Raw genomic sequence first — 72089 nt, 5'->3', positions numbered from 1 at the left:
CTCCCGAGAACCAGGAAATCGATGAAGCTATGGAGAACCTGGTGTCTCTGGAGGGCCTAAAGAACAGGACTGCCCCATTCCCCTCCCCCACAATGCTGGGGAAAATACCAGCCAAAGGCTTACAGCAGAGATGTAGAAAATCAAACTGACATGGCGATCCTGAAAGTCAGAAATACCTGCCAGGCCTTGTCTTCCAGCTGGGCTGTGAGGAGGAGGATGGCTGCTTGTCCCCTGCTCTGAGCTGTGGGAAATCCCAGCCAAAGACTTACAGCACACAAGGAGAAAACGAAATTTACATGGGGTTCCTAGGTCCTTCCAAAATTGCTGAAGGTCAGCAGTACCTGCCAGTCCTTGTCTTCCAGCTGGGCCGTGAGGAGGAGGATGGCTGCTGGTCCCCTGTGCTGGGCTGTGGGAAATCCCAAGAGAGCTTCAGTGGAGCAGCAAGAACTGAGTTCACTCAAGGGGAGCTTCTAGGATCTGCTCAGTACGCTGAGGCTCAAAACTACCTGTGGAGCTGGGCTTCCAGCTGATCCATAAAGCAGTCTCCCTGACGCCCAGTCTTCAGGCCAGTGCTGTGTCCCCAGTGCTGCCTGATGGTGACCAGTCATCAGGGCTAAATGCCTGCCCTGGAGCCCACAGGATGGACAGTTCCCCACCTGGTCTGATGAGGAGCCACACTTCCTGGCCAGTCCTCAGGTACAAGAGCCCCGTTAGCTCTGTGTCCAGTCACAACACCAGCAGCAGTGAAGCCCGCAGTTCAGATAGTCCTCAACCTGCATAAGGAGGAGGACCTACACTCCCAGACCTCAGGCACAACAGCCCCGTGTCCTCCATACCCACTCTCAGCACCAGCAGCAGTGAGGCTGACAGGACAGATGGTCCCCAACCTGCTGTGAGGAGGAAGACCTACATTCCCTGGCCAGTCCTCAGGTACAACAGCCCTGTGTCCTCCAAGCTGGAAATATTGCTGACTTAAAAGGCAGATTTGAAACTGAGGACTGTTGGTGAACAACAATTGTTTGTGCTGCCACCCAGGATACTGATTGAACCTTCTGCTTGTCGACAGCAGGACACGAAGGCTCAGTATCTGTAGAAGCAGTGTCCCCATCTCTTATTGGGGCACTTCTTCATCTGAGGATGTCAGAAGAGAACCTCAAAAAGCTGACAAAGAGCCGGCGCCGCGGCTTACTAGGCTAATCCTCCGCCTTGCGGCGCGGCACACTGGGTTCTAGTCCCGGTCGGGGCACCGGATTCTGTCCCGGTTGCCCCTCTTCCAGGCCAGCTCTCTGCTGTGGCCAGGGAGTGCAGTGGAGGATGGCCCAAGTGCTTGGGCCCTGCACCCCATGGGAGACCAGAAGAAGCACCTGGCTCCTGCCATCGGATCAGTGCGGTGCGCCGGCCGCAGCGCACCTACCGCAGTGGCCATTGGAGGGTGAACCAACAGCAAAAAAAAGGAAGACCTTTCTCTCTGTCTCTCTCTCACTGTCCACACTCTGCCTGTCCCAAAAAAAAAAAAAAAAAAAAAAAGCTGACGAAGGACATGCGGGTGCAGAGGGCCTGACGTTGCTAACTACAAGTCAGAAAATGACTCCTGAATCAGAGGTTTTAGGAAATAAAGTTTCCTCAGAACAGTTAAAAGCCTCTCATCAGAATTGTGAATATCATTTTCAAGAGACTTCAGAAAGGTATAACTGAGATACTTATGTAATGAGTTTTCTGCTTGTTCATATTCAGAACTGGACTTGTGAATAACGACAGTGGACGATGGCTCTCAAAAAAAAAAAAAAGACTCAGCTCTGGCCTAATGCTGACCAGGGTGAGCACTGTGATGGCAGCTGGGGACAAGTTCTCAAACAGGTAAACACCTGTGAGAATCTGAAAATGACCCCACTCCTGGGACAAAATGAGGACAGAAGATTCGTTGCAGGATCCACAGCCTCCCCAGGGCCAGGCAGCGGCTCACTCCTTCTCTTCCCCAGGCCCCTGCATGGTGACTCTGCAACCAAGGAGGGGTGTGCTGGTGAGAGGCCATGGACACTCAGGGACTCCTTGAAGCTGAAAGGCAAAAGTCCCATCACGACACAACCCCAAAGAACCACAGGGAACTGCTCCCCACAGTTCCTGTCCATCAGATCAGAGGGATCAGCCCCACAGGCAATGCCTGATGCCAAGGTCCCTGAATGGTGAACAGTGCGGAGGATAGGGACAATGAATAGCCCACCCCACTTCCCTAGGAAGGTCACTCTTCATCCTCCTTGGCCATCCAGCTGTCCTCCCATAACCATCACTGCACCTGTGCAGAAGGCTCCCTGGGAACCACATGCCTGGTGGGTTCACAGATGGGCTCACCCGACACCTGAATTCAGTGCTCACCATATTGCCTGCCCAGACATCCGTGTCCTGACACAGGTTCACACCCAGGGCACAGAGGCACCCACGCTCCAGGTTCACTCTGAGGAAGCAACGGCATGACTATATCCATGGTCAGCACACAATGGGCACCACTGAAGACTCAGCCAGCATCACCCTCAGCAGCAGCCCAGAGAGGCCTGGGCCACCCACCTGGAAGCAAATGTCCCCAAGTCAGCAGGACACGCAGAGCTGGATCCACCCAGCTCTGCCAAACATGCTTCCTGTCTAGAAAATGATCCCCAGGTCAGGCAGTTACTGGACACAGTGGTCCTCTAACTGCCACAGAACACGGAAAGAGGGGGTTCTGGGTAATGGAAGCATTGTGGAGTTCTAGCAGCCCTGTCCCAGTGGTGCCCTCCCAGGTCAGGAGGGCCGAGTGTCAGCCTCCTCAACCTCAGAATAAACAAAATCCCCTACAGGGGGCTGCTGTGGTCTTTCCAAGGCTCAGAAAGAGGGAAGAACTGTGGCAACTGTGCCACGACCTAGCTCTGCCACCACCCTCTGTCACCTGCTTGATAAATTCCAACCTTCTTCAGAGCTCTACCTGTATGTAACCTGTCCTCTTCCTCCAATATACCTCTATTTTGTAACAATGTATTATTATTATTATTATTATTATTATTTGTTTTATTTGTAAATCAGAGCAAGAGAGAAAAAGAGGGAGAGAGATTTTTCTAATCTCTGGTTTACTCCTCAAATGGCTGCGACAGCTAGGTCTTAGCCAGGCATGCTGTACTCTTACATGGGTGGCAGGGACTCAAGAACATGGAATGTCCTCTGCTACCTTCCTAGTCACATTAGCTGGGAGCTGAATTGGAAGAGGAGCAGCCAGGATTCAAACCAGCCCTCCAGTATGGGATGCCCGTTTCCCAAGCAGTAGTTTAATCTGCTATGCCATTGCTACCCCTTGTAACAACTTTCAAAGCCTTGGCATTTTGAATTTCAGTTAGTGCAATGAGTCCCCCCCCCACTCCTCACCCAGCTCCCTGAGTTCAGTCTGTGCGCACCCCTGTAGTAAGCAGAACTGCCATAGCAACAAACTTCTGACAGAGGACAAGTCTCAGCCCTGCTGATCCATTCTGTGTCCTCCCACTCTGCTCCTGTCCTGTTCTCTGTGGTGCTGTCAGCATTGGTCACCAGAGAGTTTTCCCAGGATGACAGAGAAGGGAGCAGATGGCTGAGCATGGACTTCTTTGTGTCCTGTGTCAGCCCCACCTAGTCTGTCTGTGGGAGGAACTGGGCCTCTACCCTGGGTGCAGATGAGAGGTTAAGAGACGAAACACTAGAGGAGAGAGCGGCAAGATGGCGGAATAGGCAGGGAGCACACTATTAGTCCCGGGGGAGAGAAAGTTTAATATAAGTGGAGATACTGCAGGGTCAAGGAAGAGTAGGGGATGAAACAGCAGAGGAAACTCTTCCGGAACTAGTGATTCACAGTGTACCTGCGTGGAGAGCGTGGGAGCCCAAGTTCGGGACACCAGCGGCAGACTCAACACACCAGCGCTGGAACGCGAGGTGAGCCGAACCTCAATAGCCTGAGACACCAGCGGGCAAGCGGAAGGAGGAGAATAGAGGGAACAAGGCTTGAAACTCCATGGGGAAAAGTTCACCAGGCTAACTAGAAGAGATATAGGAAAAAAATAAAAAAAAGTGACCGATACAGACACAAGTTTCTCTCTCTCCGCTCACCTCTCAAAGGCAAGCAAGACAGAGCAGGCGCCATTTTGGACATACGTCATAAGCAGGGCGACCTCAGGTCTGCACCAGCCCTGAGCCTAGCAGAAAAACCTGACTCTGGGGGGAGGGGTGAAATAACAGGAGATTAGCATCTAACTTGGCAACCCAGTGGGAGACTGCAGGAGAATTGGAGCCCACACTGAGGGCAGCAGAGATTCCCTGTGTGGTCCTTGGGAAAGAGCTTCCGATCTCTGGCTCCTGTGGGTATATCATTTGCCTGCTAACTACCTCCAATTACGTTCAGCTGTGCGGAATTACTTCCCTTTTAAATCAAAAAAAGAAAGATTTACCACACCTAACCTGGGAGTGTCATCTTTGACACACCCTCAACCCTGAGGAACCAAACACAGCTCTCAGTCCACACTCATCTCAAGCCTCTAAAGCTCCACTGAAAGCAGACAGTCCACTTAATATAGAGCCATAGTGTAACAAGAAAAAACACCACAGTGAAGAAACCAAATATCTCCAACATGCCAAACAACAAACGCAAAAACCAAGCTAACAAGAACAAGGAAGACACTATGACGCCCCCAAATGAAAGAGACACCACCCCAATTCAAGATTATGAAGATGATGAGATCGAAGAAATGCAAGAAGCGGATCTCAAAAAATTGATAAGCACATTAAGAAGTTCTCAAAAACAAATTCTTGAACTACAGAAATCCTTAATGGACAAGATAGAAAATCTCTCTCGTGAAAGTGAAATATTAAGGAGGAATCAAAATGAAATGAAACAACTAGTGGAACAAGAAACTCTGATAGTGACTAGAAATCATAATGAAATGAAGAATTCAATAGATCAAATGACAAACACATTAGAGAGCCTTAAAAACAGAATGGGTGAAGCAGAAGAGAGAGTATCAGACTTAGAAGACAGAGAACAGGAAAGGAAACAGGCAAACCAAAGAAAAGAAGAAGAAATTAGAAATCTAAAAAATATTGTCGGGAATCTACAGGATACTATTAAAAAACCCAACATTCGGGTTCTAGGAGTTCCTGAAGGCATGGAGAGGGAGAAAGGATTAGAAGGCATTTTCAGTGAGATACTAGCAGAAAATTTCCCAGGTTTGGAGAAGGACAGAGGCATCTTAGTACAGGAAGCTTATAGAACCCCTAATAAACATGACCAAAAGAGATCCTCACCACGACATGTTGTAATCAAACTCACCACAGTGAAACATAAAGAAAAGATCCTAAAATGTGCAAGAGAGAAACGTCAGATTACTCTTAGAGGATCTCCAATTAGACTCACAGCAGACTTCTCATCAGAAACCCTACAAGCTAGAAGGGAATGGCGAGACATAGCCCAGGTACTAAGAGAGAAAAACTGCCAGCCCAGAATATTATATCCTGCAAAGCTCTCATTTGTGAATGAAGCTGAAATTAAGACTTTTCATAGCAAACAGAAACTGAAAGAATTTGTTGCCACTCATCCTGCCCTGCAAAAGATACTTAAAGATGTGTTACACACAGAAACACAGAAACATGGTCACCAACATGAAAAGGTAAAGGAAGGAAACCTCACAGCAAAAGATCACAGGAAGCTCAATTTCTCTTTCACATAGAATTAAACTCTGATGCTCTGTTAAAGCAATGTGTTAAAGTAATCTATTATGTTCTCTTGATGTCTGTTAAATTCTAATTGTTCAAAAACAGCTGAATTTTTATGAAGAGCTATGGGTTATTTAAATATGTGCTTTTTTCAAAAATTTGAATAATCACCTTGTAACAATGATCAAATTTGGTTTATGTTATGTCATGATTTTAAGAAATCTTATTTCAACCAGATATTTTGGATTTTGAGCCTTCTTGGCATTCTTGACAGGCATTCAAAAAATCAAAGTTTCAAACAATCTGGTCTCTAAAATTTCCAGTAAATCCTGGACTTTGGTTTTTCCAGTTTGGGCCCAATTGAAAAAATCGAAGGACCTATGTCTCTCATCTTATAGAGACACCGACTAATCAGTCTATTTGGATTATATTAGAAGGACTGTCAAGATGTGATGTGGTACCAGACTTTAGGTTTCTATAATGGAAAATGCTATTAATACAAATGTTTGAGAATTAAAAAGTCTAATGATCTTGTATTACTAGACATGATAGTTATCTTAATGAGAAAGCCCCAGAGGCCTAAAGGGTTAAATACTTGTAAAATCCTACAGGTGCTTTCAAAAATACTGTGAAGTAAGCAAGTGCCTCTTGTTGGTTGATGAGTTTATAATTTTGAACATGGCGACTTAAAGTCTTTTGTCATCCACAGTTATATATGATGTGCTGCTCATAAAACTAAAGCATTGTTGGTTCTGTGTTTAGCTGTCCTCCTATAGGTTCCTATGGACTTTTTCCAGCCACTTTTATTGTATTCAGTACTTTGGGATGGCTCTGTAAACAGATGAAGCCAATAATGTATTAACAGTACCAACTGAGAGAAAGTATGGTTAACTGAGGTTACTAAAAAGAAAAAGCAATTCAAATCAATTGGCAATCTACAAAAAGAGTTAAAGATTTTAAAAGCTATTATTAAAATTGCTAGATTGGTCTATTATGCTATATTATATGTGTGTACATATTGTATGTCCACATGGGGAAATTTTATTAAGAGTTTTATTTTAAATGGCTTATAGATAAGATTGTCCATAAATTTAAGCTGCTAAAATCAATCAAAGATACATTTTAATTTGTGGGACCTGAATCTGTGTATCATATGTTTTAGACTTGTTGGTAGAAAGAAACTAAAAACATTTTAGATGGTTGTGCTTAAGTTTACTGGCTAAACAAACTACACCATGTTAGATATTTAAGAGGTGTTTTCAAATACATGATTCTTAAAATTTATAGAAGGCATTGGACCTTCTGGTAAATGTTTTCTTAAGTTGTTATCTAATGGTTGAAACGGTTTGCTAAGTATTCATGTGATATTGCTATTGTCAGCAAGCGATCTAGGACTTGCTCCCTCATTTCTCTCTTCTAAGCCCAACTTGTTCTTTCATTTCTCTATTCTCTTCAAGGTAGGAAACTAATTCTATTATGAAGGAATCTGTAGGATGCACAATTTAATCTTTAGACCTTATAAAAGAGATGGCTAACATTTTTCTGTAATAGCATAGCCAAAATAAGAACTTAAATAATAATCTCATAGCTAGATTCACTTCGCCATCAACGAAGTATACAGTAAGTAGAAAAAACCTCCCTTTCAGACCAAAGGGAAAGAAAGTTTTAAAGTGAGAATATAATTTTCCTCATGGGCATTGCCTACCTTAGAAAAACTACTACAGAACATGCCTGTGACTATAGACTTGTAGTTCAGGCCACCGAAGATTAGAGATGGGACTCGGGCATTCCCTTGACTTGCATCCTCTAGTCTGCTTTAACACAAACCAGGAGGAAAAGAAAGCTCGGCATCAGAAGCAATGGGTGGCAGGCCTATTAATGGCTGATCTGTACAGTGATCTGCCCTCAAGGAGACCCAACAGGCCAGTCCACTGCAGTGGCTTTCAATGTGGTAAGCCTGGGCTTCAGCAGAAGTCAGCTTGTGAAGAGCCCTGGCAGCTCTGCCAAGAGTTGGATCACTGGAAATGGACCTTCCCTGGAGTCGAAGGATGCCCAGGTCAGAGCCACAGATCTTATTGGCTCTAAGCTGAAAAGCCCTTCACTCAGCCCAACTTCCAAAGTGACCACTGCAGCTGAGGGGATGGTCAAGTAGGGTCAGCAACATTGCAGGCAGAACTGTAAATTGCTTGTTAGAGATGCCACCTGCCTTTACCTGGCCAGCTCTCCTCCCAGGCCAGCCAAGTCATGAAAGTCAACAGAGTGCCTTCCCCTAGGAGGTTCACACCTCCCTTAGGATATACCCCATGTGAAGAGATAGATAGGTCTGGGCCTCTGAATTTACAAGGCCCAAAGCCCACCAGATTATTATCAAGCCCCTTCTATCAGGTTCTATTTGCCTCTCAATCAGAAAACTTACTTGTAGCTTAGACAGCACCTTTCTTAGCTCCTCTAATAATGACTCTGTCCTTTGTTCTAGGCCCTGTCTAGTGCACTTGGGCCTCATTCCTTTGTAATCATAACCTCTACTCTACCACCAATGCCTCTACTCCCAACCTGTGTGTACTGATGGTCCTCTTCCCCACTTAATGCTGTATAATTGTTCAAACCTGGTAAATGCCACTCTTAGGATCATTGGTTACTATCCTCACTCTGTCTTTTATGACCTTGTTTAAATATGATCAGAGTCGGCAAACTTGGAAGGCTTCCATAGCCTTGGCAACTCATGATGACAGCCTAGGATGGTTACTGGCGCCATAAACTAGAGTGTCAATTTGTTGGGTCAACAACAGGAGCCACTGTGCACTTGCTCCTCGTGTGGGATCTCTGTCCTTAATGTGCTGTACATTTTGATTTAATGCTATAACTAGTACTCAAACAGTATGTTTCACTTTGTGTTTCTATGTGGGTGCAAACTGTTGAAATCTTTATACTAAATTGATCTCTGTATATAAAGAGAATTGAAAATGAATCTTGATGCAAATGGAAGGGGAGAGGGAGCGGGAGAGGGGAGGGTTGCGGGTGGGAGGGAAGTTATGGGAGGGGGAAGCCATTGTAATCCATAAGCTGTACACTGAAAATTTATATTCATTAAATAAAAGTTAAAAAAAAAAAGAGACGAAACACTGTGATTTCAGCACAGGTACTTGATACACATGCAGGTAACAATGAAGCCAATGCTGATAATGGCATGGCAAGTGTGGGGGAGGGGTCAGGAGCACCTGGAAGAGCTGGGTGCTGGGGATACCACCAGGGAATGCTAGGGATCCCTGTCCCCAGGAGCAGCTCAGACTCCCCTAATGCCGTGTTCCTCCAGATCACCTCTGGCCCCTGCAGCAGTGTGGAGAACCTGCTGGGTTTGGTCCAGCTTTGTGGGCTTGCTCCTGCTGCATTCCAGCGGCTTCTGCTCTTCCCAGTGCAGTGGAGCCTGAACTGCACTCCCTTGTGGAGTGAGCATGTGTGAATCTGTGTGTGTGTGTGTGTGTGTAAGCATATATGTATGACCTAGCTCTGTGGTTTCTGCTCCAGCTGGGCCTGGCTGCTCCACACATGAGCATACAAGTCCTTGTCACTATCACCAGTGGCATGAGTCTGGCATCAGAGTTGCTGTGGATGCTCCCCAATTCCCCACCACACTTCCCTGGGACATTCTAGGGGTACAGATGGAGGCTGGCAGAGTTCTCAGCTCCATGATGAAGTTCAACCTCAGATGGGGGTGGGGCAGGTAGTGTGTGAGGTGTTAGGTCTACCCAGCATGGCAGGAAGCCACACACATTTAAGAATTCAAGTCCCCCTCAGAGCAGCCCTTATGGACAATGCTGAGGTGAGGTACCCCAAGCTGGTTGGGGACCAGGGAATGAAAGCTCTGTCTATTCTCACCTAAGGTCATGGGCCAGCTGCCTGACTTGGTCCTGCTGATGTAACCTAGGGTTAAGGCTGTTTAGGAGGAAGGTGGTCGGACTCACCTGAGGAAGGTTACTTCTGTTCTTTGGGATGTCAGCTTGTGCATGTGGGGGGTCCCAATCTGTGTTTCTCCACCACTGCCATCTTTCTGAGCCCTGCAGAAGAAATGGAAGTGAGTCAGGTAATGTTTCACTCCAGCCTTTGGCACCATAACCCCAGGCCACCCTTACCTGCTCTTCAAACCTGGCCCTGTCATTGATAACCCCAGACCCGTTTGTGTACTGGAATCAGGCACACGGTCCCTCAGGGATGTGAGGTAGCACCTGATTCTCACTAGAAGGCCTGCTCCTTTGACTGACAGTTGTTCAGGCATCACCAAGGATGCTCTTAGATCTGGATCTCTCAAGTCTCCATTCCAACACCCTCCTGCCTGTCATCTCCTCTTGGCACAGCATCTTTTTGCTCACCTGCTGTAACCACTAACCTTTCCCTGACACAGGGACCACAGTGTCCAGAGACCCTACGGAATGAATGTTCTCCGTGCCACATTTTGTTTAGGATGCACCATCAGCTTCCTCATTCCACAGACACCCACCTGTGTCCATGAGCCTACCCATGTGCCCCATTTACTCCCTTCTCTGCCCCATCCTGAGTTCCCAAACAGCACTTTCTGCCCCTTCTAGAAAGTTCTCTTCAGGAGAGTGTGTGGTGAAGCATCCTGGGAACCCAGGGAAACTGCAGATCCATCATATCCACCTGCTTCGGGTTCTTTTTGACACTTAATGTGTTCAGCTACCACTCATTGTGTTTATCTCCTTACTTCTCTAAAGTCAAGGGTAATGTCTTTCGGGTTTGCATCTTAGTGCCTGATGCATGGCCGAAGCCTAATAAGTAAAACAGATTGAAACATGTACGATTCACAAACACGCTGGTGTCAAGTGGCATTTTAGGCAATAAAGATTCCTAGGTTTGAAGTGCAAGCATTTCTCACAGCTCTTGCTCCAAAGCTGTCAGCAGCTGGGTCCAAGTGTGAGAAGAGTTGCTGAACTGTGCCTTCCACACCCAGACCACTTGCTCAATGTCAGTGTGTTTACTGTTAAAATGTTCATGCTACCCAAAGTGATTTACAGATGCAGTATAATCCCTGTTAGTATATCAAGAGCATTTTCCAAAAGGTAGAAAAACACCCTACTTGAATATGCAGAGGTGAAGTAATCTTGAGTGAAAAGTGGTAGGGACTATCTGGCTTTAAAATACTCTACAAAGCTCTGGTTATAAAAACAGCAGGGTATTGTCATAAAAGCACATACAACAAAAGAGCAGGGGTCAACACTGTGTTGCAGTGGGTTAAGCTGCTGCCTGCAAAGCCAGCATCCCATATGGCTGCCAGTTCAAATCCCAGATGTTCCACTTCTGTTTCAGGTCCCTGCTAATGTTCCTAATCCGTGGGCTCCTGCACGCACCTAGGAGACCCAGATGGAGTCTCGTGGCTTTGGCCTGGCTCAGTCCTGGATGTTGTGGCCATTTGGGGAGTGAACCAGTGGATTAAAGATCCCTCCTCCGTTTTCCTCTCTCCCCCCTCCCCCCTCCTTCTAAGTAAATCTTAAAAAAATCTAAAGGAACAGAGAGCCTAGAAATAAACCCACATGTTTATAGCCATGTGACCTTTGCCAGGGTGCTTAGAATGTACTTTGGCAAAACAATAGTCTCTTCAGTGAAAATCATTTGGGAAAACTGGGTATCACATGCATCAGAAGAAACTAGATGCTATCTCTCAACATGTACATAAATAAACTACCATGGATCAAAGATCTAAATTTAAGACCTGAAGCTAATGAGCTAGTAAAAACAAACACAGAGGAAATTCTTCACTACATTGGAATGGGCACCCATTATTTTCATCAGACCCCAAAAGCATAGGAAAGGAAGCAAACATAGTTGAATGGGATTTCATCAAATTAAAAAACTTCTGTATTCCAAAGGAAGCAAAGACTAGGGCGAAGAGACAGCTTACAGAGTGGAGGAAATATTTGCAAGGTATACTTTGAGAATGGATTAGGAATGCTATGTAAGAAACAAATAAATAGCAAAAATAACATGATTCTATTATAATAGAATGCACAGATTAAGCAGAAGTTATTTCAAGGAAGACAGAAGTGACCATCAGGGATATGAAAAAGTGTTCAACATCACATCATCAGGGTGATAGAGATCAAATCCACAGTAGGCTATCAATCACCGACACTCCGGTTATCTCGGCTGTCATCAAAAAGACAAAAGATAAGGGTTCCATGTTATAGCTCTACACAGGAGATAGAAGTGATGTTCTGTTTCACAGTAGGGTGACTACAGATAATGATAATGTACTGTCCATTAAAAATATTAGAAGATAGGATTGTGAATATTTTCAGCATACAAAATGAAACCTGTTTGAGGAGATAGATTTGTTTAACCTGATTTGAACCTGTGTAAAAACACTATTTACGTATCTCAAAATACAACATAGTACTCTATAAATATGTATAATTTTTGCCTGTTGGTTAAAATTTTAAAAGTATACAAATAATAAAAAGCCAAAGAAAAAGAGAAAAATTATCCCAAAGGAAGTAAGTTCAAATAACAATGATCATAGTGGACACCATACAGTAGAATAATTAACAATTTGCAAAGTTACTTGAAATAAATCAACAAAATATTAACACTAGCAGTGGAAAAGCTACTATTTTATTTATTCATCATATATTAGAATTTAAGAAAAATTCAGTGTATTAAGGTAGGCCTCAGGATGGTATTTCTATGAGAAAGAAAGAAATGAAAATGAAATAAAATAATTTACAAAAGAATTAAAAATCATAAAATACTTGAGAATTTAAAAAAAAAGATTTATTTATTTATCTGAAAGGCAGAGTTACAGAGAGGCAGAGGAAGAAGCTCCACTGATCTGAAGCCAGGAGCCAAGAACTTCTTCCAGGTCTCCTATGCAGGTGCTAGGGCCCAAGGACTTGGGCCATCTTCTACTGCTTTTCCAGGCCATAGCAGAGAACTGGATGGGAAGTGGAGCAGCTAGGACTTGAAACGGCACCCAAATGGGATGCTTTACCTGCTATGCCACAGTGTCGGCCCTGGGAAAAAATAAAAGACATGTAATACCCCTATGCTAAGAACAAAATAGTACCGTGAGAATTTAAAGAAGATCCAGTTGAATTGGAGAGACATATGTTTATGATTTTTTTTTTTTTACTTTTTGACAGGCAGAGTGGACAGTGAGAGAGAGACAGAGAGAAAGGTCCTCCTTTTGCCGTTAGTTCACCCTCCGGTAGCCGCTGCGGCAGGCGCGCAGCGGCCGGCGCACCGCGCTGATCCGATGGCAGGAGCCAGGTGCTTCTCCTGGTCTCCCATGGGGTGCAGGGCCCAAGGATTTAGGCCATCCCCCACTGCACTCCCTGGCCACAGCAGAGAGCTGGCCTGGAAGAGGGGCAACCGGGACAGGATCGGTGCCCCGACCGGGACTAGAACCCGGTGTGCCGGTGCCGCAAGGCGGAGGATTAGCCTAGTGAGCCACGGCGCCGGCCATATGTTTATGATTTTTAAAAAACTGGTTTTGTGGTATACATTCTCCAAAATTGATTTTAAAATACATAAAAATGCCATCAAATCCTTACAACTGTGTGTGTGCGCGTTCATGCGAAAATCCATCTGCTAATTGAAAATGTATTTGAAAATGCATAATGCATGAAATAAGCAGATTTTGAAAAAGAAAAAATATGGTGATGTTAAACTGCTGGTATCAAAACTTACAATAGAGCTGCACTAATACAAATCTATGAGCAAAGGAAGAGATGAAGGAGTCAAGAAAGAGACACAAGCATGCAGGGCGTGAGATTTCTGGTCATATGCTTAGGGGAACCTAGGCCTGGTTCCTGGGTACCTGCTGGGCCCAGGTTCTAATGGGTTTCCATGTCCACAGGGCCAGAGTCTCTGAGAGCAGCTCTTTGTGACAACCTCAGAGCAGCTGGAAGAACCTTCTGGGAAATTCTTAGCTGTGAGGAGACAAAAATGCATTCTGTTATTTATTTGTTTACCGGACTGAGCCACAGTATTTCTTCATTTCTTTGAAAAAAATTTTTTTTCTCAGAACTAGACAGTTGGGGAATTAAAATGTGGTAACCATGGAAACTAGAGTCCTTGGCATCTCAAAATTACTTTAGGTTGTAGTTCATTTCTATAGTGAGCTTATCAAAATATTTTTTAAAGTCTTTAACTCCTGTGACGTGTGGTTGCTGAACTTTTTGTAGCATTATCTATGGTCATAGTGTTACTGATATTTTCTTAAACAGCAAACTGTTACAAACACTCCTTTAAACACGGACAGTTCTGGTGGATGTTATGGTCACATTATGATAAAGAGTTTTCCCAGAGTTGATTCTGATCACGGTTTCTAACTTACTGGTTGCTCCAATGAAATGACATGTCCATGGATCTTCCTAGATCAATATTCTATGTGGGATCTTCAGTTCATTTTATGAACTTAAGGGAAGATAATTCTTTACTTATGGCCTGTGAAATAGAAAAGTTTTACTCACGAAAATTTAGGAAGTTTGTTACAGATTACATACGATTTTGATATTAAAAGTAATGTGTAATGGAACCCAACAGGAAATTTTTTTTTTGACAGGCAAAGTGGACAGTGAGAGAGAGACAGAGAGAAAGGTCTTCCTTTTGCCGTTGGTTCACCCTCCAATGGCTGCCGCGGTAGGCGCGCTGCGGCCGGCGCACCGCGCTGATCCGATGGCAGGAGCCAGGTGCTTCTCCTGGTCTCCCATGGGGTGCAGGGCCCAAGTACTTGGGCCATCCTCCACTGCACTCCCTGGCCACAGCAGAGAGCTGGCCTGGAAGAGGGGCAACCGGGACAGGATCGGTGCCCCGACCGGGACTAGAACCCGGTGTGCCGGCGCCGCAAGGCGGAGGATTAGCCTAGTGAGCCGCGGCGCCAGCTCCCAACAGGAAATTTTAATCAGGAGTATATAAATTGATAGAACTTATGAATTTTAAGCATATTAAATCTGCAATATGGAAAATGGAATACAGACGGTTAAGGGTATAATATGTCAGGTTCTAATAAGAGATACATTAATGCAAGACTATTAAATGAATCAGGAGCGTTGAATTTATTATTTTCCTGTGTTCCAGAAGAGAGATTGTTGTGTATCAACTGCAGAAAGTTGATATGGAGAAGTGGATGGAATTGAAATCAGGTTTGGATGTAAAGTCAATAAAACTATTAACTAATCGAGCACCTAGGTTTATTCAAATGTGATGGATGGATAAGTTGTGTGTGTGTGTGGAGAGAGAGAGAGAGAGAGCGAGAGAGAGCGAGCGCGCTGAGAGGGAGAGGAAGGGTGTATATAGAGAGAGACACAGGCACCAAGAGCTGGAACAGGTAAGTTTGGTGCTTCCTATTAGACATACTTGAGCATGTCGTATAGGGAAGTGAATTTAGAAGACAAACTGAATATAAGTGATTTCAGCTTAGGGAGAGATGGATATCCAGATTTTATCAGCCTCCCGATTGTCTCTAAAGTTGGGAGACTGAGGGATATCCCCCAGGATGCAAGTGTTGATCAAGGAGACTTGTTTTGCCCTTTCCTGCAACAGATCCAAGACACAAAAATCAGTTACTTCTTATATCTTCCAGCACACGTGTCACTCCTGAGGGTAAGTCTTCCCTGATTTTCCTGATTTTTGCCCAATCAGTGTTAACGTGTCCGTCTCTAAGTCCCCTGTAGACCACAATACATTTCTTTGTCACTGCACTCATAGTACTGATTGATTCATACAGAGATGTTTCCATAGCAGTCTTCCCCACACCTCTGTGGGCTTCCCATGGGTGCTCATGCACTGCTAGTTCCAGGAATTCTGGTGTTTTCTGAGTGCTAAGGCTCAGCTCAGTGTTGTATTTAGGGGGAAGAGAGACCTGATCCATCCCTGTGAGTTACTGCCCAATCCTGGAGACTCTCTATAGAGAGACTGGGAGATGATTACCATGAGATCAAGAAGAGAATCGTGTAGGACCTTGCCATGTTGATTGACCCGTATCCTTGACATATTCCCATGCCTTTTGCTCACAACGTGCAGTGGATTCTTTAACAGCACAATCTGTTTTGGCAGAAATAGCCTTGGCCTGGGGACCTTGGGTGTCCATTAGTGACAGGCATGGATCAGAAGAACCCAGACCTCCTGACCTCCAGTCTAACGTCCACACAACGAAGATGCCAAAATTGACATAGGTAAGTGAGTTCTTGGCTGAAGGACTCATTTCTAAATACTCATTCATGGGCTTAGGAATTGAGTAAGCTGAGAAGATCCCTTCTTCCCTTTCTTCATGGAGATGATGGATGAAGAAGATGTGAGCAGAAATGACAGAATTACAAAGCATGGCACTATAAATCCCAACAGTTGAGGTTAATACAGAGTTCAGGGTGTGTTGGGCACTGTCTGAGGAGTATTTTCATGTAGAAGTATTTTACTCTCATAAGTTTTGGCAGTGAGTCCCTAAACTCCAGGGTAAAGTCGGTAACTCCTCTGACCTGGTGTTCTAAGTGTAAGCTGAGTTCCCCACATCACTGTACTTGTTTGAGTACTGGCTTAGGGACATTTGGATACTTTGCATGGGAACAGTATAGAGTTGACACCATTAGAAAAATGTCCTGCTGCCCTAGCACTCTGGAGACTTGGCCACTGCCTCCTGAACCACAAAGCACGCCCTGCATGGCAACCTGTAGCCACGACCCCTGTGCAAGGCTGCGCAGGCTTGCTCTTTGCTTTCTGATTGGTTGGCACCTGTGGACAGTTATCCAGTCAGAGTTGATGTACTCTGTTGGCTACCGAGTTTATATAAAGGCTGCTCAGGGGCGCTATTGCCCTTTTGCCTGGGTGGAGTCCTATGTTGCATGTTACTTTCTTCAGGTGGGTGCCGAGTGCTGCTGTGGATCCTTGGAAAAAGGAGGTGAACCGTGAAGAAGCACAACTGCAGGAAGAGCGGTCTCGCTGGTGGAGGAGGCATGGCAGTAGGTTCTCCAGAGTCCACAGGGTCATCCATTCTGGCCGGGTAAGTCCTGTGGAAATCTGTGCATGTTCCCTATGTGGGCCCTGGCCACAGGCCCGAGAACTTGTGCCTTCAGGAGGGGGAGGCAGGGAGAATAAATTGGGTATTAGATTGTATGCTATAAATGGTAGGTTTTATTGTATATTAGGAATTGTATATTCTATTGTATACGATAAAGTATAGATTACATTGGTGGGATCCTGTACAGTTGCAGGAGGGATTTAGCCTACCTGTTTGCCTTCTGATGCCAGGTTGGGGAACTGCCAGGTGGGTAGTCTTCTGTTGAGTGGGGGATTAAGATGCCCTGACACTGTTAATTTCTACCACTTTTCATAGTTTTTGAGTTATTGATGCCATCCTTCCCTCCCACTGAACTCTGATTCTGCCGCTGTGATGTGCAGTGTTTCCCTAATTATGTGAAAAATTCCTGAGGAACATATCCAGCTATAATTGCCTGCTTTCTATCACTTTACGAACATGGTAATATGAAGAGAAACATCATCTAAAAGTCTATATCTTCTTGCATATTTTTACATTTACAGGGAATATGGGAACTCTGTTTATCATCAGAGGCAATTCTATTAGAGAACTCCTCCATAATTTTAGGAAGTAATGGCTGCTGGCTGAGTACTCATTTTAGGAAATTTTAGGGTAATGGTTACTTGCTGAGTATGTTTGTTGCAGAAAGTTGTAAAATTGTAGGCTCTGAGTAACTCAAAATGGATTTTTTTTCTTGTAATCTAGAATTTGGAATATTGAAATAGTATCAATTATGGTATTTTTAGACCTGAGAGAAAAAGAGGGCAACCTTAGTGGGCCGGTCCCCCTCATACCATGTACTGGTTCCATTACTGCAGATGCTGTGACTGGAACTGAGTAGGAATCTGGTAGAAACTGGCAGAGGCCAGTTTGGCCTTTACCTGCCTGCTCGTGCTCTGTGTTTGTTGCCTCAAGCCTGTCCTTTTGTGCTTTGCTGACCTGCTCTGTCTGGGTTACAGGGTCCAGCAGGTGGCAATGAGCGGCATGGCATGCTGGGGTTGTCAGTACCCACATCTCAGGCGGAGACAGGCTTGGTATCCACATACCAAAAGTTGATGCTGTATTGTTATGTTATCCCATATACAGAAGTGGAGGTGATAGGCTGATGGGGGATAAGAGATCATATCATAGTTACGTATGGAGGAGTGCGGAGTGAAGGTGGAGCAAGAGACTACACAGTGATGGAGTGGACCCAGAGGACTTTGGCCTCATTCCCTTGGAAGCTGCAGATATTTCAGAACATTTCCAAAAGTTTGTGGAATGACGTTTGGCATAGTGAGAAAGGCATTTGGCATAGTGAGAAAGACTGCTTGAGATTCCAGAGGAGGTAGGCAATGGCTTAAGTAGTTTCATTCACACTACCCAGAGTGGAGACTGGTATTGAATTCCCAGCTCCAAGTTTCAGTCTGGCCCAGATCAGCTCTGCTTATTGTGGTCATGGAAGTGCTGTCTCCCTCTCTTTCCTACTCTCTCCCTCTCTCTCACACACATGCACACATATTCTCTCTCTGTTCTCTGTCTCTTTGCCTTTCAAACAAATTCAATTTTTAAAACAATATGGGAAAACATTTTGGATATTTGGTGCCAGTCAGAGTTACATCAAAGGAGTAAGTTCCTAGTGTCATACAGTATAATTGGGTGACTAGCTCACAGTAATCTATTACATGTTGTATGAGAAAATAGGAGAAAGGAGCTCAAGGACTTCAACCATAGAATAATGTCAAAGAGGAATAAATGCTGATTTGATCACCATACAGTATATAAGGATATTGAAATGTCATACTGTAGCCTGTAAATGTGTACAACTGTTGTTAAAAAAAATTAAGCTAAAAATACCAACATCTTATTTGGTGCATAGGGTTAAGGGGTTATAAAATGTTTAATATTATGCTAATATTAAAGTATTTGGAAATATTTTAATTAAAATTGACAGTGATAATAAAGAAATAAGTGAATTGATTTTTATCGTCATGCGTGGTGGAAAGACTGGAAGTGAATATTTATTTTTGATTGCTTCATTAACAGAAGAAAAATGGTAGAGTGTTTTTATGTGTATTTGGAACTGAATTGCCTTAGAGCAATATTAAAATGAAATATGGAATTAAAAGATAGTCTTATTTTTTGTTTAAAATTTAGATTTTACTGGTGTTGAGAATCATTACACAGACATTTCAATTTGTTCATAATTCTTTTTTTAAAAAAAGGTTTGTTTATTTATTTGAAAGGCAGAGTTATAGGTGGGGGGGGGAGAGAGAGAGAGAGAGAGGTCTTCTATTTGCTGGTTTACTCCCCAAATGACCACAATGGCTAGCACTGGGCCAGGATGAAACCAGGAGCCAGGAGTTTCTTCTGGGTCTCTCATATGAGTGCATGGCCCAACCACTTGGGCCATCTTCCACTGCTTTACCAGGTGCATGAGCAGGGAGCTAGTGGAGCCACTGGAACTGGAACAGGTGCCCAAAGACATGTCCCTGGCTAGAGAAACATCCTCCAACACTGCAAAGCCTATGGGGTTGATGCAGGCCCAGGAGGAAGGCACCACTTCTTACAACCCGTGGCCAGGTCCAGGGAGGCCCCTCGCTTGGATATCCATTCCTTTTGTCTCAGTTTTGCATTAGAGAGTTCCCTGCCCCCCATGCTGTGATTGACTCTCTATGACATAAGACCTCCTGACTGGAATATAGCCTGGGAATCTCATTTGGAACCCTTAGAGTGCCATAGGCAGAATACACCAACATCACAGGAAATGGGATTTGCCTCCTGGGAAAGAGAAAAGAGGGTTTTCCCAGTTTGCTGCTGAGGTCTAACAAGCTCTGAGAGCAACACTGAAGTCCTATTGTGACCATCTGCCAATAAACAGTGAGGCCTTCAGGGAACATAGATGTTTGTTGAACTTGGGGAAAAATCTACACATAATGCAATGAAACTCAGATGTACAGTTGGGTGAATTTGTGTCTACTTGAGCAGTGTGTGGGAAGTACAGATGCAAGGGTTTGCACCCACATGGGTGTCTCCTAACCAGCAATGGTTTGAAGCCACGTGAGAGTGTCTCCTAAACACCAGTGGATTGAACCCTCATGGGAGTGTCTGCTAACCACCAGTCCAACAACTGAAGTAGCAGCTCCTTTGCCTGTAAGATCTCTGTGTGGCCCTTTGCAGTCAAACTCTTTGAACTCCACTGGCCTTGAACAACCATTCCTTTGTGTGTTCTCCATCTCTGTTTGGCCTTTCCCCAGAATGTCCTATGAGTTGAATCATACCATGTAGCCTTTAGGGTATGGCTTCTCTCTCTTAGAAAAATGCACCTGAAATTCACCCGCTCATCACGTGACTCTACGTCTTGTTCCTCTTTCTCACTGAATCCTGTCCTCATTATGGATCTGGTACTGGTTGCATATTCATCCCTCATGAAGATCATCCAGTTGACAGTTTTTAGTGATTGTGAATAAGACAGTGAACATGTCAAGGGGTTTCTATGTGCACTTGTTTTCCAAGTCAATTGTGTACATAGAGATACACATTTGGAGTCTGATGCTGTATGTGTACTTTTGTAAGAGACTCAAATTATCTTACAGGTTCCTGTTCTGTTTTGAATTCCTCTCTTCAGTAAATGCATGTTCCTCTTACTCCACATTTCTGTCAACATTTCCTACTAGCAGTTCTGTTGATTTTACTCAAATAGACTTGCAGTGGTATTTCTTCATGCTGTTAACACTCAGTATACTGTTTTTGTGTGCTTATTGGAGGTAGTGTCCTTTTATATACTGTGCCAGTTGTGGGGTGGAGGGTCACCTTTTTCCTCATTAAAATTTTTTTAGGTTTTATTTATTTATTTGAGAGGTAGAGTTACAGACAGAGAAGCGGAGAGGCAGTGATAAAGATCTTCCATCCACTGGTTCACTCTGCAAATGGCTGCAATGGCCAGAGCTAAGTCGATCCGAAACCAGGAGCCAGGAGCTTCTTCCGAGTCTCCCACGTGGGTGTTGGGGCCTAAAATCTCGGGCCATCTTCTGTTGCTTTCCCAGGCCATAGCAGAGAGCTAGATTGAAAGAGGAGCTGCCAGGACACCAACTAGTGCCATCTGGGGATGCTGGTGCTACAGGTAGAGGCTTTGCCTACTGAGCTACAGCACCAGACCTTCCACATTACATTTTGACTGTTCAGTGTATAATCTGGATACAAGTCCTTCATTAGCTGTATGCCTTGTGAGTATTTTTTCCAAGGCTGGCACTGTGGAGTAGTGAGTAAAGCTGCTGCCTGAAGCGCGGGCATCCCATATGGGCCCCGGTTTGAGTCCAGGCTGCTTCTTTCCCAATCCAGCTCTCTGCTACAGCTTGGGAGAGCAGTAAAAGATGGCCCAAAGCCTTGGGCCCCTGCACCCATGTGGGGGACCTGGAGGAAGCTCCTGACTCTTGTCTAATTCTTCCTGTCAAAAAAAAAATTTGAATTTTCCATGATATCAAATCTATCTCTATTTCCTTTTATATTTTTCTACTTTGCTTTTAATATAGATCAAATAAATATTCCTCTGTGTTTTCCTTTGCTTCTCTTTCACTTCATTGTTTTGCTTTAATACCTTTGTTATTTATTTGAATGTGTTATTTGATATAGAGAATTGAACCATATTCTTTCAAATTCACCAATGGTCCAATGAGAATGCCAGCATATGTGAATGGCAGATTGATATATACAAGGGTGCTTCAAAAAGTTGGTGGAAATGGAATTAAAGAGAAGCTTATTGTGGTGCAAAAAAATTTGAAATCCATATATATGAGGATGTTCAACAACATCATTGAAAATGTGTATTATGGGAAATTTTTCAAATCCATTCTCTCAGTGATTCTCAGCCAAATGATTTTTCAATGTCAACACCCCATACATTCCGAATCAGGATGTGTAGGATCGGAATGCCCCAATTTTTTAAAAATCCCTCAGTGGACAGGTGGATAAATTGGCATATATATAGAGAGATATAAGTATAAATATATGTATAGGTAGATAGGTGTAAATATAGAATTTGTAAATTTGGATATTGACATAGATACAGGTATAGATACATACAAGCAGAAATACAGGATGGATGTATGGGTGGGTGGGTGGATGGACAGATAGATAGCCATAAGTATAGATACAGATGTGTAAGTATAGATATAGGACCCACAGGTAAAAAGAATGTATGCACAATGTTCATAGAAAATGCATAGTATGAGAAAAAAAAACTAAACATAGGCTTTAATTTTTTTGAACTAAAACAAATTTAACTTTTAACTCCATTTTTGACAAGCTCATTGCGGTACCTTCATATATTTAGGGGCTGTAGATAAAGATATGGGTATTGATATAGGCATACAAGACCTATATAAATAGAGAAGAGAGAGCGAGAAAGAGAGAGTGAGAGATCCAAGTACAGGGTACCTCTAAAGGGTTACAGAAAATGGAAGGAAAAGATGAGTTTATTTTGGTGCAAAAAAGTTTGAAATCCATGCATACAACTTGTCTTCAAAAAGTTCTTAAAAATAAGTATTATGAAAGTATTCCCAGGTTTTTTGATACCAAACGAAGCTTATCTTTTAGTTCCATTGTCCACGAATCTTTGGAAGGCCCCACAAAGGAGACATATAGGGATAGAGGGCAGTAGACTCAGGTTCTCTCATTCCTCCTTTGGAGAAGCTCTGCTGTGGGACAGGCTGCTGCTGGGGGCACTGTCCCTGTCCCTGAGCTGTGCTGGGCTTTAAACAAAGCTTGAGGACCACGACCCACCAGTCTCCATTTCATCTTTCATGTTCTGGTTCTGCTCAGGAATGTTGTGTCACAGCAGCTCACCTGACAGTTTAGCTACTCTATTGTCTTCTCATGTTGCTAACAGTTTTCCTGTCTGCACTGGCTTGACGTGTCTTCTCTCATTTTCTCCCAGACCTTTTCTGTTAGGAGGCTTATTTGTTTTACTCGTCTGACGTCGGTCACCTCATTTTGGTCTGTGTCTTCCTTGCCCTTGTTTGGAGTTTGCTTTCTCACAGCCTCATTCATGCGTGACCCGTCTCTAAATTTCCAAGTTTTCCTTGCTGTCTTTGGACTTTGTTTTGTTAATATTGCTAGCAATTACTGCTAAGTTATGGACTTCTTCCCCGAGAACAAGTTTTGACATTTCCAGCTCATGTGTTCCCTCATTAATAAGAGCTGTTTCACATGAACCATTCTTCCTGAATTTTTTTATCCCTGCTAGTTCTTGAATTTCCTCCTGTCCCCTCTTCTCTTTCAGTAGTGTTGATGGCTGCAGTGCTCTCTGTCATCTTGCATGTATGGGATGTGTTCCTTGTGCTGTATCACGTAAATGACAGCTTGACTGCCCACCAGGTGATGGGCCACACACTCCCTTGGTCAATGCCCCAGCGAAGGTTCCATTTTACTCCACTATTCAGTATTAAAATTGGGGTACAAGCTGATGCACTGACCTTGCATGGGAGCTGTGCTTCTTTGTGCATGAGACTTTCCTGTATTTTCTTCCTTTTCAGTCTTGAGACACACGCTTGGGTGTGTTATGATGGAGGGAGGCTCCCTTGCACTAACTGGATCTGGTACTTGGCACACTCCTTCATCTGAATCTCAAGACTTAGCAGAGGAAGCTCCTCTCTCAAGTTGTTTTAGGGGAGTGAACCAGCAGATGGGAGCTCTCTTCCTTCCTTCCTTCCTCCCGTCCTCCCTCTCTCCCTCTCTCCTTCTCTCCCTCCTTCCCTCCCTCCCTCCTTCCCTCCCTCATTCCTTCTCTCTCTCTCTTGCCCCCCTTTCTCCCTCCTCCTTCTCCTCCTTCCTCCCTCCCTCACTCTCTTCTCTTTTTCTCAAATAAGTATACCTTTTACTTAAAAAAAGTAAGTTCGGGCATTTGGCACAGAAATTAAGACACCACTTGAGACACCCATGTCTAAGTGCCTGGTTTGAGTCCTGGCTCCTTGCTTCCAGTCCAGTTTCCTGCTTAATGCACACCATGGGAGCCAACAAAATATGACTCAAGTTCTTGAGTCCCTTCACCCATGTAGAACAGATGACGTCCCGGGTTCCTGGCTTTGCCCTGGTGAGCCTGGCTGCTGTGAGCATTTGGAGAATGAACCAGCAAATGGAAGATCTTTCTCCATCATTCATTCTCTCTCTCCCTTCCTCTCTCTCTCTCTCTCTCTCTCTCTCTCTCTCTCTGTGTGTGTGTGTGTGTGTCCACTTTTCAAATAAAGTGAAAATAAATAGATATTTTAAATATATAAACAAAAATAAAACACCAAGTTTGGTAGCAGAGGCCTTTGCTGTGGAGAGGCTGTGAAGGCCCTGGCACCCCAGTCCCACCTTGACCCTATGTGCTTAGGAAACCCAGGCAAGGACCCCAGGGACAAGCAAAAGGCAGAGTGGTCCTTTGGTTATCCTCTTCCCAGACTCACGTACTCCCCCCCACCAGAGCCCTGGCAGGGTTGGTAATGCCAGATCTCCGGGCTGGGTTTTCCCTTGCTGTTTTTATGGTGCTGTCCCCAGCACTGAGAACAGTACCTGACACATAACAAACTTGAGATCGATGTGTTGAACCAATGAATGATCTACACTGAGGCCATGACCCTAGCCCTGCAGGGAAGTTCATGGTCTAGGTTGGCCCAGGTCTGCCTGGTCCCATTCCCTAAGAGCAGACAGCAGGGGGGTGGCCTTTGCTGAGCTCTGTGTGTCCTGACCTCTGCTGTGCTGGTGATTGACAAGCACAAAACCCTGTGAGGTAGGTACAGTCCCAATGTCCAGCCAAGGAACCCAGAGCTGCACAAGCCTCACGGATTCATCCTAAGCCACAGAGCTGGGGAGGTCAGAAAGGGGATGCTGTGGCAGTCACACTTTTCCAGAACCAGCACTGTGAGGTGTGGCTCTCCAGGTCTCGAGCTGCAGGGATTTGAGAGCTGAGCCTGGCCCTACAACCAGTTCTGCCTTCAGACCACAGTGGGGACCGAGTGCTTCATGGACTGTTTTTCATCTTCCTGTGTTGTGTTGTGTTGTGTTGTGGTGTGGTGTGGTGTGGTGTGGTGTGGTGTGGTGTTTTGGCTTGTCTAAATGACTCACACCTTCCCCTGTAGCAGAGGACCTGGCAGCGAGAAGACAGGAGATGGGGAGAGGAGAAATGGGCAGGGGCAGGCATGAAAGACCACGTCCCCCTGGCAGAACCCAATTCCCTGTGCCCTGTCTTGTGTTCAGCCCTTAAGGCAGCCTGCCTCGGGCCCCTCTGCCCAGCTTCATCCTGGTCCAGATGAGCACCACACTAGGCGGCTCCATCCATTTCCGTTGCAACGCTGGCTACTGCGTGGTGGGACACAGCATGGCCATTTGCACCTGGCACCCCCCAGCGCTACCACCTGTGGAGTGAAGCCATTCCTCTCTGCCAAGGTGAGGAGCAGGCAGGAAGTAGGGTGTCCACACCATGGCTCAGATCCAACTCACATCTTAGGCTTGTTCCAGGACAAGTCATTGCCAAATGTGGGTTTCTCTGTGGGTCATTTCTGAGGCTCCATCATATCTCCAGCCCTGGGGATGGCATATGCACGGTAGTCTCTGTATTCAGGGCAGGGGGAGATGGGTATGTGAGCGCAGAAATGCCAGGTGACAGAGTGCGGAAGCTCTGTTTCAAGAGGTATAAGCTGGGTGTTGGGAGGCCCAAGGTAAGCAGGACCCAGCCTCCTGCTGGACAACCCAAGAGGGCTCCCAGAGACGGGGTGTTTGGGTGTGGGCTCCCAAAGCAAGTGCACTGATCAAACACTGGAAATGCACCAGGCAGTTTGCATGCATTGCTTTTTATAATTTATTACACATTCTGGGAAAAAATTATATAATGAAAAAAGTGAAAAGTTGACCTATAATCCTATTACTTGATTGTAACACTATTAACATTTGCACATTTTCTTTGTTCTTGAATATATTGATCACAAAAATAGGATCCTGAATGTACAAAATTCTTAATATCTCATTAACTCCTTGTATATCACTAAATGCACTTCCTTATCTGTGTATTCCAGTGGTGCATAGCATTGTGGGAAAACTCATTTATTCAAGTCTCATCCCTTTCTTGGTCATTTAGATTTCTGTAAACCTGTCTTTATGAGCATCCATACTTATTTCCTTAAAATAAATCCCCACCAGTGACCTTGCTGAATCATAACTGATGCTACATTTTCCACTTGATTGTTATTGCCCTGAAGAAAGTTTTCATTTAAATGTCCACCAGCGGCAGGTAAAAGCTGTCATTTTTCTCACAGTCCCCACATTCAGTACCGCATTAAAAAAAGGAGAAAACAACTTTGCCCACTGCATGGACAATGACAGGACATTGCTTTGCTGTTTGGTGTGACTTCCTTTGCTGCCCAGCATGGTGAAGGGCTGTTAACAGCACCTGCCAGCTCTGATCCTCACAATCTTCTCATCTGTGCCTGCATTTTCTCAGTCGAGGAAAACTGTTATTCATATTCTAGTCTAAGCCCTAAGTAAAGGTCCCAGAGAACTGACCATCTGTCCACACAGGGCAGCTGTCATTGGCTCCCGGGTGTGCATCTCTTAACTGCATCTGTGCTTTCCAGAGCTCCGGTTGGAACTACCAAGCCTCTAGTCTGTTATCATACATCATCACCCAAATGCAGCCCACCTGGGCTCCTGCCCACTCGCCCCAGTACTGCTCTGTGTCTTCTGCCAATCCCACTCTGCACCTCCTCCAACGCCTTCTGCATTCTCTGGAATGCTAGTTCCATGGCCAACCGCGCACACCCTCGCTTGTAATCCAGGAGGCTCCATGGAGACTGCAGCCCTGTCAAGTGCAGTATGTGAACCTCCCCCTACCCCAACCATTTCCCATGTTAACTCAGGGCCAGGAAAAGCCTGGCCTTCTCCCAGTTCTCTGTGACTTTTCCAAATGATGGCTTCCTTCTCTCCATTAGAGATTCTGTGCTTCCTCTCTTCTCTCCTTCCCCCAGCCCCATTCTCTCAGCATAGTATCTGTCTGTCTTTCTCTCAGACCACAGGTTTCAAATGCTTTGGGCTTGTGTCCTCTCTTCCCACCCCCCAGGATGTGCCCCTCCTAGTCTCAGACTGGGAAGTTATCTCTGTCTGCTCAGTTATGCACAAGGGCAGGGCCAGGCCAAGCCAGGAGAAGCACCTGCTTCACCTGCTTTGACTCCCCATGCTACACATCAGGGAGGATCTAAATATCTCCTCGTGAGGGTTCTGGAAGCAGGGCAGCTAGGTGAGGTGATGTGACGGTTGGATGATCTAGTATTGCTGAGGAAGCTCAAGGTCTTGGCGGGTGGGCCTTAGGGGATTCCCAGGTACAGGTGCTCCCCTATTCCCTTATTGTTCTGTGTCCTGTCTTTCGGTGTCAGGTGCGGCCTTTGAATCTGTACTTCGTCTTGATGTCCCAGCTCCTGCTCTATCGTGTAGCATAATGGGACCCCAGCCTGATGCCTCTTCTTGGTTCTGGAAATTCTAGTTGATTCAAGCACCGTTGTTTGTCCTTATCAGTGGGACTTTCCTCTGTTTGAGCTCATTCTGGCTGTGAGTGAAGGAAGTCTGAGATTTTAACCAGTTGGCATGGCGAGTGGGGATATGGGGTAGTAGGGGGGCACTTGGAAGATGTAGCTTCTAAACCATCCAAAGGCAATGGTTGGGGACTGTTTCTTTCTTTCTTTCTTTTTTTTTTTTTTGACAGGCAGAGTGGACAGTGAGAGAGAGAGACAAAGAGAAAGGTCTTCCTTTGCCGTTGTTTCACCTTCCAGTGGCCAGAGCTGCCAGCGCACTGTGGCCGGTGCAGTGCACTGATCCGAAGCCAGGAGCCAGGTGTTTCTCCTGGTCTCCCATGGGGTGCAGGGCCCAAGCACTTGGGCCTGCCACCGTCACCGTCAGAGAATTAGGCAGGCTGCCCGCAGCTTCCCTTGGCTGAGGAGGGGAAGTGCGTCACCCACCACTCAGCCTTCCCCAACCCCCAGGACGGTGTGTGTGTGGATGGTACAGTTCAGAAGTGGGAAAGAGGTGGGGTGATGTGATGCAAATGGGCCTTAGCCACTCCTATTATACCACCTTAAAGATCATTAAGCAGAAACATCCTGGGGCTGGGGTGTTTGCCACCAGGGATTTGAAACTTAAAGACAGCTTTTCAAATTCAAGGGAGGATCAGGAAGTTTCCTCTAGGCCTCTGTACAGGGCCAGAGGATTCAGCCTCCTGTACAGGGCCATGCTGCACCGCACTCCCGGGCCACAGCAGAGAGCTGTCCTGGAAGAGGGGCAAGTGGGACTAGAACCCAGTGTGCCGGCGCCACAGGCGGAGGATTAGCCTAGTGAGCCACGGCGCCAGCCACTGTTTATTTCTTTCAAGGACCCATAAGATCTACTCTGCAGATCTCTCTCCAGAGCTGTCACCTTGAGATTTCATTATACTCCTAATTTAGTACTATTATTTAATATCCAATATATTGCCCTTTCTTAGATTCATCCTTTTCCCCTCCCAGAAACCTTTTATTTAAGGGTTACAAACTTCATGCTTTTCATTCTTTTTTTAAAGATTTATTTATTCATTTGAAAGAGTTACACAGAGAGAGGAGAGGGGGAGGGAGGGAGGGAGGGAGAGAGAGAGAGAGAGAGAGAGAGAATTGTCCATCCACTGGGTCACTCCCCAATTGGGCTGCAGTGGCTGGAACTGTGCTGATCTGAAGCCAAGAGCCAGGAGCTTCCTCCAGGTTTCCCACACAGGTGCAGGGGTGTCCATATGGGATGCCAAAACTGCAGGCCAGGGCTGTTTAACCTGCTGTGCCAAAGTGCCAGCCGGCCCCCCATGCATTTCATAAGTACAACTTAGTAACATAGTAATTATTCCTACCCACACTCCCACCCTCTTCCTCCTCCCTCTCCTATTCCCATTCTTATTTTTTTTACTAAGATCTATTTTCAATTAACTGTATATACAATGATTAACTCTATACTAAATAGAGTTCAACAAATAGTGTGAAAACAACAACAAAAACTGTTCCTCAAGAGTCCAGACAAGGGCTGTTCAAAGTCATTGCATCTCAAAGTCTCAGTTCCTCCTTCTTTGATGAAACACACACACACACACACACACACGAGTTCCTCAGAGAGGGTTGATGACAAGTACATCTTCTGAGTTTCTCTCTGTCTGAAAATATCTTTATTTTAGTCTTCACACTTGCTTGTGAATAGGAAAAATTCTAGACTAAAAACCATTTCCTTCAGGAGTTTAAAGGCTCTGTTCCGTTACCGTTGAAGGTCCGGTGTTGCTGCTGAGAAGTCTGATGCCATTCTGATTTGAAGGACTTCTGAAAATTTACCTGCTAAAAAACTAGGAAGTTTCAAGAAAGGTCAGTTAGTTTCTGGGTGAACAACCCTGACAATGGTCACGCCATTTTAACTACCCCAGCACCATCTTAGGGAACTCTAGTAAAACATTTCCTGGAAATTGGGCCGAGGCCATGAGTCAAGGGCAGGCAGCTGCGGTTTGAGATAATGGCACCAGATAAAGGCATGGGAAGCACCCAACCGCCCCTTATCTGTGGGTCCTGGCAGATGGCAAAAGTATGCAAGGTATTTTCTGCATGCCCCCACCCCATTGTCTTATTGAAACCCTGTAACCACGCCTTTTTCTGCTTCTGTATCCCGCGCTTCTGCTATCTCCCAGGTATATAAGTGCCCCCCAGACACTACTACGCACGCCTCTCTCCTGCCTCCTGTTGAGTTGGGTCTGGAGACGGCATCCACGAGCGCTCGTGAAATAAAGCCGCCTCTTGCATTTGCATCATCTGGTCTGAGGATTTTTGAGTCTGGGGTCGCGATCTAAAGGACCCAGCGGGGATTAGGGTCCTTCAGATTCTCATTCCTTCATGGTTATGTCATATTCATTCTCTCTCTGTCTCTCTATCTCTCTCTCCCTCTCTCCCTCCCTTCTTCCCTCTCTCAGAACCTGTGAGTTTGTTTGGGATTGTTTGCACCTGTCTTTGGACTTCTGAAATTCCATGACAATGTATCCAAGAATGGTTCCCTTTACATCCCTTTTGCTCCCTTTCAGTCTGAAGATCTATGTGTCTGTCTCCCAGCTCTGGGAGAGGTTTTTTTTTTCTCTTTTTTAAAGATTTATTTATTTTTTAGTTTAGAGTCAGAGTTACACAGAGAGAAGAAAGGCAGAGAGAAAGAGAGGTCTTCCATCTGAAGGTTCCCTCCCCAGTTGGCTGTAATGGCTGGAGCTGTGCCGATCTGAAGCCAGGAGCCAGGAGCTTCTTCTGGGTCTCCCATGTGGGTGCAGGGGCCCAAGGCCTTAGGCCATCTTCTACTGATTTCCCAGGCCATAGCAGAGAGCTGGATTGGAAGTGGAGCAGCTGGAACTGGAACCAGTATCCATTTGGGATGCCTGCACTTCAGGCCTGGGCGTTAACCCGCTGCGCCACAGGTCTGAAAGGGACTCTAGCATCACAGACAACTATGGGAAAAGACCTGACATCTGCACAGTGCTTGTAACTGTGGCCACCAGGGCCAGCAAGGAAGACCGCCTCTGAACTGGGAAGTGTGTGCCTGCAGGCTCACGTGACGATGCCACCCCGAACTTTAAAATAAGTTATAAGATCATTTCATCTGTCAAACTGCAAGCACGTGAGTTAGAAAGTACCCTGGCTGATGTGCCTTTCCATGAAAAACCTTTCCTATCTTTTGCTCTCTTGCATAGAGAGAGCCCAATAAGCACTTGGCAGAAAAAGGACATTCAGGCAAATGCCCTTGATGAAATTCCTCCCGATGCTATGCTAAATCCTAATTCTCTAGAAAAGCATACTGTCCCTTCCAAACCACAAGTATACAGCACAATCCAGAACCAGTAAGTCTTCCCCCTACAGCACACAACTTGAACAGAATGGCTGTTTAACAAAGTCATGTTCAAGTTTAAGAGAGCACTGGGAGACTTCTCGAGGTTATAAGGCAGAGCTGTTTCCTAGATAGCGAACATCCCACCCAACTTGTACACACATCACTGACAAAATAAGCCACTGCTCACCATGACTTCAGTTCAAAAACCCAAAGGATAAAGTAAACCATACCAAATTACTAGCGTTTATGGCATTAGGTACCATGTTAGTATCTGCAAGAAGCCCTGCTAGGTTGGAAGCCTTGAGGGCTAAAGCAAAAAACAAACAAAAAAACCCAAAACCAGAAAACAAACAGAACCGCATATGTGCTCCCAGACCTCTAGATTGCTAACTTTATTGGGCATAGAATTACAGACATGCTGAGTTTTAGTGTCAGTTGCCCCTATAAAGTTTATGATTAAGAACATAATTTCCATTTATAGAGTTTCCCATCCCCTGGGAAGCACATCGCTCATTTAAAAGAAATTTCACAAAGCCCTAGTGTGGGCAGTTATCCAAACTACCCTTACCAAAACATGCTTCGGATGAGCAAAGACTTCAGTGGGACACCAACAACTGTACCAAGAGCAGACCTTCTGGCTGGTGCCGTGGCTCAATAGGTTAATCTTCCGCCTGCGGTGCCGGCACACAGGGCTATAGTCCAGGTCAGGGTGCCAGATTCTGTCCTGGTCGCTCCTCTTCCTGTCCAGCTCTCTGCTGTGGCCCAGGAGTGCAGTGGAGGATGGCCCAAGTGCTTGGGCCCTGCACCTGCATGGGAGACCAGGAGAAGCACCTGGCTCCTGGCTTCAGATCAGTGTGGTGTGCTGGCCTTTGGGGGCTGAACCAACGGAAAAGGAAGACCTTTCTCTGTTTTTCTCTGTCTCACTGTCCACCCTCCAACAGCCACTCCAAGAAACCAATCTGCCCAGGAGACACTGGCATTCTGAAGCCATCTGAGAGTCCTAACAGCACTTTGGAAAGCCTTGGAACAAAACCCAGCAGACTCCATCCACTGCCACTCACTCACCCCTACCAGGAAAAAAAAAAAAAAACTCACGGATTTTTCCTACTTCTAATCCTTCTCCTTCCCTCCAAAGGTGAGAAGGAGCCTAAGGACTAACTTCGCTTTAAATTTCTATTTTACCAGACTTTGAAGACGGAGGAAAAAACAAGTTTTTAAACACCTTACATCCTGAAGGTGCTCAAGAAGTCTAGAAATTCCAAATGGCACGAGAAACACACATCACCCAAGACTCATGTCCTCACCTTAAAATTAATAAATCCTGACATTTTTGGAGGGAAGGCCAAGGGGGAGGGGTGCCATGGGAAACTGGGATTCCTGGAAGTGGGTACATCTACATCATAACAGCCAGTCTAAGAGGACCTGGAAGCCCCTTGTTTACACCCTTAAAACAATAACATGAATATTTAAAGCTGGGTTTAACCCTTTCTGTCCTGGGCATTTCTCCCTCCTCCTAAGCCAGTGCACTCCGGGGCGGGGGCCAAGCAGAACCATGGGCAGCCCCATACCTACCTCCCAAGTCCTGAGCCCCGGAAGTGCGCAGCAGGGTGGGCTCAGGGGCTGGGCCTGCTCCTGGAAGCCTGTGTCGCCTGGGGTAGGGGGGAGGTGGGGGCAGCGTAGTGTACCAGTGCAATGCTGGCTTCTACCTCATTGGCATGTCGGTGCATCTGCCAGCAGGATCACCACTGGTCTGGCAAGACCCCTTTCTGTGTGCGTAAGTAAGTATGTTGCCTGCTCTCCCTCACCGTGGGGCTGGGTTCAGCACGTGCTCCCCCCTTATCTTGTGATCCAGTTACCGAGGGGCTTTTATAGATTTATTCATTTTTTTCCCAAATACGTAATCATTCCGTGCATCATTTTCAGCTCTCTGCATCAGTAATTGCAGCTTTTACTTTACTTCCTCCTTGTGAATTCTTTCAGATGACTTTTAAGTTCATTTTCTAGTTTTTGAGTTAAGAATTTAAGTGGTTCTCATTCTTTAAAGATTGTATTGGTTTTATCAATAAAGGTGTTAAGACAATCACATTTTTTCTGATCGCTGCTTTAACTGTATCCCATGGCTCCTAATAATGGATATTTATTAGAAATTCTGTAATTTTACTACTACAGTCCCTTTTCACCCAGAAGATCTTTAATAGATAATTTCTTTTTTAATTGCTAGGTTGAAAGTCCTTTTTGTTTTTATTTTGTTTTTAATTTCTAAATTTTCTGCTTGTATATTTCTAGCTCTTGGAATTTACTGATGCTTTCTTTGTGACTCTGGTCAATGATTATGAATGCTCTATATCCACTTGAGAAGAAAGGGATTACACTAACACTCTATGAACATCCATAAGTTAGACCTGATGGGTTACATTGTTTGAGTCCTCTGCATTTTTACTTATTTTTCATCCACTTGACCTGTTTCATTCTGAGACATTGTTTATTAGTGTTTCTTTTTTCCTGCATTTCCTGTTGTTTCTGCTACTTTAGAATCGTTGCTGTTTCGTAGATATTCACATCCATTATATCTCCATTATAAGTTGTGATTTTGTTGTCGGATTCACTTTGCTGTTAAATGGTCTCAGTGGGGAGGACTGAAAAAGTTATGGACTGACTGGCAGTATATAAACAATATTGTGTCATTATTAAAACCACAAAACTTTGAAGTTCAAAAATTCTGAGGAAAAATGATCATTATATAATGTTAAGTGAAAAGTTATATGAGATACAAATTTTATCAAAATCCATTTATGTGAAACAGGATGAGCCAAGAAAAGACGATGGAGGAAACATGTCAAGCAATTGCAAGAGTCGTTGTCTCCCTGGGGTATGATTACAGATATTTTTTACATTTGTGTGTCTCTCTGCATTTCTTACGTTCTACCCAGTGTGCATGCTCCCTTTATAAGGAGGCTTCACACTAACTAGGATACTCTTTAAAGTCACCCAGAGCTGCCACATGTCTCTGCTCCAGCTCCTGCTCCATCGCAGCCGGGCCGCTGTGCTGATCCCTGCTGAAGGGCAGGGGTCCCTCACCCTCCCCTGTGCTGCTCTCTGTCCTTGCACTGCCAGCTTTGCTGTGCTCCTCCCTGGCACTGCAGAGGTCAAAACCAACCATGTCCTCCTCACCCTTCCAGGGTGCAGATTCTGACCTTGGTCAAGCCTCCTTGCTCATCTTCCTGTCTTCTTCCCTGTCCCTGTTCTTGTCCCTCTGTGTACATATTTCAGTCTTTTTCGTACTGACTTCTCCCCAACAAGTAAGCTCAGGTCTTCTTCACCCCAGATCAGCAGCCCGTGACTGTGTGGCCCCACTGAGTTGCACAGTTGGCTCCTTGTTTCTTATCAGATAAACTCTTGCTTGGAGTCCCTTACCTCTTGTAATCTCCTGACCTCTTAGCGACCCAGCTTCCGCTTTGTTTGCTCCACCACTTGGTGGTGGTGAGAGTCCACCTCATCTCACCATGGCCTCAAAGTTTGTGTCCAGTTGAGGACATGGGAGGAAGAGAATGTGAATTGTTTGACCTTTGAAACTAAGGACCCTCCCACACTGCAGCAGAAAAAGAAAGAACAACACTACAGCTGGTATTAATGGAGCCCAGATGATCTTATCATACTCACCTGTGAGCTGCTCTTTGCTGTTGTGTAACTGAACTTTTTGAGATTGTTATAGATTCCCTGGCAAGAGTTTTCCCCATAGCTTACATTTGCATAACTGATGTATAGCATCACATCCAGGATACTGGCATACATACAATTCACTAATCTGATTAAGATTTCTGCTAGGTGGGTGCCATGGCTTAACAGGCTAATCCTCCGCCTTGCGACGCCGGCACACAGGGTTCTAGTCCTGGTTGGGGCGCCGGATTCTATCCCGGTTGCCCCTTTTCCAGGCTAGCTCTCTGCTATGGCCCGGGAAGGCAGTGGAGGATGGCCCAGGTCCTTGGGCCCTGCACCCGCCTGGGAGACCAGGAGAAGCACCTGGCTCCTGGCTTCGGATCAGCATGATGCGCTGGCCGCAGCGGCCATTGGAGGGTGAACCAACGGCAAAAAAAGGAAGACCTTTCTCTCTGTCTCTCTCTCTCTCACTATCCACTCTGCCTGTCAAAAAAAAAAAAAAAAAAAGATTTCTCCTAGTCTTATTTATTCTTATGTGTGTGTATGTGTATTTAGTTCTGGGCAATATGTCAACACCACAAACATTCTTCAGATTACTTTTTTGTAGTCACTCACCTTCCTCCATTCTTCCATTCTAATCTGTATCCCCTTTATTTTTCTTGCCTTATTTGCAGTGTCTGGAATTTTTAGTACAGATGACCCCCAACATACAATTGTTCAATGTACAGGTTTTCAACTTGGGATGGTGCAAAAGTGATGGATAATTGGTAGAAATCACACTGTGAGTTTTGATCTTGGATGATTTCCTCAGCTGAAGGGATGCAGTCTGCTTCTCTCCATGGCCCTTCATCCCCACAGTCATAAGGGGAAACAACACTCCATGGTGTGCTATGTCACTGAGCTGGGAAGCTTGCTAGGGGTTATTAAGTGTGTTTCTGATTTAGGATATCTTCAATTTAAAATGGGTTCATCATGACATAGCCACATTGTGAGTTCAGGAGTGCCTGTACTGTGGAATAAGAATGGGGACAGCAAATATTCTTGCTTGGTCTCCATCTTGGAGGGAAAACATTCGATCTTTCACTCTGATGAATGATTTTTTTTCTTTGCTAGATGTTCTTTATCAAGTTGAGGTCATTCCCACTATTACTACTTTGTTGAGAGTTTCACCATGAACAGATTTTGGGGTTTTTTTTCTACATGCTTCCACTTTAACTATTGATACAAACTTTTTTTTTTTTTTTTGCTTCTTGGGTTATTGAAATGTTGGATTACTATGATTGATTTTCAAATGTTAACAGCCTTGTCTACTTGGAATACATTTCACTTTATCATGGTATTTAATTATTTATATATGTCGTTGGGTTCACTTAGCTTATATTTTGTGGTGGATTTTTTTATTCTAATTTGAGGTGTTCCTTAATTTCTACTGTAAGCATTCAGTGGCTATGAATTTCCATCTCAGTGCTGCTTTGGCTGCATCCGCAAATCCTGGTAAGCTGCTCTTTCATTTTCATTCAGTTCTATGTATTTTGTTTCTTGTAAAACTCCCTCTTTGACTCTTGTATTATTTATAAGTATGCTGTTTGATTTCCATGTCTTTGAAGACTATTCAGTTGATTCTTGGCATTGATTTTAATTTGATTCCATGATGGACATAGAACATAGATGGCATGATTTCAGTTCTTTTAAATTTGCTATGGTTTGTGTAATGGTATAGGATATGTTCTATGTTTGTGAATATCTAATGAATGCTCTAAAAAAGTTTGTATCTATGTGTGTATGTGTATATATATATATGTAATATATATATATATTAAATATATAAATGGTTGCTTTTCAGTCATAAATCTTATTACCCTCACATCAGGAAAAGCCAAAAGTTATGCCATGTTCTTGGAATTTTCTGACTGAATCACGATTTTGATGGGCTTGGAGCCTGTTCTTCCTGTTTAGAAGGATAGAGCATCCATGTCAATGTGAAATGTCACTCTGAAAGCTTGACGGAAGGCTGAAGTCATCTGAGGTCTGAGGCTCTTGCTTGTATTTCTTCTGTTTTTATATTTGAGTGAGGGAAAGCCTTTAAAAGAAAAGTCTGGGTGCTGGGGAAATGGCCTCTGTCCTTCTCTCACCAGGGGTGCTGCAGTTACTTCCACCCAGCAGGCCTGCTTTTCCAGGGCTCCAGTGAGATAAGAAGTCGTCAAGAAGAGGGGGCAGTAAAGAGAAACAGAAGACAAATTTTAAGCCCAGACGTTGCCAGCTGGTTCCAGCAGGGCTAAAGGGTCACATGCTAGGGCAGGAATCCAGGAAGCAGAAGCACTGAGAATGTGAAAGGAGCAAAACGCTTTGTTTGCTCCTCCATTCGAGAAAGAACAAGTCAGTTCAGAAATCTGTGACTGTCTTTCTGGAAGCTCACAGTCGGGGGAGGACGAGACAGCCTTGACAGCCTTTCCATTCCACTGTCTTCACGCTCAAAAAGTGAAATTTGTCAGCGTGTGAGCCTTTTCCTGAAAAGTCTTCTGAAAACTTTAGCAGACGAATATGTTTTCTGAAGCTGTTACTATTTTTGAAAAATTATGAGTTGTGTTAGAAGGCTTTGTCCAAGTCCCAGGATGGTGCTAAGGTATTGAATTCTACAAATTTGCTGTCTGCACAAGCAAGGCCAGCAGGGGTCAGAATAGCCCAGCTATTCCGCCTGGGGATCCTGCAAACACTGCCACCCTGGGGACCACCACCACACCCTTAGCTTCCTGCTCTCCTGGTTTCAGCCTAAAACAGGGTCGCTTTTTTTTTTTTTTTTAGCATTGGAAAAGTGTTAGTGGCCTCGTGAGAGGTCTGTGAGGAGGGAGGTGGGTATTTATTGTTCCACCCTGGCCAGGGCAGGCACCTAACTGATGTGCGCAGAGACAGTGAGTCCCTGTCTCTTCCGCAGGTGCCCTCCCACCTTTCAGTGTTTCCGATTCTGCCTTCCAGCCACGCTTTCTTTCTCCCTGACTTGTGATTTGTGTCTTGTATTTATGCTGAATTGGGTACCCCGGAGTAGGCTTTAGGTGGAGCTGTGATGGTGAGAGGGAAAGCAGTGCCAGTCGAGCTGAGCAGCTGGATTTTCTGGTTAGTGGATGGGCCCGGGGATGCCTGCCAGTAGTTGCACACCGCCTGGCCTTGTGAGTGTGCAGCCACCTCTCCTTTCCCCTTCACACCAGCCCTGTCTGACCCTAAGACCTCAGCCTTCCCATGAACATTTCCTCTTTGAGCTGCTCCCCTGACCCCATGCATCTGTACAGGGCTGTGTAGGTGTCAAGGCAGGCTGCAGAGCAACCAGCATCTGTGGGAATGCAGCCCTCATCATATTCTCCCCAGTGCCACCTTATCGCTTCTGGCCAGCACACGGGGCAGACCAGCCACAACAGACCATGGCAGGGGCAGTGCAGAACCCTGAGCAAGGTGAGCTGGAGGATGAGGTTCTCTCCAGCTGTAGGGGACTCATTCCCTGTCTTGCTGTCCCTGTGTTGAGACAGGAAAGCCTCACACTGCAGGTTGTTGCACTGAATTGAGCTTGGGGTCAGGGCTTGGACCTGGGTGTCTTTACCCTCCAGAGGCAATTTCTAGTCTGAGGACAGGCTTCTGCTTGGTAATGTGAGGACAGGCTTCTGCTTGGTAATGTGAGCAGCTCATGTTTGGTGAATGTCAGACCCTCGCCAGCAAGGGTCCAATGCAATCATGACACGGTCACTGTTTCTCGGTTCTCAAGGAACTTTTACTTGTGGGGGCAGAAGGAAAGAGTGGGGGTGGGGGAGAGAAGAAAAGAGAAGGAGGAGCTCCAAACCCCATTCCCAATGTCCCTTTATACCCCAAGTCCTGTGGAGCAAACGCTGCACAGCCAATAGCGGCTCTCTTCACGTGCAGTTCACGCTGGTATCGTCCAATCAGATGAAAGGGCGCGTATAGTCTCAGGCCGAAAGTTCATCTGTTTCACCGGGTTCCTCCTAGTTGTTTATGCAGAGTCCGTCCTGCCTCAACTTCATCTGTTTCACCGGGTTCCTCCTAGTTGTTTATGCAGAGTCCATTCTGTTTCATCTGTTTCACCTGGCTGTTTTCGTGGGCCTTGTGGTCGACCGATTGCTGCAAGCTATGCAGATGAGGAGGTTCTCACAGGTGGCCAGCCTGCGGTTCCCCACAGGTGAACATTTTCATAACACCAGGGCAGGCTGATTTGCATTTTATTGAATTTTATCCTCACAATTACCTTGCAGAGTTATTTTTATGTTTCCCATTTCACAGGTGAGGAAACTGAGGCTTGGGGCGTTTCATTGGAGAGCTGATCTCAGAGCAGGCAGCTCTTGAGCCCAGCCTTGACTCCGGTGTTAACTTCCACTGCTGCAGCCTCCCAGGCCAGCAGGGGGCTGTGCTGCAAAGAAGCTCCTGGAAACTCCAGGCAAAGGAAGCCCCTGTTGCTGGAACTTGAGAATGTTCTTTCTCAAGCCCTGTCCCAGAATCCCTTGGGAGGGAGAGGGGTGGTGATAGGTGGTATCTCATAGGTAGCTCCCCTACCCTGGCTTTTCTCAGAGCCCCTCCCAGGCCAGACCCAGGGCTGCAGACAGCTGTCCAGAGGGGCTCTGTGGAGCAGTTGCCTTCAGGATCCAGCTGGCCTGACTGCTCCACTTACATTAGATCAAGGACAAAGAAGGAACTGTGTATGAATCTCCGGCTTCCGCTTCAGCTTCAGCGGCTTCAGCTCTCTGTGTGGCTGGGATGCAGCCAGGCAAAATCATTTATGTGATGACAGCTGGGACGCCTTGAATTTTCTCATCCCTCCTGCATTTCTTCTGATGTTCCCTGCACATTTCAACTGGCCCTGGCTCTCCACTCCTGTCCGTAGTTAGACCCTTCCATGCAAATCAGATCAAAAGAGAGTTGGGCTAGCGTGTTAACAGATGCTTTTATTTTTAATTGGTAGAATCAGGGACAGTGGGTCATCTGAGCTTCACAGAGATCCTGGACATATCTCAAGGTCAGCTGGCAGGACCCCCTGGAGAAAAAATGGCATCATTACAGGTGAGTACTCCTGTTCTTTGAAAAAGAAAAAAGAAAAAAAGTTTATTCTGACAAATACTGATTGCAAGGAAACTGCTCCCAGTGGGCCTTCTTGAGGGTAACCGGAAAGTCTTCCTGGCCATGTGGCGGGAAGCCAGAGAGCCAGAGAGCCAGCCCGGATTATGGGCATCTTGCCCCGTGGGCACCAACCTCTGTGTTTGGAGGTTAACTCTCCTTGTGCTGTCTTCCCAAGCCTTGGAAGTCTCTGACCAGTGGTAGTCAGTCATTTACTGATGTGCTCACTCACATAAATTTACTTCACTCAACTCCCAGAGCAGCGTGCTAAGTAAGTCTAGGTGCTGTGACCCTCGTACAGATGAGGACAGGAGGCCTTTCCCTCACTCCGCAGATGTGCACTGGAAGCCTACTGTCTGAGTGTGCAGCAAAGGCAGGGCAAAGAGAGGGCTCCTGACTGTCCCCACCAAGCCTCCCCATAGGACCCTCAGGACAAGAGACAGTGAGCAGCCTGGGTGGAGGTGCGGAGCTGAGCATGGGGAGGGTGGGCACCAGCTGCCCTTTCACAGCAACCTCACCTCTCCTGATTCCAGAACCCCTGGGGGAAACAGCCCACCGCTCACGGGGTTTCCAGTGATTTCATTTTATGACAAAGGTTTCTGGAAAAGCTTTCAGGTTAAAGCTCAATTTCAGTCCTAGTGTTGTGGGCCAGGCTGGGCCTGAATTCCTATGCCAGGTCTTGCCCCTTACTTAGAGAAACATTCTAAGTACAGGCACACACACAGTGTACCAGGTGATCAGGTTTATTCAGAAGGTGAGGAAAACACACACACCTTTGGGCGTTACTCAGGAAGAGTGGGCCAGGAAGGGAAAAGAGGGAGAATTCCATTCCCTACTTGCTCTGGGTCCACATGGAGGGAGGGAGGGAGGGAGGGAGGGAGAGAGAGAGAGAGAATGAGAGAACTCTTCCTTTTACTGAGCTTACAAGCTTAGAAAGGGGAGTGGTTACATGGTACTATCCCCAGGTCCCAGGCAGGGGGAAGCACATCCTAGGGAAAGGGTCATCTGATTGACAGGTGGTGGATAGGATAACATGGGGCAGGGAAGGTATGGCCTCTAGCTCTGACCCTAATCTAGCTACCTGCCTTATCCCATATCATTAGTTGAAGATAAAAACTCGTGGTTTGATAAAACCAGCAGAGTTCTGAGCCTTGGGTGAAGTTGGGGAGGTCCTTCTTCCTCTGGGTCAGGTGGGAGCATTAACTTATCTCTCAGGCCTCCAACTCAGTCGTGGGTGTCATAACACCCTCCTGGGACAGTCAGGATGATGGGCTGAGGCAGACTGTGCTAGGTGGCCTGCCACTGCCTGGCCAGGAGCAGCACAGCCACCGACAGCATCCCTCTCCTTTCAGTAACCATTACTCAGCATTCTGACCATGTGGCCCCCACGCACGGGGTGCTTATCTGTGCTCCCTAGGTACTCACATGTGGTGCAGCACAGCTGACCTCTGGCTCCTGTCTGTTTGCTTCAGAGCTGGGCTCAGGTCCTGGGCTGTTCTGTCTTCTGAGTGAGTTGCTGCTCTTCATGCCAGTGAGTCTGTTTTGAGTTCGAGTTACCTGGCTGCACAGCAGCAGCAAACAAATGCAGGGAAGAAGTGCAAAGTGTTCCTGCTTGGACCCCTTGGGAACCAGTCCTGGGACTGAATTAGAGGCGTTCTGAGCATGAATTTCAGAAGCAGGCTGTGTGAGCAAGAGAAGCAGATAATCCATCTCGCCGCAGTTGCCTCTTCTGGCTCAGCCTGCCATGGTTTAGAAATCTGGGAGACAGGCAGGTTGGCAGAGGTCTTCCATGCTCACAGACACACACAGCTGGGCCCTGCCGCCCTTTCTGAGCACACCACATGCTTCATCCTTGTTTAAAAGCTCAGAGAAAGCTGCAGGCATAATCTTTTGAGTGGTGCCAATGTTTTCTGGGTAAGTGGTGGTTGCCAATTCTTCCAATTTATGATAACCTTTTTGTACTCACCAATAAGGCTTAATGAACTCATTCCACTGTATTTAAACGAATACCTGCAGTCACAAACAACAGTCTATTGTCTACTGTGGAACTTGACCTTAGAAGCTTTGGCTTTTCAGGTAGGTTCAGTCACCAGTGTCTCCCTCCCCACTGAGGCCAGGGTTGGAGGTGACGGTGCCTCCATGGGCAGCAGAAGTCTGGGCCAGCTCTTCAGATGAATGCTCTGTTCCCAAGGTGGCCGCATTGACCCATCTCACCTTGGCTGGCCTGTGCTTTTCTGTCCCTGCCAACACCCTAAGGTGTGCCTTGTGTATCCAAGAGCTTGATAGATACCTGTGCCCCTGTCTCTGGGAGGGGAAGGCCCCACCAGAGCTGAAACAGGACAATTGTCATTTCAGTAGCCAGACACCACACAGTCACCTCTGACCCCTGACCTGGGTACAACCCCACTGGCACCTGATGCACTGCCTCTCTTCCCTGCCACCCCCCAGCCCCAACACACTGTATCCAGGGAGCTTGCTGGCAGCACCACAGAGGTCTGTCTGGTGCAGAAAGCAGAAAGTAGCTCGTCATGTACAGCCAAAGAAAAGCCATGCATGTGGACAAACAGGACATCCAAAAGCCAGTTTCAGGCACCCAGTAATGCCCTTTGCTGCTGTTGCAGGCAGGTGCTGGGAGCACATAAGCACCCAAGAGGGTAGTCCTCTGCTCTGGACCCCTCAGCAGCTGGGCATCCTGTTGGAAGGGAAGGTTTATCAGCCAGGGTTCTCAGCAAACAGCCCCCTTGCCTTGGTTTTGATTTAGGGCCCGAAGCAAGAGGGTGGTACTGAGCGGGAGGCTGCCTCACACCCACTGGGGAAATTGCCCATTGTGCTCCCACTGTAAATTTAAGTATCTTCCAATGTCTTTCCATAAACTCTGACATATGAGGGCCAGGATACAGACAGATAGTTTGTGATGTACTGCTCTCTTGGGGAGAATTTACTTCAGATCAACAGAAAATTATTTCTGAAGCCCCTCTGGTTGTTAGTTTCAGTTAGGCAGCCACTCGGAGAAAGTGAGACACCAAGCTGGAGGTACCCCTGGGCCCTGGCTCCAGGCTCCCAACCCTCTCCTCTCATTCGCTGGAGCCAGGTGAAACACTCTCTGGCCAGGGCCTCTGGAGCTCACCAGGCCCAGTCCACAAAAGCGGTGTGTAAATTGGAGGGCATCTTTCCTGGCCACAAATCACCACTCTGCCATCTGTGGCTCATGCGCAGCCCATGCCATCTGTTACCCAGGCCGTGCCAGTGCTCACTTTCTGTTGCTGTTTTTCTCGTTCCTCCTGAGCAGCTTGGGCTCTCGAGTTGTCCTTTTGGTTTTTGTTTGTATCCATAAAAACTTGAGCAGTGTGTGTTATCAGTGTTGATGCTCGTAAATCCTAGCAATGCTGCACCTATGAAGACCCTGGAATCGCTGTGTTTCTGCTCCAAGTTGACATGGTGAACAAGATGCTGCCTTTGAGTAAATGTTGATGAAGAGCAGCTTTTAAACAAACAACATTTTCTGGAAGGCAAGATGGAAGTGCTTAACAGAGCTGCTTCCTCCTGTGCATTCTGAGGTCATGCCAAGTACCAAATGGCTGGGAGATTTTCCAGCAAATCCTTCCAGTGTCGGTGGTTTTCAGTTTCCTGCAGACCCCAGGGAAGGGAGAGGGGGCGCTGTGGGAGGCAGGAGGAGGAACCTGGCTGTGAAGCAGGGCTGTTGGTTTCTAGCCTTGGGTTCTTCCTTTGTAGAATGGGGATAACAGTGGGCCCAAGCCCCAAGGTGTGTGGTGAATTTCAAATGAGCTAATATCTGTGAAGTGCTTAGAACACAGCCAGGGGTGTTAGTGCTCATTGCCCGAAGGTTTTGCTTTTGTTTCCTATTATGCAGTTGTCCCCCCTCCCCTTCTGATGCAGCCAGAAAGACAGGGTTGCCAGAAAGCACTGTGGTTTCAGGACTGACCCCTTGAGAGGGAGCAGCTCAGTGTTGGCTGGGCAGGAGAGGGGAACAAGGTGCTGAGATCCAGCACTGGGGCAAGTGGGAGGAGGTGGCCATGAGTGGTTGGCCCAGCTAGCTTGCCTGCTCCAACACTGTGAGGAGGCAAAGGACTAGGCCCAAGAGGAGGTTGGTCCAGTGGTCCCCTTGGGCTGGGGTAAATGCTCAGATGTCAGCAGAGCTGCAGGCAGCTCTTGGCTCCGAGGCACTCAGCAGTGGGCTGTGGGCCAGCCCCTGGCCGCTTTGTCCTTTGCTGTTCTCATCTGCACCATCACAGCCTGCAGACACTGCTGCCTGTGCTGGAAGTTGCCGGGCTCCATGAAGGCTGTGGGGACAGCAAGTGGGCAGTGGGTCTTTTTTTTTTTATATTACAGTCCCCAAATGCTGTCCTATACATTCTTGTTTTCCTGCAAGTGCACCTTTCCAGTATATTTATTGCTTTCATCAGAATGAGAAGGAAGCTTAAGACACGTGCTCGTGCCTCAGTGTTGCCGAGTTTATTGCCTGAAAAGAAGGCAAAGCAAGTGTGCTTAGCGATTTTCCTCTGCTGTGAGTCTGTAAGCGTTTTCCATCACGAGCCCCTTCCATTTCAAGCCCCTTTTAAGCACTCCCTAATCACATACTCTCCTCCGAGGGGCTTGATTCTGGAGCTAGTTGGATCTTTCTTCCCTAAGCTCTGAATCACTATGGAATGCAAGGTGGAATAAACTGTGATCAGGAGGCCCCAGTGAACGGACTAAATAGGAAATTAAATTTTGCAAGGAAAACAAGGCATTCAAAAATGGGAGAAGCAGAGCTGGAAGCAAATCTCGTGCACTCGGGTGAAACAAAACTTTCGCAGGCACAGTGCTTGGCAGAATGGACAGGTGCAGTCATTGCACAGGGCCAGCATCAGAGCATTTCTACAGGTTAGATGCAAGCCAAGGGCAAGCACTGGTGGGGGGCTCTGTTTACTGACAGCATCAGCTTGTGAAAACGGAGATTCTAAACACCTCCATAATGTGACAGGAGAATGTTAAGTAGAACTCAGCCGGCTGGCGACCATTCTTCCATCTGTGCAGCAGGTACTGAGGATACCAAAATATAAGCCAGGCCCCTATCCCCTTGAAGCTTGCTGCCTGGGGGGCAGACAGGCCATTTGGTCTGAGAAGGGGTGTGGTTTCAATATCTGTGGGAGGCAGAGGGAGGGGCCTTGACCAGGGCTCTTGTTTTGGAGGGGCGGTGGTTCTGTCGCATCTCCAGTAGACCTCTCTGAGCTCCCTGTCATTCCAAACCTGCAGAGACATGGACTTGGTGTTGGGCTTCAGCCCTGGCCTTCAGGAGGCCCCGGCTCCACTCTCGCCTTTTCTTTACCACGCTACCAGGTTTTCTGGGAGGTGTGTGGGAAGAACGCCTCACGTCTCATGCACACTCTGAACAGCAGCACACATGAATACAAGATCCAAGGACGGTTGTCTCCGACAACCTACACTATCGACCTAGCGGCTGTCACCGCTGTGGGGGCCAGCCTGACCACCTCATCCACCGTTTCCTCTAGAGTGCCCCAGGTCAGTACATGTGTGGATTTTCTGCTTCCTCTTAGAGATTTCTGCCACATGAGGGGGCCTGTATGTGCAGAAGCCACTGAGGGCCTTGGAAGGGATGGGTGAGGGTGACCATGGACTCAAGGTCGTCCTGGCATCCAGGGCCTTTGACGTGGCTTTGTCTCCCTTCTGCAAGCATGCGGGGCAGTTGGAGTGTGCAGGAGGGGGAGGAGACTCGGGTCCCAGAGTGTCAGCACCCTCTCAGGAGCCAGCACTGAGGGCCCCACCCTCAACGAACGGAGAAAAAGCCTTATTTGTGAGCAAGAGGGAAACGGGGAGAATTTCTATTACAAATCTGAAGAAGATAAAATGGTGCCCCCTTCACAGAACGATAGCAAGTTAAGAATCCAGAGAGCTGAGAAATGGAAGGGAGAGAGTCACTTGTGCTCTAGTTTAAATACTTTCTACTTCAGATGACCCTTGAGATCTGAGAGGCCCTGGTGGAGCCAATACAGAATTGATCACCGGCATGCTTTTCCTGTTCCTGTGCAAGGCCTGGCTTAAGTACCTGAGCATTGGTGAGCCAGGGACTCCTCAGAGGTAGCGCATCCAGCAGGCTGCACTAGCATTGCAATTTGTCCTGTCTTCATTTCACCCGGTTATCTTTCTCCAGAGCCTTTTTTCATTACACAGTGCTACAGAAGCTCTCATCCAAACCTACAGTGTCACACTTGAAGGTGGGACAGGTTCTTTGTGGAGTGGAGCAGTCTTCCCCAGGGTTCCCTCTCTGAGAGCCATGCGGTCCAGGTGATGGGAGCCTCGTTCTCACCCCACCTCCACCTGATTGTGTTGCAAGAGCAACTGAATACAGGCAGAATGGGAAGGCTTCCACACTGTCACCTGAATTTGGTTGTCTCTGAAACCAGACCCAGGAAGCCTAAGGCTCAGGACCTGACACCACCTGTGCCTGTGCTGGGAGCAGCGCACAGGCTTGTGTTCTGCTCCTAGCACACCCCCTCTCTGCTCTCCAGTGCATCCTGGGAGCTACAAAAGGGAGTGCAGACCTTCAGTTTTCAGTGGTGTCTCAGGGGCTGGGAAGAATTAGGCTCACTCATCCAACCAGTACCTATTAATTACCTGCTGTGTACAGAGAGGAATCAGATGTGTGTCTGCCAGTGCCCCTATCAGGTGGCACAGAGCCTCACAATGACACTGTTAATATAAACATCAGGCCGTGATGATGTCCTGGGCAGAGCTGTGCTGCTTCTGACTGTCATGGTTTTGAAAACAAATCCTTCTCTGGCACAGAATCATCCTGACACTGTGCCTTCTCCCAAGCCATATCTGAATCTAAACCTCCTCCTTTTCTTTCTCCCTCATCCCTAGACCTCCCCAGGGCTCCATCCAGTTTAGTCATTTCCAGCATCAATCCTCGCTCAGCCACTCTTCAGTTCCGACCATGCTACGATGGGAAGACATCCATCTGCAGTGGATTGTGGAGGGGGCAGGTACGTGTATTCTTTATCAAGCTGGCATTGGAATCTCAACCAACACCTTCCTCTTCCTCTCTCACATCTCCACAATCCTGCTGGATAGGCGGCCAAAGCCCAGTGACCTGACCAGCTGTCACCTGGCCTTTGTCCACATTGCTTTGCTCACTCCTATGCTGTTTTTGCACTCTCCAAACCTGTTTGAGTCATTGAATGTATGGACTGAATTCAAGTGTAAGGCTTTGTTCGACGTAAACAGGATGATGAGGGGCCTCTCCATCTGCACCACCTGCCTCCTGAGCATCATCTAGGCCATCACCATCAGTCCTAGCACCTCCTGGTCAGCACAGTTTAAGTATAAATACATGCATTTCATCTTCTACTTATTCTTTTTCATATGGTTAATCTGTTTGTGTTTCAGTACTAGCACACTCTTCTACACAATGGCATCTTCCAATGTGACCCAGACCAATCTGATGGCTATCACTAAATACTGGTCATGTACTGGGTGGACTTTATCATCTCATCCACCTCCCTCATAATGTGGACATGTGATTCAGTCATCATGGTGTTCAGTGTGTTGTGGTCCATGTCTATGCCACTATGAGTACAGAACAGCTTATCAGTTCCGATAAGAGAATATTCATTGTTTTGCACAATATATCATGGAAAAGCTTTTGGTTTTAATAAGTTGATGACAAAAATGTTTGTCTTTTAGTGGCATATTGTTCAGTAATTAAAGTACCACTTGGGAAGCCCACATCCCATATTAGAGTGCCCAGGTGCAAATTTTGCCTCTGTTTCTGATCCAGGTTAGTGTTAGTGCACACTGTGATTGGCAGCTCATGTACTTGTTTTTTTTTTTAAACTTTTATTTAATAAATATAAATTTTCAAAGTACAGCTTTTGGGTTACAGTGGCTTCCCCCCCCCCATAACTTCCCTGCCACCGGCAACCCTCCCATCTCCCACTCCCTCTCCCATTCCATTCACATCGATTCATTTTCAATTATCTTTATATACAGAAGATCAATTTAGTATATATTAAGTAAAGATTTCAACAGTGCACCCACACAGAAACACAAAGTGTGAAGTACTCTTTGAGTACTAGTTATGCCATTAATTCACATAGTATAACACATTAAAGACAGAGTAAGTGCACAGTGACTCCTGTTGTTGACTTAACAATTGACACTCTTGTTTATGGCATCAGTGATCACCTTAGGCTCTTGTCATGAGCTGCTAAGGCAATGGAAGCCTTTTGAGTTCACCAACTCCAATCTTATTTAGACAAGGTCATAGTCAAAGTGGAAGTTCTCCCCTCCCTTCAGAGAAAGGCACCTCCTTCTTTAATGGCCTGTTCTTTCCACTGGGATCTCACTCACAGAGAACTTTCATTTAGGTCCTTTTTTTTTTTTTTTCCCAGAGTGTCTTGGCTTTCCATGCCTAGAATATTCTCATGGGCTTTTCAGCCAGTTCTGAATTCCTTAAGGGCTGATTCTGAGGCCCGAGTGCTGTTTAGGACATCTGCCATTCTGTGAGTCTGCTGTGTATCCCACTTCCCATGTTGATTCGTTCTCTCCCTTTTTGATTCTACCAGTTAGTATTAGTAGACATTAGTCTTGTTTGTGTGATACCTTTGACTCTTAGTCCTATCATTATGATCAATTGTGAACAGAAACTGATCACTTTGGCTAGTTAGATGGCATTGGTACCTGCCACCTTGATGGGATTGAATTGGAATCCCCTGGCACATTTCTAACTGTACCACTTGGACCAAGTCAGATTGAGAATGTCCCAAATTGTACATCTCCTCCCTCTCTTATTACCTCTCTTGCATTTAACAGGGATTGCTTTTCAGTTCAATTTAAACACCTAAGAATAATTGTGTGTTAATTACAGAGTTCAACCAATAGTATTAAGTAGAACAAAAAAGTACTAAAAGGGATAAAGTATTAAGTTGTTCATCAACAGTCAGGACAAGGGCTGATCAAGTCACTGTTTCTCATAGTGTCCGTTTCACTTCAACAAGTTTCCTTTTTGGTGCTCGGTTAGTTGTCACTGATCAAGGAGCACATATGATATTTGTCCTTTTGGGACTGGCTTATTTCACTCAGCATGATGTTTTCCAGATTGCTCCATTTTGTTGCAAATGACCGGATTTCATTGTTTTTTACTGCTGTATGGTATTCTATAGAGTACATATCCCATAATTTTTTTATCCAGTCTACTATTGACGGGCATTTAGGTTGATTCCAGGTCTTAGCTATTGTGAATTGTGCTGCAATAAACATTGAGGTGCAGACAGCTCTTTTATTTGCCAATTTAATTTCCTTTGGGTAAATTCCAAGGAGTGGGATGGCAGAGTTGTATGGTAGGGTTATATTCAGGTTTCTGAGGAATCTCCAGACTGACTTCCATAGTGGCTTTACCAGTTTGCATTCCCACTAACAGTGGGTTAGTGTCCCTTTTCCCCACATCCTCACCAGAAAGCAATGATATTTTTTGTATCTCTCTTTTTTGAATTATTTAAGGGCTGTGTTCATTGTTTAGGTGTATTTCTTTTTCTCTGTTCTCCAATTTTACTCTTCCTTGGTTATGCAGTGCAACATTTATTTCTGTTTGAATACTTCTATTTATTTATCTCTTTTTAATACCGTGAAATGCTGATATCAATACTTTGTCTCTTTGTGTTAGATATTTATGAATTGTTTTACTGGGTTAATATATTTCATAATTGTATAATTTCTCTAAGTCTAAAGATACAAATAAATGTGTCTTATTCATTCTCATTCTAGTTGTCATATAACCAGATTTATATTTTCTACTGTATTATCACTCTGTGATATAATTTGAAAGCTCAGTCTTCTACTGTGGTCATATGACTCAGTTATCTTTGGTGTTCAATGTGTTGTGGTCATTGTCTAAGCCACTGTCAGTTCATTGGTTCTTATCCGTTCTGATAAGAGTATACTCAATATTTTGCACAATATACCATGCAAAACTTTTGATTTTAAAGGATCGATGATAAAAATGTTTGTCTTGTGCCTTTGTTGATGATAAAAATGTTTGTCTAGACCTTTGTTACTATTAATATGAATACTTTAGAAATACACGTAGCAAATCAATCTTTTATGATTGTTATATTTGAAAATATTTTTATTCTTTTTTATTCTTTTTAAAATAGGTAACTATTCAAGTGTAGCTTACATACTAATTTCTGTCATCAATGTAAATGTATTATTTCTCTCATTTGTGAAATGAAATCTAGTCATTTTAAACAAAATGAATGAAACTGAAAAACATTATACCTAGTGAAATAAGCCAGTCCCGAAGGGACATATAATATATATTCTCCCTGATCTGTGACAAATAAAAGAGCACCTAAAAGGAAATCTGTAGCAGTGAAGTTGATATTATGAGAAGCAATGACTTGAACATCCTTTGTCTTGACTGACAAATAACAGTTTATTATTTTATTTTATTATTATTTCTATTTTTTCTACTTAATACCGTTGGTGGAACTCTTAGCATAGAATTAATCAGAGGTGTATGAAGTCAATTGAAAATAAGCCCCAGTAAAAATAAGTGTGGGAATAAGAGAGAGAGGAGCTGTACAGTTCTGCACATATTCCCAGGGACTTACCCCTAAGGGTAAACTAAAAACTTGTCATGGCACACCAAATCCCATTAAGCTGGGTAGTAATAATGCCATCTCACATATTAAAGTGATCGTATTAAGTGTGTAATTGATCATATATGTGGGACTAAGTGTCATAGGATCATATAAATAAGACCAAGTGTCTGGTAATAACAATAGATAGAATGAAAAAGGAGAGAATGATCCAACATGAGAAGCAGGCCATACCACAGCCTCATAGAATGACAAATGAACTAAACAGCACTCTGGCCTCAGAATTAGCTCTTAAGACATTCAGATCTGGCTGAAAAGCCCATGAGAGCATTTCAGACATGGAAAACCTGAGTTTAACTTAATGTTTAAACTCTGTATTGTATATTTGTTTATTACAATTTTCAAATGTTTATGTTTATTTTGTTCTTTTACAAATATGATCAATATTTCTGTTGTTCTTATTTCTCGTGCTCATTATTATTTCAGTTCTTTCATTTTCTGATATTTATTTAAATATTTGAAATGTAATTCCATTATCTAATCTGAAACTCAGTTCTAGTAGCTTATTTTATTGTATGCTTCATTAGTTCCAATTTAGTGCATACTTTGGCTATGCCTAGCCTTTGGATAGTCACGAGTTGGCATATTTTCTTATTTATTCCAGTTCGCCAGAGGGAAAGCTGGTTTACTCACAGGGGTTTGAAGCTCAAGTATTTAGCCACTGTCCTGGGGAAAAAATAGTCCTTCAGCTTGATTTGTCCTCTCAGTTTTTGTTTTGATTTATGTTGGGCTCTGGGAAATTCTCCAATGTTCCTTTTGATGATCTTGCACATTTTAATGATTTTTGTACTGGGAAGTAAGCATAATGGTTGTAATGTAAGAGTTTGAGGAACATGCAGTATATGTTTTATCATATGCATGTATACATCAAATGCACACAGAGTGGAATATTTCACAGGGATAGTTTGTGCAAGACAACATGATGTCATAAGAAATACTTGATTTCTGATCACACAAACAAGACAAGTATCTGCTAATACTAACTGATAGAATCAAAAAGGGAGAGAAAGATCCAACATGGGAAGTGGGATACACAGCAGACTCATAGGATGGCAGATGTCCTAAACAACACTCTGGCCTCAGAATCAGCCCTCAAGGCATTCAGATCTGGCTGAAGAGCCCATGAGAGTATAGCAGGCATGGAAAGCCAAGATATCATGGAAAAAAAAAAAAGACCTAAATGAATGATCTCTGTGACTGAGATCCCAGTGGAAAGAACGGGGCCATCAAAGAAGGAGGTACCCTTCTCCGAAGGGAGGAGAGAACCTCCACTTTGACTATGACCCTATCGGAATAAAATCAAAGTCAGCGAACTCTAAAGGCTTCCATAGCCCTGGCAACTCATGACTAGAGCCTAGGGAGATTACTGACGCCATGAACAGGAGTGTCAAATTGTTACGTCAGCAACAGGAGTCACTGTGTACTTACACCCCATGTGGGATCTGTCCCTAATGTGTCATCTAAAGCCAAGTGATGCTATGACTGATACTGAAACAGTATTTTTATACTTTGCGTTTCTGTGTGGGCACAGACTGATGAGGTCTTTTCTAATTATATACTGAAGTGATCTTCTGTATATAAAGAGAATTGGAAATGAAAAAAAAAAAAACAACCTGGTGTTAAAATGGAAATGGCATAGAAAATTAATTAATTTGAAAAAAAAATTATGTAGGATCTCTGTCTTTAATGTGCTGTACATTGCTATTTAATGCTATAATTAGTAATCCAATGGTAGTTTTTTCACTTGATGTTGCTATATGGGCAAAATGTTGAAATCTTTACCTAATATATACTAAACTGATCTTCTGTATACAGAGAGAATTGAAAATGAATCTTTACATGAATGGAAGGGGAGAGGGAGCGGGAGGGGGGAGGGTTGCGGGCGGGAGGGAAGCTATGGGAGGGGGGAAGCCATTGTAACCCATGAGCTATACTTTGGAAATTTATATTCATTAAATAAAAGTTTAAGAAAAAAAAAAAAAAGAAATACTTGATTTCTGGGGCCAGCACTGTGGCATGGCGGGTAAAGCCACCACCTGTAGTGCTGGCATCCCATATGGGTGCCAGTTCGAGCCCTGGCTGCTCCACTTCTGATCCAGCTCTCTGCTATGGCCTGGAAAAGCACAAGAAGATGGCCCAAGTCTTGGGGCCCCTGCACCCACTTGGAGACCTGGAGGAAGATCCTGGCTCCTGGCTTCAGATCGCCACAACTCTGACCATTGTGGCCAATTGGGGAGTGAACCAGGGGATGGAAGACTCTCTCTCTCTCTGCCTCTCCTTCAATCTGTGTAACTCTGACTTTCAAGTAAATAAATCTTTTTTAAATAAAAGAAATACTAGATTTTTTATCTTGGAACATCTAGTGACCAAGTAATATACTTTACACTGATAACGATTTCACAGTGATGACATATATTTAATGTGTTATAAATAATTTTATGCTTTATACAAATCTATGTTTTATACAAATCTATAAATAATTTGGCATTTCAGACAATTCTGGAATATGTCACATTTCACATTTAATATTTTTCTGTTTTATAAAGATAATTTTGTAAGAATTCTTAGCTGAATTATCTATCTGATTTCATGTTCTGACTGCAATAATCACAATCCCCACTTAATACTTTTCTGATTCCTGAAAAATAATTCTGGGGCAATGCAATGTAAGATGATCTTCAGTAAAATTTTCATGTGTCTAAATGACTTCTTGGTAACACTTTAATTGGTAATTTTTCTATTGTTTCATAGATGATAGAATACAGGATTTTTAGATTTATGCCTTTATGACATGACTGGACCCATAAACCTTGAAAGTTTCAAATGCCTTCCTATTTGGAAATAATGTTCTCTCTCTGTGTGAACTGGTTAAAGTGTATTTTAATATCTTGACAATTTAGTAAAGTTACTTATCATTTATATGTTTATAATATACTAACAATTAATTTGTGATAAGTTTAATATCACCTATTATAGTTTTAGATACATAAATTTATCCATATTAAAGTGAATGATTATGCTTATTTTAAATATTTTGAATTTTTTTTGAATTTCCAAATCTTATTTATTTAATTGAAAGGTGAAGTAACACAGAAAGAAAATGACAGAGAAGGAGAGTGTGAGAGAGAGGACTAAATGCCCAGAAGCTGGGATTGAGCCAAGCTGAAGTGAAAAGCCAGGAACTCCATCTGAGTATCCAATGTGAGTATCAGAGACCAAAGTACTTGAGTCCTCATCTTCCACCTAACAGGGTGTGCATTAGTAAGAAGCTGGGTAGGAAGCAAAGTAGGACTTGGTCTAAAAGCACGGCAAATAGAATGCGAGGGGCCCAAGCAGTGGTTTAACCTATGCGCCCTGATATTTTATTCATTTAAAATACTATATGCTTACATATAAATATGTGTAAATGGGATGCTGTGTAACATATTAGATTTAAGCATTGGTTCATCACATCAATATGTTTATGTTGTTCTTCATACAATTTTATGTTTTTTTCTTATTTTAATGTCCATTATCTAAATTTTGACATAAAAGAGAATGTACCCTCAGTTTGTCATGTTGGTAAAACCTAAAGCCAGATGGCACAATATATCAGTTTACATTATGCACAATATTTCATTTGTCTCATAAAATAACTGAGTAGCACATAGAGCAGTTAGTTATTTTCTGTGTGGTACATGGGAATAAACTGAAGTAGAGTGTGATGGCAGATTGTCCTGTGCATTCTTCTTTCACTTTATTTTTCCCACAACTTCCATGAAAATTCAGAAACATGGAATATGACCAAACACCTACAAGAATAAAAATTATCAAATTTGATGCAAGAACCACCATATTAATTAATATAAATATTAATTAATAAAAATCTGGCCGGTGGCAGGCACCACGGAGAGCTGACTACAATGCACACCTGGGAGCAGGTGAGCTCTTGGAAACTAGGAGCCGCTTACCGTCACTCAGGTCCTGCAGGAGACCCTCCTGGCAGAAGTCCAGGCTCTCCAAGCTGTTTCTAAGAGCACAGTCTGTAAACAGCAGCCACTGTGTCAGCTGCCCGGTTCACACAGCCGGGGATGGGCAGGAGTCATGGGCAGGCTCTGAGCGAACGCACCTGCAGCGGGAGGAGCACACACACTGAGGCGCCTCAGGAGGGCACTCCAGACCCACATGCTGCCGGCTCTCCTCCAGTAGACTAGCCTGCTGCCTCTGTGGAGAGGGCCAGGCCCATTGTCTCCATAGTGGGGTCCCACCTGTCCTACAAAGGCTGCATTCCTGTGGGCCTTGCCCCCCACACACACACAAAAACACACAACCATTCCATGCCCTGACAAGTAGGACACTATATCCAATGGACTCATTCTCCCACCAATCAATCAATCAATAGAAGGTAACAGCTCCCAGACTGAGACCCAGCACCTGCCTGGAGAGGCAGGTACCGTGAGGGTTAGGAGCACCTGCTTCAGGACAGGACATCTGGGCTCACCTGCCAGCCTTGTCTGTGTGACCTAGGTGAGCCACCAAACTTCTGTGCCTGTCAGTTTAGCCATCTGTAAGATGGGCTGTCATGCCAGGTCAACAAGGTAATGGAAGTCAAGTGCTTAGAACAGAACCCAGACTAGAACAGCACTTGGCCAGTGTTAGTGATTCCTCCCATGCCTCAAAAACCCCTTTCTCCTTGTCCTAAGTCAGTAGTCCCTCCCCAGGGCCGCGTGAGCATGAACTAGCCCTGCAGAGTGTGGGACCCTGGCCCAGCAGTCAGCAGGTGCACTCTAGCACTAGCTGCCACCAGAGTTCTGCCCCTCCAGCCATGAACAGGACCTGGCACAGGGGAGCAGACAATAGTGACAATAGCGTGGGCCAAGTCACGGCATTCAGTTTATAATTCAGTTTATAATTAGAACAGATGGAAACAAGTTCCAAGAGGGGAAAAAAAAACAGGATGCCATTCTGAGCGTACAATGTAATTTCAAATGCATCAAAGTGCTCAAGTAGAAAAAAATGAAAATATATCTGTACACTAATATTAGTTTGCTTTGAGTCAGGGGATCATGGGTAATTTCAAATGGTTTTGCATTTTTTGAATTTTCTGCAATGAGATTTTAGCATGCTTTTATAAAGAAATACACACAAGGATACTTCAAGAAGTTCACAGAAAATAGAATTAAAGGGTAAGTTTATTTTGATGCCAAAAAATTGGAATGCTTGCATATGAGGAACCTTCAAACCATTCATGAGAAATGTATATTATGAATAAAGCATGCATGGATTTCAAAAATGTTTGGCACCAAAACAAATTTACTTTTAGTTCTGTTTTTCTTTTTCTTTCCCTCTCTCTTTGTAACTCGGCCTTTAAAGTAAATAAATAAAATTCTTTGTAAGATAGATAGATAGATAGATACATAGATAGATACATAGATCCTACCCGAATATCTCTGATGTCTCCCAGGCACCAGCAGACCAGGGCAGCAAACCTCAGCTCTTGTCCCCACTCACAGGGGTGGTGACACAGCAGTCACTCTTCAGACACTCTGGGGAATTACTCATTCTGGAATTACTGCATGAGGGGAAGACTAGATCCTGGTGAGTAGCCAGTAGGCACCTTAAGCCTCCAGCAGTCAAATGGCTCAAGCCAAGTGAGGCAGCTGGTCACTAGCAGACAACCCAGCAACAGCAACATCAGGAGAGGGAAACCTGCATGAATCTCCAATTACACTGGCATGGAGTTAGCATTTCTTGTTGAAGAAAAAAGACATCCAGGGGTGTGTGTGGGTGTGGCTACATATGTGCATGTGTCTGCATGTGTGCACACCCTTACACACATGGATTACAGGACATTTGTTGGAAAGCTTAAACAAACAGTAGACTTTTCTGAATCTGGGATTATTTAAGCAAGAGTGAGAGTTGACATCCTCCCAAGTCTACAAAGGACGACTTGTTGCAGGTGAATTATAAGTAGGAGGGTTAAATCACTAGACAATCCTGGTCTTGAAATGTGGTGGAGTGTAATGGCTCATCTCCCTGGAGGAAATGTGTACACACAGGGACAAGCTTGTCCCCTGAAAGCTTGAGGGGCCCATAAAGGCTGGCCCGATACTTCATAGCACTAATCCTCACTGCACACTGAACATGCAAAGGAATTAAAATAAGCCAGGAGGGGCAGAAGTCGGGCAGGAGAGGGGCACAGTGGTTAAGACAACACCTGGGGGTAGGTATTGTACTGCAGCAGATTAAACCTCCATGTGGGGTACCCACATCCCATGCTGGAAGGCCTGGTTCAAGTCCCAGCTAATCGGCTTCCTCTACCCAGCTTCCTCTGGGAGGCAGTAGATAATGGCTCAATTACTTGAGTCCCTGCCACCAACGTGGGAGATTTGGATAGAGGTCTAAGCTCCCAGCTTTGACCCGGCCCAGCTGCAGCTGTTGTGGGCATTTGGAAAATTAACCAGAAGATGAAAGATCTATTCCTCTGTCACTTTGCCTTTCAAATAAATATATCAACATTTAAAAAGAAAATAAAAAAGAATTTTATTAAAAAATAAAAAACACTTGAGATGCCTGCAAGTTTGAGTTCCAGCTCCACTTCTGACTCCAGCTCCCTGCTAATGCAGACCCTGAGAGTGAACCAGCAGATGGGATCTCTCTGTCTCTCCCTCTCTATCTGCCTTAGCTTCTCTGTCTCTGACTTTCAAATAAATTAAACAAATAATTTTTTTTGTAGTAAAATAGGTCAGGAAAGCAAGGAAGTCGGAAGGAGGGAAAACAGAACAAGAAACTTTTCTTTCTCTGAGGTTGGTATCTGAAGAATGGGGGGTTATTCAGGGTGAGTGTAGGTGCATTAAGGCACTGTTGGGCCCTGCCGGGACCCTCGGTGCCTCCCAGCTGTCGGGCAGGAGCAGGAAAGGACACAGGGTGCCGGCAGGTTCAACAGCATTGGACACTGAGACCACAAAGGCAGTCCTGCAGAGAGGAGGGTGCACCAAGCACCACAACTGCCAAAGCAAGCCTGGGTCCAGCGCTTCGGTGCCTAGTACTGTCCCCCTGTGTCCTGCATCCTCAGGATGGCCCCAGCACGTGAGAACTGGGGTTGACACTTGTGCAGCACCTGCTAAGTGACAAGCACTGCTCTGGGTTCTCAGGCACGGAGGATGTCACGGTGAAATAAACAGATTACCAGAACACCCACCCCGATAGCCCTCCTTTGGTCACTGGGACAACTTCACGGGGAAAAAGAATGTCAAGTGCCTCACACCTGGTGCATGGAACGAGCTCCAGGGTGGGAGCTCTTCCTAATATTAAGATAGAAAATAACTACCACCGGCACAAAGAAAGAAAACGTTACAGGCACCAGAGAAGCATTCAATCCACAGAGCAGGCATTCAGTAGGCTCAGTGGGCCCAAGGTGAAGCTGAGGTGAGAATGGAAATAGATGCTCTTTAATATCCACAGGCAAACCTGCCGCTGTTGCCATGGCCCCACACAGGAGCCTTGCGCACGTTCCCAGCTTCTAGCACTGGCGGTCATCTGTCACCACTGGCAGCCTTGCTGTGCACAGCAAAAGCACCAGGAATTATTCCCTTTGTATATTCTGGAAGCAGATGGTTTGTTTCCATTAATTTAATTCCACATGTAGAATTGGGAATGCTTGGGAGGAAACTAAAGAAAGAATGATGGCTTTAGTTTTTCACTGGCAACTGTGTTACTCTGAGATGGCTACACCGGGCAGTGTACTACATGATCATCGTGCTTCTGCCTCCTAAGGGTGACTACACCAAAGCTGAGAATCAGGAGACTTTGGTCCTCCCGCTGGGCCCCACCCACCTGCCATGTGACCTTAGTCAGTCACCTCTTCTGCCTTTACTTCCCCTGTCCATAAAAAGGAGGAGAGCAACACAGGCCCCAGCCTCCTAGGCCTAACTAGAGACAAGGGCCTTTGGCCCTTTGGGAGTTAAACAATCTATGGATAATCTTTGTCTCTCTGTCTGTCTGCCTTTCAGACAAACGAAAGTAAATTCCTGGCCAGCGCCGTGGCTCAGAAGCACCCACAGGGGCTTCTGAGATCTGGAACTTTAGACAAGATACTGGACACGGGGTTGGGGGGTGCAGGTAGGAGGCCAGAGAGATGTGTTACAAAGCAAATGCAGCAAAATGCTAAGTATGGAAGCTACACAGCAGGCACACACTTGTTTAGATAGGATTCCTGCAAGTCTCCTATGAACACTGTCCTGATAAAAGGCAGGAAACAAAGGGATGGCTGGCATGGGACTGAGTTCCAGAAAAGTTCAAAGGCACAGCAACAGCAAAGGAAACAGCAGCCCAGAAAGGTGGAAAAGCTGCACCTTGGGCTTGGCACTGTGGTGCCGAGGGTTAAGCAGCCTCCTGCACTGCCGGCATCCCAGATGGGCATCAGTTCGAGTTGCAGCTGTTCCACTCCTGATCCAGCTCCCTGCTAATGAGCCTGGGAAAGCAGTGGAGGTTTGCCCAAGTGCTTGGGGCCCAGCTATCCACATGGGAATCCTGGATGGAGTTTCTGGCTCCTGGCTTCGGCCTGGCCCAGCCCTTAAGTGCTGAATCAGGAGGCGGCCCTGGGCTGTGGGAACCATGGGATCGGCCTGCTCCTGTCTCCCAGTCTTCCACTCAGTAATCGGTCTGCTGAGGATCTGACCCCTGTTCAGATCCAGTAATGGGAACCAAGGGCACGAAGGGGTCAGCCTCATGCCTGTAGCATGTGGTGTGTGATCTCCAACCCAACCAGGACTGCACCAAACTAAAGCTTTGAGGTTTCTGAACAGTAGCTATGTAAAACATTGCTTGTGCAAGGCAACAACACAAACTTCCCAGGGTCTGATGCACTGACCACACCTACCCTTGGTGGGGAGCAGTTTGAAGGTGTCCAGTGTCTCCAGGGGTTCCAGGCCAATGTTTTCTAAGGTGACGACAAGTTACCGAGTCTCCTCGTTGAACAGCTGCACAGACACATTGGTAGATATCTCATCACCAGGAAGGCTGCAACAAATGTGCCAATCTAAACCAAAAGCGAGGAGAATAAACTGAAGGAAGAAACCAACGCTGTGCAGGAATGATTCACATCAGGGGCCAGTGCTGTGGTGCAGTGGGTAAAGCTGTTGCCTGCAGCACCAGGCAATTCAAATCCCAGCCGCTCCACTTCCAATCCAGCTCTCTGCTAATGTGCCTGGGAAAGCAACGGAAAACGACCCAAGTGCTTGGGCCCCTGCACCCATGTGGGAGACCCAGAAGAAGCTCCTGGTTCCTGGCTTTGTCCTGGCCCAGCCCCAGTCATTTGGAGAGTGAACCAGCAAATGGAACATGGATTCTCTCTCCCTCTCTCTCTCTCTCTGGATGATCGATTCTCTCTCTCTCTCTCTCTCTCTCTCTCTCTCCCTTTCAAATAATAAATTAAAAAAAATGATTCACATCAGGTAAAAGAACGACCACATTTTGGCATTTTGACTAGAGAATCTTGGCTTTGAATGAGAAATTCAGGAGCCAACCATGCTGAGAACAAGTTGGATTCTGTAAGCCAGGCACACCATGTGCCTCGGCTCCAGGCTCCGATCAGAGGCACTTTTTTTCCCAAACCAAATCCTGAGAAAATAACAGCACAACAAGTCGAGGCGACTTCCTCTGTACCATCTGTAACAGCGTTCCTCGCTCCTAGGTCAGGGACAGAAAGCCAATGCACAACCTCCCGGCATGACCCCTGTGTAGCTCACACATCAGTGGCTCCTGGGGGAAGGTGTCAGGAGGTAACAAAACTCGGCCAGGACTAATCACTGGGCGTCTCGCACAGCAGGGTGCCCAGGTCCTCTGTGCTGCAGGGGAGAGGGGCAGAAGGAGGCACCCACAGTGCAGGAGCCCCGGAGCTGTGAGGAACGGTGTCAGAGTGAGACTGCAGCTAGCACTGCTGCAAAGGCACCTTTGGGACGTGGCACTGGGACCCAGCTCCCGCCAGCAGCACTGTCCTGCTCGGCCCTGCGCTGGCCCCAGAGCCTTCCCAAGGCAGGAACGGTGTTTCTGTCTGTTTGCTATCAGCTCCTAGCCAGACACCTAGTGTCTAATAGGTACTTATTAAGAACGCACTGAACAGACTGATAAGCACCTCAACTCTGAACCTCCTGTGTGGCACACAAAAGCATCTCGGCAGTGACTGCCCGAGCCCAGGACAGAGTGACCCCTGTGTGTTCAGTGGCTGCTTGCTTGGTGCCTGGCCTGGTGCAGCATCTCTCAAGGTGTGGAATGCAGGGGCTGGTGTTGTGGCGTAGCAGGTTAAGTCGCTGCATGCAACACTAGTATCCCTTAATGGGTGCCGGTTCAAGTCCCAGCTACTCCACTTCCAATCCAGCTCCCTGCTAATACACCTGGAAAAACATTGGAAGATGGTCCAAGTATCTGAACTCCTGCCACCCACATAGGAGACCAAAATGAAGCTCCTGGTTCCTGGTTTCAACCTGGCTTTTGTGGCCATTTGGGGAGTGAACCTGCAGATGAGATGTCTCTCTCTCTCTCTCTCTCTCTCTCTCTCTCTCTCTCTCTCTCTGGGTGCATGTGTGTGTGTGTGTCTCTGTAACTCTGCCTTTCAAATAAAAATAAATAAATCTTTAAAAAAAGAGACTGGAAGGCAGGCACAGCCCTATTGTGCCCACACATGAGCCATCAGGCCACGGGTCCAGCCTCAGTCCTCCTGCCAGACTCTGTGGCCCCCCCAATGCCCACAGGGTTCTGCTCCTTTGCATGCCCAACCCACAGGGAGGCCTGTGCCCACTGTGCCACGTGCTGAGCTCCTTTCTGTCTCTGGGGAGCTGCCTCTCCAGGGCTCTGCATCTGCCCCGTCCTGTTGTTCTAAGTCACATTTCACTCCCTTCCTTATGGTCTGTGTTTGACCATGCTTTGTAAATCCCACACTTTCTATGAGCCTTCCTGAACCCCTCAAGACAGGGTCGGCATCCCCTCCTCTGGTTCTCATATTACAGGAGCAGTCAGCAAATCCTGATGATCACACCAACCCCCTAAGCCCCCCATCCCCCGACAGGGAGCTCTTCTAAAGGGTCATGGCCTAGGTCAGGGTCATGGAGCACAAAGTGGCGTCCACAGATGCTGGTGAGTGGATTCCACCAGTCACAGGGAACTTTATAGCGATTAGTTACAATCAACAAGAGTCACTTGAAAAAACATTTATTTATTTATTTATTTGAAAGGCAGAATTAGAGAGAGAGAGAGAGAGTGAGTGAGAGCACTTCCATCCACTGGCTCACTCCCAAAATGGTTGCAAAGGCCAGGGCTGGGCCAGACCAAAGCCAGGAGCCAGGAGCTTCTTCTGGGTTTCACATACAGGTGCAGGGGCCCAAGCACTTGGGTCATCTGTTGCTGCTTTCCCAGGCCATAGCAGGGAGCTGGATTAGAAGTAGAGCAGCTGGGACACAAACCAACACCCATATGGGATGCCAGTGTTGCAGGCAGCAGCTTTACCCACTACAAGACAACGGCCAGTCCAGAAAAAGAGGGGGCCTTTTGAAAAATATGTCTTATACCATTTTTTCAGTAAGAGATAAAGGCAGCCATCCTGGCCTTCGGTGCCCCTGCTGGAGCATGTGTCGGGAGCATGCGTCAGTGCGTCTCTACTGCTCAGCTGCACCCAGGTGTAAATGGGCCATAGTTGGTTCCCATGTCAGGGCCCTGCTTGCCTGTCTTGCTCAACAGCAGCCCAGGTACAAATGTGCCACATTTTGTTCAGCCATTTGCCAGGCAATGGGCATCCAAGTTCTGCCCGCTTTCTGGACTATTACAAAAAATGCAGCTGTGAGCATTCATATACAAGTTTCTGAGTCACTGTGTGCTTTCCTCAGCCTTGGTTAGACATCGAATTTCTGAGTCACATGGTCAACATTCGTTCAACATTTGTAGAAATGGACAGGGTGGCATGGAGGTGGCACCCACATGGCGAGGGCGCAGGCTTCTCCAGCACCGCACATGGCTACTGCCTGTCTTCTGACAACAGCCACCCTGGCAGCTGTGAGCAGGAACCTCACACGGTACCAGCTCCAGAAAGACTGATGATGCCGCACACCCTTCCAGGTTGCTCGTTAGCTCCTGGGAAGTCTTCCATGGGGAGAGAGCTAGCCCATTCTTCTGTCAACCTTTCTAATTGAGTTGTTTGCCTTCTTAGTACTGAGTTTGGGTGTTAAGTAGTAGCTGCTTACCAGAGACATAATGTACAAATATTTCCTTCCAGCCTGTGAGTTGTCGGTTCATTTTCTTAATGGTGTTTCTGGAAGCACAGCCATTTGTAATTTTGATGAAGCCCAATTTATCAGTGTTTTCTTTTGTGGATCTTGCTTTTGGTGACATGTCAAAGAACTCTTTGGCTAATCCAAGGTCGTGAAAACTCTCACCAGCTTTCTTTTCAGAGGCTGGTGCTCTGAGCTCTCAAAGTCAGGTCTGGGATCTGCTTTAGAACTCATGTTTCCTGCATTTCATTGCATTCCCCAATCACCCGATGCTTTCTCCACCTCTGACAAATGCTCCCAGCTGCCCACTGCGCGTGGCTAACTCCTGCTCCCAGCTCCTCATGGCCCCCAGTTAGGTCCCGAGGGCAGTGCCCATGCTGGTTCTGCCTTCTCCATCTCACCCACTGAACACAGCCTTCTTGAGCACCAAGCCCCAGAATGCTGGGCCCACGGTTTCAGCTCTGGCACCCGGCCCGCTGCCTAGCAGGCAACAAACATGCATCAGAAACACAAATGAGCTTAAAACCTTTCAGAAAATCCCAGACACATCTGATAAAAATAGCCAAACGATGTCCAAGAAGTGTCACCCCTGAAGGCAACAATGAGAACTCCCCAAATCCAACAGCAAGGAAAGAGTGGTTATGCAATCCTGAGATATCCTCAGGGTGTCCTTTTTTAAAACAACTAAAAACAAGTTTTTTAAGACTCTGTGAAAGTGTGAGGAAAGGCTTATTAATGTGATTTCACAAAAACTCATCTATGATTCCGTGTTCAGACAAGTGTTTTCTAAAGTGGCAGGAAGCACCTCCAAGCATTTACTGTGACTGGCTCCAGGCCTCCCGATACCTACTTCCCTTTCTCCTTTACACTTCCCTGTGATGCTGAAAATCTTAAACCAAAATAAAACAATCCCATATGGGTGCCAGTTCGGGTTCTGTCTGCTCTACTCCAATCAAGCTCCTGGCTCATGGCCTGTGAAAAGCAGCCCATGTGTTTGGATCCCCATGCCCACATGGGAGACCCAAATGAAGTTTGTGGTTCCTGGCTTCGACCTGACCCAACGCTCCCCATTGCGGCCACCTGGAGAGTGAACCAGAGGATGAAAGAGCTCTCACTCACTCTCTGTGTCTCTCCCTCTCTTTGTGACTCTTTCAAAATAAATAAATATTTCTTAAAAAAATAAAATAAAATAATTCTGTCAAAGAGAAGAGTGATTTTCTTAGATGCACTAAGATCCTGACTGTTTTTGGAAGAATAATTTCACATTCGGTCCTAGCCTTAGTATGGGAGATCCTGACTGCTCTAATTTGCTCTGGACAAAACACATGACTACGGCAGACTCTCAAGGCCCCCTCCTGCAGATTCTGGGCCTGCAAATTCTGGACGCATGCAGAGCCTGTGCACCTCACAAGGGAAGGCTCCACAGGGCTGCTTCCTGCCCGCAGCTGGACACCTGCGCTCACCAGGTACCTGGGCAGGGAGGTGCTGATCTGCAGTCTTGGCAAAGCAGGGATGATTTCCATGGTAGAGCCACTGGTCTTTATTCCTGGGAGGTGGTCCAGCAGGCAGTCACTGACAACACCAAAGACGGTGGTGTGGTAATCTGGGACACAGGAAAACAGAGACGTCACAATTCCCAGCAAAGCCCCGTGCCCCGCGTCCATCTTCGTGTCCACTGCTGAAGTCCCCAACCAGCAAGGGCAACCCTGCAGAAGACCTGGGTCTCGGTGCTGGCTCCATCAGCTTCCAGTCCCTGCCCACAGCCTCAACATCCCTCGGGCTCCTCCTTTGTGGTGGGGGTTGCAACAGCACCTGTACTCCCATCCCACCAGGCTGACTGGGCCCAAATGGAGAAGCTCCTGTAAGCCATCAATCTCTGCACAACCCGTAGTCAGCATCTCAGCCCGGGACTCAATTGCTTTTCAGATTTATCCATCTCCACAGTGAGGATGACGGTTAATATTCCTTCCCGGGATATAATGCAATTTAATGAGTATTTGAAAAAGGCTTCAGAACCTTCTGTTGAAAGACGAAAGTTCAAGAGCCAATCATTATTATTGCAGCGGCTGCGTGATGGGGCGAACTGGCTGTGTGTGTGTGTGAACACTGCTGTTTAAGATGAGCAATTTTCCACTGGTGAGATAAGCACTTGAAACTATTTAAGCAAAGCTGTAGAAAGGCTTTTGAAATTTAGCTAATTATTGTCAACAGCATTTACTGTGCAACAAAATGAAACCACACCCAGTGGCTCGAGGCTCAGGTGACAACCTGCCTACATGCATGTGAGCCTGGGGTGTGCTCAGTGGAGAAGCCAGCATGGCTTTCAAGGGCTCCTGGGGCCCCAGCAGCCTCCTCGGTCCTCCTGTGGCTCCTGCTGGCTGGGAGCTGCTCTCTCAACACCACTCCAGCTCACCCTCCCTCAGAGGGTGGGCTTGTCAAAACACTCCTGCAATGGGCAAAATACTATTCTCCCCACAAACCCACACCTGGAACCAGGGTCTCTCACATTTCTCTTTCTATAGGAACCTGATGTATGTTTCGCCTGCTGAACAACCACTATTTTATAATCCCTAATTAGAAACAGGCCTTTCCTTACCATTGCTGAAAATTGCTATCACATAATAGTCTGATGACAAAGACTTGGGGTCCACACATTACTGTGCCCAGCAGTGCAGAGTCAGCCCGTCTAGCTTCGTGCACAAGACATACCAAAGAACAATGCCAACTACTCTGCACAGAGATGCACAGCTCAGGGACCACTAAGCCTGCACACGTAGCAGAGGAAGTGGAAAAGGATAGGGCACTTGCAAGACAGAAAAGGTAGAGGAACAATGTGTAACCCAGCAGGAAAGCTCAACAAAGGAGCACAGAGATGGACCACACAGGGCTGGGGAACTCGGCCTGATGACAAGGGAAAGTGACTCCCACTGGTTGACCACGACACCTTCAGAGGAGAGAGAGGGGTCTCAGAGGAGAGACCGCTTTGGGGAGGGGAAGGCAGTACACTTGGGTTGGACATGTCAAACACGTGTGTCCCACCTGCTGGACACCAGGGGGATAGCTGGGAAGTGCTGGGGCGCAGGCCAGAGAAGGGCACCCAACCCCAGGGGTGGTCAGCAGTCTGCAGGGCTGTGAGGCAGAGAAACGCTGTGGGGCTGGGGACACCCTCACCACAGGTGTCTTACGGAGGACAGAGAGGAGGACAAGAAACACAGAGCGAGGAGCACCTGTCAGAGGGCTGGGCTGCACAGGGACACCTGTACAAGACCAGCAAGACTGAGGAAGAAGGGCCAAAGAGACAGCAGAAAATGTGGAGGGTGTGGTGTCACCGAGGCTGGAAGACACAGCTCGCCACAGATGCAGGGTGACAAATGAGCACTAAAGCTCCAAGCAAACCAAACAACTGGTCCCAGGTTTAGGCAGAAAAACGCCACTAGTGACACCACAGACGTGTTCTGGTGAAGGGATAATGGTTAAACTCAGGATGCGGAGGGGTGCAGGACCATGGCACTGGTGGCAGAGGGGACTCAGTGTGCACAGCCAACTCTCCCGAGAGATCCAGCAGATGACAGGGGCTTCCTGAGAGCACATGGGACATCGTGGCAACAGGAGAGGTCAGGGTGCAGAGGTAGGAACCAAGTCGTTGGAAGACTGTCTGGAGGAGGAGGCAGACAGAGCACAGGAAGGGCCCTGCCCACTGCAGCAGGAGCCTGGCAGGTGCCAATCACACCGCACAAACTCGCACCACATCCCAAGGAAAGGCAGTCTTTCCCCATCCCTTGATGGACGAGGACTAACGAGATGGGTGATAGGCTCTGGACCCTGGTGTACGGAACAACAGTGTGGCAGCCCCTCAACAGCAACAATCAGAAAAGCCTTTACCGTTCATGGTGATCGTTCCAGTTGTCTGTGGGAATCCTGTGACCATCACCGAGTACAGACCAGACTTGGCCAGAAGGGAGAGCCCTGCGAGGAGCAACGCGAATTCCACTCCAGTGGTCAGCAGCCCCTGCAGCAAGGCACAGAGCAACGTGAGCAGGACCAGCCTGCACAGCACACATGGCAGCCCAGAACAAGGCAGTGGAAGGCTGCGGCTTCTTGGAACCCACAGAGAACTGCAGAGACCATGCACACGTGACACCCGGGGCAGTCAGATCAACAGCCACTGTCCTTGATTTTGGTCCTCTCCACCATGTTTCTGATGTTTGGTTTGTTTTCTTCTTGTACCAAATGGGAATATGAACACAAAGGAAAATTTGTATTTATCTTTTTTTGAAACACTTATTTTTTATTTGAAAGCAAGAAGGAAACAGAGACAGAGAGATATTCCATCTACTGTTTTACTCAAGTAATGGCTGCAATGGCCATGGCTGGGCCAGGCCAAAGCCAGGATCCAGAAGCTTCTTCCTGGTCTCCCACAATCTAAAAGATGTCAACAATCACCAGTCAACTATTGGAAAATAAAATGTTTAAAAAAATGAACAAGACACCAAAAATTCGAACTATCTTGGAGTAAATCTAATGAATAACGTGCAAGATTTCGTCACAGTTACAGAACCCTGCTGAGATAAATTAAAGAACTCAAGACACAGAGAGTCCTGCCCTGTTTGTGGGGGGTCCACTTTCCACAGTATGGAGTCAAGGAAGCCCTCAAACTCTCAGATCCAGGGCCAGTATTGGGGTGTAGCAGGTAAAGCCGCTGCCTACAACACCAACATCCCATATTGCTGCTGGTTTGCCTCCTGGCTGCTCCACTTCCAATCCAGCTGCCTGCCAATGTACCTGAGAATACAGCAGAAGATGGCCCAAGTGTTTGGGCCTCTGCCACCCGTGTGGGAGATCCAGACAGAACTCCTGTCTTCAAGCCTGGCTCAGCCCTGGCTTGGGCAGACACCTGGGGAGTGAACCAGCAAATGGACTCTGTGACTCAACTTTCAAATAAATAATATTTTAAAACAAACCTCTCTTATCTGTGGCAGGACAAGGCATGTGAGTGGGGGTGCTGGGAGGAAGGGTGCAAACGTGGAACACAGGAAGGCAAGATGCCGGGCCTCAGTGTGAGTTCAGGTTGTATGAAACCTGCATGCACAGATGTGTGCGTGGTGTAGACAGCTGGGTGCGTGGAATGCACATACACTGTCTCTGTCTCTGTGCACAGGAAACGCTGGCAGCAAAGACACTCTGGGAGCAGTGAGAACGCCTGCCACCCACATGTGATGCAAAGGTGTGATGTGAGCTGTGTGTGTGCGTGTGGAGGGGGTGCAGTGGCAGGACACACTCAGAGAAGCTAATCGCATGCCTTTCATCTCTAACAGACACACTGGACTCTGTCTTCTTAGAACAGCCAGGGCGGTGTGGCCACTGCTGCCTGTCTGAAATGTGGGTGGTGTGTGCACATCTGAAGTGTTCCATGAGTCAGCTTTCGACAAAGCACCATGGTATGCTGGCTATATCCAAGTGGCGCTCTTCTCTTGTCTAAGTTTCTACCCTTCCTGATCTATTAAAACACATAATTTATTACTTTTTAACCAGGTAAAAATGCTACTTTTAAGAATGAAAAAAAAAGTATAAGAAACAGCAGCAATCATCTGACACTTTAACTACTTTGGGGTAAATTACCCCCTTGGATTCCAAGGGCCAAATGGCCACAGCAGAGGCTGACCACGGCCATGTCCTGAGGCCAGTGCACCCTTGTGCAACAGTTGGGGGAACACCAGTCCTCAGTCAGTCTCAGGACTGCAGGCTTAACACAGGCTCAGGGAGCAGCCACACACAGCAGGGCTGCCCAACAGTCTTGGCTCACGGAAAACTGTGGCTCCACCTGGCAGTCTGGCCCAGCCAGCAGGGGCGTCTCTCCAAGGCAGGTGCCATGCATCCCCAACACAGCTCATTGTGTTCACACCAGGGATGAGGCCTATGGGCCCTCGTATCCCCCGGGTGCCACGCACCCTGTACCTGGCACAGGCCATGGCCCTCAGCGAGACACCAGCAGGAAGAACCTGGTTCTCACCTGGAACACCAGTTATGATACTGGTCGCAGTACAGAGAACCTTGGGAACGGATCCCATGGTAATCTGAAGGTGGCACAAGTCCACCAAGCAAGCATGGACCCAGGGCGTGAATCTTCCACACCCTACATGGTGCAGTAACACAGCACCTCTCTCTACAGCTCCCCCTACACCTCGATCCCTGTGTCACCTCACAGCAGCACAACAATCTCCAGTAAGCTCCTGTGAACTCCAAAGTGCTGACTTCCAATCTCACAGCCAATGGGCAAAGCTCAGTGCGTGTACAAGCCCAGGGTTGCTCTGTGCCTCAGACGTCTACTCGGCAGCAAGCATGAGACACGGTAATGACAAAACACGGACTTCACTCACCAAACACTTACCACCTTGGGCAAAGCAGACATGTGTGCAAGAATTAGTGCCTCTAACACTAAGCAAAGACGCATTTTAGTGACACGCTGGAGTTCTCAGTCACAGAGGCCCCTGGTGGTGGTACATACCATGTTCTCCACTCGGAGCTCAAACAGCATGGGGTTGTACACCATCAGCTGGACTTCACACACATCCCCTTGAACCCACTGGAAATCTAGACACACACACAAAAGAACCCTGGGGTTAGCAGGTAGTTTTGAACTTCTCATGGGGTTTCAGATCAGCCCGTTGATGATTTTCTTCCCACAAAGGCGGTGGCTGCCATGCCCATTGTGAGGTGGGAAGTTCAGAGCTTGGTGTGCCCTGCTTTCTCTGAAACCACGCAAAGCAAGGTATCGCCACTGTCCTGATGCTACACACAGGGTGCCTCCCACGCCCTCTTCAGGCTGCGCTCCTGCTGGCACCCCAAGGCCACCTCACAAAGCTACAGCTGGACCTGGTGTGGCCCCTGACGGCACACAGCACCCCAAGGGCCCACAGGCTGTCAATGCAGGAAGAAGGCTGGGTCATTGGAAAGAGGCCCAGAGTGTGGGTCACCTGTGCCCCCAAGACCATGACTTCTCCACCCAGCCCACCTCTTTGTCAGTTGTAACTCAACAGCTGCTGGGGGAGACAGAACTGTGAAACAACCCCAAGACCCCAAGCAACCCCAAAACAACCAGAGACGACTTAGTGTGAACATGATGACCAAGCCACATGACAGAACGCAGGTGAATGGTTCCTGTAGAATTAATAGAGGTCCCCAACCTGCTGACTGAGTTCGTCAAAGGGAGATTGCTCTGAATGGGACAGACGTGATCAACTGAGCACATAAAGGGGGCATTACCCCCCTGGAGAGGTGGCCCCTAGGAACACAAGCCAGCAGCACAGGGACCTGAGGGAGGGGATGGGGGCCAGCAGGGGTGAACAGGGACCTGAGGGAGGGGCTGGGGGCCATCAGGGTATGGGGACCTGAAGAGAGGCTGGGCCAGCAGGGGACAGGGACCTGAGGGAGGGGCTGGGAGCAGCAGGGGTGAACAGGGACCTGAGGGAGGGGCTGGGGCCAGCAGGTGTAAACAGGGACCTGAGGGAGGGGCTGGGGGCCATCAGGGAACAGGGTACTGAGGGAGCGGCAGGGGGCAGCAGGTTACGGGGACCTGAGGGAGGGGCTGGGGCCAACCGGGTACAGGGACTTGAAGAGGGGCTGGGGCCAGCAGGGGTGAACAGAGACCTGGGGGAAGGGCTGGGGGCCAGGAGGGGTGAACAGGGACCTCAAGGAGGAACTAGGGGCCAGCAGGGGTGAACAGGGATCTGAGGGAGGGGCTGGGGGCAAGCAGGGGTGAATAGGCACCTGAGAGAGGGGCTGTAGCCAGCAGGGTCTGGGGACCTGAAGAGGGGCTAGGGGCCAGCAGGGGTAAACAGGGACCTGAGGGAGGGGCTGGGGGCCATCAGGCAACAGGGTACTGAGGGAGGGGCTGGGGCCAGCAGGGTACGGGGACCTGAGGGAAGGACTGGAGCTAACCGGGTACGGGGACCTGAAGAGGGGCTGGGTCCAGCAGGGGTGAACAGAGACCTGGGGGAAGGGCTGGGGCCAGCAGTGGAACAGGATCCTGAGGGAGGGTTGGGTGCCATCAGGGGAACAGGGACCTGAGGGAGGGGCTGGGGGTCAGTAGGGGAACAGGGATCTGAGGGAGAGGCTGGGGTCAGCAGGGTTGAATATGGACCTGACAGAGGGGCTGGGACCACCAGGGTTGAATAGGGAACTGAGGGAGGAGCTGGGGGCAGCAGGGAACAGGGACCTGAGAGAGGGTCAGGGGCCAGCAGGGGTGAACAGGGACATGAGGGAGGTTCGGGGGCCACCAGGGGTGAACAGGGACCTGAGGAAGGGGCTGGGGGCCAGCAGGCTATGGGGACATGAGGGAGGGGCTGGGATTCAGCAGGAGTGGACAGGGACCTGAGGGAGGGGCTAGGGCCAGCAAGGGTGAATAGGGACCTGAGGGATGAATTGGGGGCCAGCAGGGTTGAACAGGACCTGAGGGAGGAGGTGGGGCCAGCAGGGGTGAACAGGGTCCTAAGGGAAGGGCTGGGGGCCAGCAGGTGTGAATAGGGACTTGAGGGAGGGGCTGGGGGCCAGCAGGGGTGAACAGGGTCCTGAGGGAAGGGCTGGGGGCCAGCAAGGTTGAACAGGGACCTGAGGGAGGGGCCAAGGGCGAACAGGGATGAACAGGGACCTGAGTGAGGGGCTGGAACCAGCATGCTATGGGGACATGAATGAGGGGCTTGGGGCCAGCAGGGGTGAACAGGGACCTGAGGGAGGGTCTGCAGCCAGTGGGGTGAACAGCGACATGAGGAGGGGCAGGGTCCAGCAGGGGGGAAACAGGGACCTGAGGGAGGGGCTGGGGCCAGCAGGTTACAGGGACATGAGGGAGGGGCTGGGGGCCAGCAGGGGTGAACAGGGACCTGAGGGATTGGCAGGGGCCAGCAGGGGTGAACAGGGACCTGAGGGAGGGGTTGGGGCCAGCAAGGGTGAACAGAGACCTGAGGGAGGGGTTGGGGGCCACCAGGGGTGAACAGGGACCTGAGGGAGGGGCCAGGGGTGAACAGGGGTGAACAGAGACCTGAGTGAGAGGCTGGGGCCAGCAGGCTATGGGGACATGAGGGAGGGGCTGGGGGCCAGCAGGTGTGAACAGGGACCTGAGGGAGGGTCTGCGGCCAGTGGGGTGAACAGCGACATGAGGAGGGTCTTTGGCCAGCAGGGGGGAATTCGGGACCTGAGGGAGGGGCTGGGACCAGCAGGTTACTAGGACCTGAGGGAGGGGCTGGGGTCTAGCAGGGGTGAACAGGGACCTGAGGGAGGGGCTGGGGTCTAGCAGGGGTGAACAGGGACCTGAGGGAGGGCCTGGGGGCCATCAGGGTATGGGGATGTGAGGGAGGGGCTGGGGCCAGTATGGGTGAACAGGGTCCTGAGGGATTGCCTGGGGCTAGCAGTGTACGGGGATCTGAGAGAGGGTCTGGGGGCCAGCAGGAGTGAACAGGGACTTGAGGGAGGTCTGGGGGCCACCAGGGGTCAAAAGGGACCTGAGGTAGTGTCTGGGGGCCAGCAAGGGTAACAGGGACTTGAGGGAGTGGCTGGGGGCCAGCAGGCTATAGGGACATGAGTGAGGGGCTGGGAGCCAGCAGGAGTGGACAGGGACCTGAGGGAGGGGCTAGGGCCAGCAAGGGTGAATAGGGACCTGAGGGAGGAATTGGGGGCCAGCAGGGTACGGGATCCTGAGGGAGGGGCTGGGGCCAGCAGGGAACAGGGACCTGAGGGAGAGGCCGAGGACCAGCAGGGAACAGAATCCTGAGGGAAGGGCTGGCACAAACAGGCTAGGGGGAC

General features: G+C 46.9%; 1 long non-coding RNA gene across 1 annotated transcript; it reads left to right on the top strand.

Moving 5' to 3' along the window:
* The first annotated feature begins 33431 nt into the window (after positions 1–33431).
* Positions 33432–53356, top strand: LOC133754334 (uncharacterized). The gene is made up of 5 exons (XR_009865209.1): positions 33432–33476; positions 39222–39319; positions 44714–44896; positions 46259–46380; positions 53135–53356. It is a non-coding gene; the product is annotated as an uncharacterized LOC133754334 (long non-coding RNA).
* The last annotated feature ends 18733 nt before the right edge of the window (positions 53357–72089 follow it).

Source organism: Lepus europaeus, assembly GCF_033115175.1.
Source record: "Lepus europaeus isolate LE1 chromosome 21 unlocalized genomic scaffold, mLepTim1.pri SUPER_21_unloc_3, whole genome shotgun sequence".
Classification (NCBI taxonomy): Eukaryota; Metazoa; Chordata; class Mammalia; order Lagomorpha; family Leporidae; genus Lepus; species Lepus europaeus.
The sequence above is the reverse complement of the archived record's forward strand: the minus strand, read 5'-3'. Positions and strand labels throughout refer to the sequence as shown.